The sequence below is a fragment of the Quercus robur genome, chromosome 3 (genome assembly GCF_932294415.1).
Source record: "Quercus robur chromosome 3, dhQueRobu3.1, whole genome shotgun sequence".
In the NCBI taxonomy this organism is placed as follows: domain Eukaryota; kingdom Viridiplantae; phylum Streptophyta; class Magnoliopsida; order Fagales; family Fagaceae; genus Quercus; species Quercus robur.
In genome coordinates this window covers 31,823,106-31,895,194 of record NC_065536.1, presented here as the reverse complement: position 1 = coordinate 31,895,194, position 72,089 = coordinate 31,823,106, and the positions used below count along the sequence as shown (strand labels likewise).

General features: G+C 33.9%; 3 protein-coding genes and 1 long non-coding RNA gene across 4 annotated transcripts; 3 read left to right on the top strand and 1 right to left on the bottom strand.

Moving 5' to 3' along the window:
* Positions 1-3,664: 3,664 nt before the first annotated feature.
* On the bottom strand, positions 3,665-3,919 carry LOC126716385 (polcalcin Bet v 4-like). The gene has a single exon (XM_050417243.1). It carries the CDS (start codon positions 3,917-3,919, stop codon positions 3,665-3,667), a length of 255 nt encoding a protein of 84 aa, XP_050273200.1.
* Positions 3,920-31,351: 27,432 nt separating this feature from the next.
* LOC126717802 (non-functional NADPH-dependent codeinone reductase 2-like) lies at positions 31,352-36,160 on the top strand. Its single transcript, XM_050419706.1, has 4 exons — positions 31,352-31,722; positions 31,919-32,162; positions 32,486-32,665; positions 35,647-36,160. The coding sequence occupies exons 1-4, from the start codon at positions 31,406-31,408 to the stop codon at positions 35,869-35,871; spliced, it is 966 nt and encodes a 321-aa protein (XP_050275663.1). The 5' UTR covers positions 31,352-31,405; the 3' UTR covers positions 35,872-36,160.
* Positions 32,681-34,591, top strand: LOC126717803 (uncharacterized). Its single transcript, XR_007652748.1, has 2 exons — positions 32,681-32,978; positions 33,256-34,591. It is a non-coding gene; the product is annotated as an uncharacterized LOC126717803 (long non-coding RNA).
* Positions 36,161-65,185: 29,025 nt separating the features above from the next.
* LOC126717801 (serine/threonine-protein kinase BRI1-like 2) lies at positions 65,186-69,164 on the top strand. The gene has a single exon (XM_050419705.1). It carries the CDS (start codon positions 65,660-65,662, stop codon positions 69,059-69,061), a length of 3,402 nt encoding a protein of 1,133 aa, XP_050275662.1. The 5' UTR covers positions 65,186-65,659; the 3' UTR covers positions 69,062-69,164.
* The last annotated feature ends 2,925 nt before the right edge of the window (positions 69,165-72,089 follow it).

Sequence of the window (72,089 nt, the reverse complement as noted above, 5' to 3'; positions counted from 1 at the left end):
CCCATGCATATGCATAGATACATTTAAAGATATACAATAATATGCATAATATAATTCCTATATATATAATTTAAATACTATTAATAATCATTTTTATATTTTGTTAACTCTTTAAAAAAATTTGTAAGAATATTATTAGGTATAAAATATAAATTGTCCATGCTTTTTTTTTTTAATTATTGTGAAGCACTTTTATTTTTTACTATTCATTTATTCTAGACTTTTTAGTTTTTGTACTTAATAACTCATTTGGATGAATATTTATAATGTGGTCCCATATTTGATTCTAAAATTAATAAATAAAACTCTTTAAGAATAAATAATTTAGAACACATGACACAAAATTGAAATTCTAATTTGAGTTTCTCTTTACTTCACCTACTATTATTATTATTATTATTATTATTATGGTTGTATTGATGACAATCTTTGTACTTTATTGGTCAATGAAAGTATGTGTCTGAATTTGATTGGAAAACCTATGATACTGCCTTCTTTAGATGCAGCAACTATTTCTTCTATTTTGTCTCTACAAATCATTATAATTTGGATCTTTCATGTACTTTGGGTTGGATCAGAGTTCAAGTGCAATAGCTAAAAGCGTTGTTGTTAAGTGATATTATTTTCTCTACTTTATAAGAAAAACTATGGTTTGAATCCTCCATTCTCATTATGATAAATATTGAATTTTCAAAAAAAAAAAAAATCAACTGCAACATTTATTTTATTAATAACTTAGATATTTACTTTACAATATATATATATATATATTAAAAGCCAATTTATTTGTTTTAAGTTACTTTTTTGTCTCACAGTTTAACAAATAGGCATATAAATTAGATTTGTTTTTTTTTTTAAATCCAATTTATTCACCCAAAACCAATTTTGTTTCACCTCTTAGTAAATAAGCTAGGGATGCCAATTGGACTGTTTTGTACTCTGAAAAAGCACCCAAAAAAAAAAAAAAAATCAATGTACAATTACATCTTCTAGAGTTCTTAGAATTACTTTACCATATAGGTCTTCAAATTTTGTCTACTTATTTTGAAATGAGTGGACTCGATTTTGCCATATTATTAATAATCTAAATAAATATGATCAAAAAAATGAGTCAATGTTTATTTTTTTTAATACGTATATATATGATCTAATTCACTCATTTCAAGATGATGGGATAATATTTTAAGAACATTAACGTAAAGACACATTAAGAACTCTAAAAGACACCTTAATATTTTACATGTTTAACACTGTAAAACGTACCGGAAAAAATGGGTTTAATGGTTTAACTAGTCTTAATACTTGATTGCTTGCCCAACATATTTTCTCATGGCTACACAAGGGTGGGTTTAACATGGCAACTAAAATAATAAAACATCATGTATGAGCGGGTTGGTATCGTCTTATCTCTCTCTCTCTCTCTCTCTGCCATGGAGTGGTGGCATTATTATGTGAAAACCTTACTTCGTAGCCATCAATGGTCATCAAATATTAGACTACATGGTTGATGACTTGATGTGAACCCCCTTTCACCACCGTATAACATCACTGTTGTTCCATGAACCAAAATGATCATAGCAATGGAAGAGTTTCCATTACCATTTCGTCATTGCTACTTATATCCCCCGTAAAGTTTCGATAATTAAGAGTCTCTTCACAATTCTCGTTAGAAGACATTATGCCAGTAACCTTACTCTGATACTAATTGAAGAAAATGTGTATAAACCAGTTGTTTCGCTCGACAATGCTTCCATGTCTTTGTTCGTGATGGTGTTTGATAGTATGGAAATTAGCAAGACACATGAATCCTCCAGAGAGACGTGGATAATATTTTTCTTTTATTTCTCATAATGTTATACCTCATAAATATATTACCCCAATCTATAATCTATATAAAAAATCAAAAGCAGTTAGACTTTGTTGATCTAATAATATTGTAACACATGAGCTTTATAAGTTATAACACATGAGCTTTTAAGGATTCATAAATATACATGTTATTATTTTAATATATATTTTTAATTGAATTTATATTTTATTTAATATTTTAAAACTTTGATATGTTATATTTTCTTTAAATGGTAAAATATAAAAAATATTTTTATATACAGGTATAATCATAATAGCATTTGTATCAATCTATATAAAATAGAAAATGCCTCACAATTTACCCAATCAACCCCAAAAAACCTCAAATGCATATTTTAATAATTTTTTACTTCACACCATGAGGAAGAGAGAGATATATAATTTGAGATAATAATAAAAAAATTGGTAAGGAAATAATATTTTATGTTATATGAAATAGATAATCTAATGTGGATGTTTTGAAAAGTAAGTATGTAAAATAGAAAAAAAATTATAATCTTATACTAAAATAAATAGAAATTTGATAGAACCTAATGCAAATACTCTATATTTCTAATGCTTTAATATATAATTCCACATATAAACACAATTATTATCAAATAGATATATTACACATACAAAACATGAGTACTAGGCTAGTGTCTATTTGAGATTAGAAAAGACGTTCCATGTGATTGATTTCTTGTATAATTGAATCTCATACTAAAATAAATAGAAATTTTATAGAAGTTGATGCGAATGCTCTATATTTCTAATGCTTTAATATATAATTCCATATATAAACACGATTATTATCAAATAGATATTCACATGTACGAAATATGAGTACTAGTCCAGTGTCTATTTGAGATCTATTAAGACGTTCCAAGTGATTGATTTCTTGTATAATTGAATCTTATATTAAAATAAATAGAAATTTTATAGAAGTTTATGCCAATGCTCTATATTTCTAATGCTTTAATATATAATTCCACATATAAACACAATTATTATCAAATAGATATTCACACGTACAAAATATGAGTAGTAGGCCGGTGTCTATTTGAGATCTATTAAGACGTTCCATGTGATTGATTTCTTGTATAATTGAATTTTATACTAAAATAAACAGAAATTTTATAGATGTTGATGCTCTATATTTCTAATGCCCACATATAAACACAATTATTATCAAATAGATATATTCACACGTACAAAACATGAGTACTAGGTCAGTGTCTATTTGAGATTAGAAAAGATGTTTAATGTAATTGATTTATTGAATAATTGAATCTTATACTAAAATAAACAGAAATTTTATAAAAAGTTGATGCAAATGCTCTATATTTCTAATGCTTTAATATATAATTCCATGTATAAACAAATTATATTATCAAATAGATATATTCACATGAACAAAACATAAGTACTAGGCCAGTTTCTATTTGAGATCAAAAATGACATTCCATGCGATTGATTTCTTGAATAATTGAAATTAATTCAAGACACGATACAATTTTTATATTTATAATAAGACAAGCAGACAACAATTCAACCATATGAGAAAAGTCCAGATGCAGTAGCGTGGGGGTAGACCTCACTTACACTACCAAAATACACACACACAAATAAATAAATAAAATGGAAAAGGAGAGGGTATAGAGGCAAAAACAAATGACAATAGTTTTGTATGTCAACTAGAATTTATTGTTGTTTCTAACATACACATTCAACATTTAAATTATTTCCCTCCCAATCATCACATTAAAAAGTAAAGAATAAAAGAAATAATGATTGACAATAACATAGACAGAAATTAAAGTTTCTTAACAACAATCTTCATCAAATCCGGGTTGGCACGCTGGAAATCGAATAGTTCTTCTAATGAAATGAAACCATCGCCATCCAGATCGATCTCAGCCATCCTACACTTTACTTCATCTTGAGAAGAAGAGCCAAGTTCTTTCAGTGCATTTCCCAGCTCTGCCAATGAGATTTTTCCATCGCCATTGGCGTCAAAGCGCTTAAAGATACGTTCACAGTCGGCCTTGTTCTGTGCTTCATCAGCCATCTTGTATTGTTGGTTGTAATGCCACAATATTTTGTTGCGATGGGTTTGTAATTAAATGTGAGACCAAAAGGTTGAGAGATTTTTAAGTGATGAGAAAGTTAAAGTGGTGGGGTTATCCTTCAAAGTCGGTGCTATTGCTGTAGCATCGGATCACTGAAAGGACTCTTTATGAACGGGTCAATGGGGTCAATTAATGAAAGAGTGTAAAATTGAAATAAATATAACAACTATTAACTATCTTGAAATTTTTGAAAACAATGTTCCAATATTAAAATTTTTGTAATAAAATTTCATCTAGCGATAATTACTAAAAACTACATTATCATTTCATTTGTTTCAGTGGGAAACTTAATTTAAGGAAAACATTTTCTATGAAAAAAAAAAAAAAAAAAAAAAAACCATTTACTTGGAAAACGTTTTTTCGTTTTTATGAGTGGAAAATGTTTTCAGTACGTCAAATAATTGACAAATCACTACAAATCAATTACTATAAAATATCTTATTAAAAAAATTACTATAAAATATTTTCTAATTCATTTTTAATGTTACAATCAAATGACATGATATCTTGCCATGCATTGTGGTTAATATGGGTGGACTCTAGCTGGTATAGATGAAAATATTTGTAAGAATTACACTCTTGATATTTTATTTATCGTTTCCCATAAGGTAAAAAAGAAAAAAAAAAATGGTGACTGGTCAAATATTTTGGCATGCTATAACTAATTTAATTTATACTTACACATTTTTCTTCAAAAAAAAAAAAAAAAAAAAATCATACAAATGCATGGCCTAATTTTTGGGGCATACTTATGATCCACTTTGATGCCGGCACAACACAAGGCCTTGCTATTCCCGAGGGTGCGGAAGGTCATGAATAGTGTCAAGGTCAATGTTTGGGAGAATTATTATTTTCTAAAATAAGCTCTTTTCTTTTCTTTTTTTCTTTTTTTTATAAGGAATAAGCTCTTTTCTTTTTTTCATTTTTTCTTGATAAGGAATAAGCTTTTGTCTTTAATGCATCTGAAAGCCTACTTAGAATATAAAACACTTGTAAATGTTTAGACTCTCAAATTCAAATATTCTAAAACAAGCTTATATTCAAATAATGTATGTGTGGAATGATAAATATAAGCTATATCCAAATATGCAAATTATTCTAAGCCATTATTTAATCACAACACAGTAGTAATTCAAAGCAAAGAGTAAGGGATAGAGAGAAGGAAATGCAAGATAATACTGACACGTGTTATCGAAGAGAAAACCAAAGAATTTGGCAAAAAACCTCTCTGCTGCCCTTCAAGCGGTAAAATGATCCACTAGAAAATCAGTTGGGATACATGAATAGTAATAGACCCTCCAAACCTAATCTACCCGATGCACCTAAGCCCTCCAAGCTTCTTGCTCCAACAGGGTTATGCCTAACCTTGACTTCTCTAGCTTATCGGATCTCACAATTAGCCCATTGCATCAACCAAAATGAATTGGTTCTCTCTTGAACTGCTTCCCAAACACTAAGAACCTTCCCACTGCTCTGAATGTGGTGTGGTAAGGATTTGGCTTAAAATCCTCTCATGGGTTAATGGAGAGGGTGAGAGCAGAAGAATTTGGAGAATCAAATGTTTAATATTGTAGATGAATCAATCTTGTTGTTCTCTAGGATTTCTCTCTTAAAATTCTCTCTAGAAGCTGTCCTGACCCTTCAACTTCCTGCATGCTCCACACATGTGACATATTCTGGCGAGTCACCACTCGCGAGTCAGTCACAAGTTGCCTCTTGATGCATACACTTGATCAATTCTTCACATTCTCACACACGCAACCCTTACATTTGCTGAATTACAAGCAAATTTGACACGGAATAAAGCAAACACATAATTGAATAAATTCAACCTTACAATATCTTTTGCTTCTTCTTTTTCTTTTTCTTTTTTCTTTTTTTTTTTTAAATCTAATGAAGGTTTTAGTCTTTTCATAAAAAAGAAAAAAAAAATTGAAATTCTTAAGAATACTTTATTCCATTCTTCATGTACTAAAGTCAATATAGAGACCATTTTCTAAAAAATAGTGGAAAACTCCTCTGGTCAGTTCTAAATTTGTGGCTGATCAATTATGGCTATCAACCGGACTCCGACGACCCTTTTTGCTCTTTTAGGAAGCGAGTGGCTGCTTTTATATACATCATCATAATTAATTTCTCTTATATTAAATGATTAAATTTAATAATTATCATTACTTAATAGTTTAAATTTTAGGAATAATCTGCAATTTCTAGTGGTATTAAATTTAAAAAATTTTAACTTAAATATCTGGAATAATTAGTGTGGGTACACGATTATTTAACGGCCCAAGAATGACGTTGGGCTCGTACATAAAAGATCCCTCACAATATGATTTGTAGAGAGTGGGTTTAAAAGGCTTGCTTTTGATCACGGGGCGATGGTCCGGCCCTGATTTTAGGGGGGCTCCTGTAAAAAAAAAGGGTTTCGGTTTGAACATTCAAGCCCTATAGCGTCATAGCCTGAGGGGTTGGACTCCTCGGACTTAGTCCGAGGAGCATCAAGTTCTTCCCCCCCCCCCCCCCCCCTCTTTCTCTTGGCTTTCGTTCCCTTTTATACTCACATTCCTTCCTCTCTTTAGGGTCCACGTGTAAGCTTTACCTTCGGGGAAGAGGACTTGTCTTATCAGCCCATACCTCCAGTGGTTGGGAGTAGACGTAAAGGTTGAATAGCATGGTCAAGAATAGGGGCCTGTCAGGTACAGAGTTCTCTACCACAGTATTGGCAGTCTTTTCACTTATCCTATCCGTGCATTAAACTCATCCTTGACAATAGGTCTCCCCAGATCAGGCCCTGGGCCTTGATATAGAGTAAGTCTGGGCCATGAATTTTCTGGCCCACAATTAGTAATTCATCGCTTACAATTTCTTATACTGCCGAAGAATACTATATTAATATAAATAAATGAAGGAAAAGCTTATTATAGGTTATATTGGAGTTGTTTGTTACCGTTGTTTAAACATCAGTTTTCAATGTTTAAACAATATTATATGTATTTTTATACACTTTTTCATCTACATGTATTTCCAAAAAATACAAATAATGTTATTAGAAATCTCTTACCAAATGGACTTATGAGAACCAGCCATGTTCAATATCACCATGTGACAGTGACTCCCACACGGTCTCACCCATGACCCAATTACCAGTATGCATATATGGCAGCTTCAGTGTTTAGAGTATTCGCAATGGAAAATTGTATCCTATCCTTTTTTACCATCTCAAAAAGCTACCTTATCAATTATACCATACCATTTTACAACACACCCAACATCTCAATTTTTATTTTACTATTCTACTTATTAAAATAATATATATTACCCACTAAAATAATCCAATATATTTCAATACAACTCTCCCTTTCTCTTCTCCCCTATCTCTCTTCCACTTTATCAATTAAAATATATTATAATTTTTACAATTGTGCTATAGTACAATCCTACATTTAGGATGACACTGTAGCACAATTGCAAAAAAATTTACAATTCTAGCATTTTATAAGTCCGGTTGCCAACACTTTTTTGTGCCTTGGTTGTACTTTTTCCTTACATCTTCCATTTGCAATTGTCAATAAGAATGCTCTTAAAAGAATGAAAGAAATTGGAATAAATAAATAAAATTAGATTATCGAAGCATGTGCAAGCCAATTGCATTTTCACTCACTACAATAAGTCACTGTAAACCGTCCACTTTGAGTCATTACCAGTAGCCCGCTGATTAGGGAGCGTGCTTGAAGTTGGATCAAATAAATAATAATATCTTTCTCAAAATAATAATAATAATAATAATAATAATAATAATATCAAGTGATCAAAAATCCTACCAAATCACCTCTATACATTATTCTCAATAAAGCTTCGTTCTTTAGGGGTGTTTGGTAGAGTAGTTTGAATAATGTTGTTTGTAGTTTTTTGAAAAAGTATGGGTGAACAAGTGTGTAATGTTGTTTAAAAGTTATGACTTGTATAGCCATAGACATCAACTTACATTCATCAATAATTGATCTCAGTAAGAGATACTAGTGGGTTTCCCAACCACACCTTTATATCCTCTAGAGCGCTTGTTGGTTTTGGCTATATTCTTCTAAATAAATTTGCAGAACTAAATGCATAGACATGTATGCACACAAATAGGTGTTGTATATATAGGTATATACAATGATAGGTTATAATAATAATAATATAAGATTGGAGAGTATTTATTTGTAAAATGAATAAAGTGAAAATTCAAGTTTTAGAATTTTCTAAGTGAAATTCAAAATTAGTATGTTCGATCGGTTGAAACTTTTACTTGATCGATCGAAGTGATGAAGAAAATAATCCAGGAGTTTCTGGATGATTCAATCGCGCGCTATTCGATTCATGTTCAATCGATCAAAAAGAGCATTCGATCGATTGAAAAGAACTCTCGATCGATTGAAACTCGTAAAACTGAATTTTCTGCAGAATTTTTTGGTAATTGTTCTGAATATTTAAAAAGGTTTCAAGCCTTGTGAATGATTTTATGAAACATTGTAACTCTCCAATGGTACTTTTTGAGTTTGAAGGGTTATAACCCTATAAGTATAAATAGAGGTTTGTGTTCAAAGAAACACAAGAAATTCTATGAGTATTCTCCAAAATTACTATTGTAGAACCCAATAAACTTGATTGTATCTTGGGGACAAGTTTGTAAAAACTCTTTAGCAACTTGTGTATGAGGACAAATATTGTCTAAGGATAACATTTAATTGTGCCTCCAAGTCAATCACTAATTTCTACTTACTTGATGTGTTCATCTTGTTCATTCATCATTATTTCTTGATTTGGTGAAATCCCTAACAATAGGATGGATACAACCCAAGTTTATAGACTTTGTTTTGTATGATAGTTCGCCTATGGACATTTTAGCAAGGGAGTCAATACCGTACCGGAGACTGTACCGGTTTAGCCAGCGGTACGATATATTTCGGATACCGGTCAATACCGGTGTACCATTTCGGATTTACCGCTATATATATATAGTGTTTAAAGCCCATATATATAAATTCATAGATTAAACTAATTTGTAATCTTAAACCCCACACAAGTCCAAGCCCAAGCCCAAACCTAAGCCCAAGTCTATACATCTATATCTATAAAAAGAATTAAAAATTAAGTTAAATTTAAAATACTAAACTTACCTTTCAGTGCTTTCACACGTGAACTGAGGGCTTAAAAAAAATAGAACAACTGACAATTGATAGGACTTTTGACCGTTTTAAGGGCTAGGAAATAGAGAATAAATTAGGTTAGGAGTTGGCGTAAAAGGGCTGTTTTACGCCAGCCAATCCAGATCCGCCACGTCAGCAAAACAATTTATTTTCAATACACTCAAAACACAAAACTATTACCCAATTAAAACCCATCAACCCCTCTCAAACACAACACAACGACACGTTTAGACTTCAGACTTGGTGCACGGCAAACCCAAATCTCATCTACTCCTCTGCCTCCTCACACCGGAGCTCCACCCCGTCGCAGATGCTGCCGCCCACGTCGTTTTTGGAGTTGGCGAAATCTGTTGGAGCCATCACAAGTGTGGTGTCGCAACTCAAGGTGTGTTTTTTTTATGGTTTGTTATTTCCCCAAATTTTAGATTTAGAAATATTGATGGAGAGATTTAAAGAGTTATGAAAGCAAGCAATTAATTGAGGATGTGACCTTTCCAAAGAAGTTTGTATTTGAGCTTTTATGATCCTCATTTTGTTTTTTTAATTGGTACAAGATATTTGAATCCTCCACATCTAAATTAGAAATACTAATAATTTGCTAGTAGATACAAAACTCTTAGTTGCAATGAATAATTTATTTGGAATTGGTGGAAAATATAGCTAAATAAACAAGTTTTGATTCAACAATATAGACCCTAAAAAATTAGCAATGACAAAAATATAGAATCATGCAAAATGCATTGTCCTAAAAGGTTAATTCATGCCACCTTGAGTAGAACTCGGTGCAAATGGCTCTCTTGGCCGAACAACCTCCCAAGATTAGACTATAGTGATTTCTTTAAGTTGAACGCACACTCAGACAAGAAGAACTAAGAACCTTATTTATTTTGTCTTTTTTTACACCCAAACAAATGTATAAAAATCCGTGGGAGAAGAGAAGAAATAGAGGAGCAAAGAAGCTGTGGAGTGCAGCTGGAAAAGAAAAGATGTTAAGAGGAAAAATAAGGGCTAAAGGGTTTTATAAGCCAAAGGAAAAGAAGGAATAGTGGGCTGGCTCCAACGATTACTGTGCATGCCCAAAAGTTGTAGGGGAAGAGAAGAAATAGAGGAGCAAAGAAGCTGTGCAGTGCGACTGGAAAAGAAAAGATGCTAAGAGAAAAAATAAGGGTAGAAGGATTTTATAAGCCAAAGGAAAAGAAGGAATAGTAGGCTGGCTCCAACGATTACTGTGCATGCCTAAAGGGCAGCACATTAAATGCCCCCAATAGGTTGCTTAGGTATTGCCCAATGAGTTGAACAGAATTGAGTTGGATGAAAAAAGAAAGGGAAAAAAAAAAAGATACAGCCCAAGAGTGATAGAGACAAGCCTAAACCCAACCCAAGCCCAACTCTAACACCTCACCCACAATCTTTCAAGTTACCACTTAAAGTGGATAGTGGCTTATAAATACATAACATGGTTCACTCCTAACCAATGTGGGACACAAAGCACAATGCTAAGTGTTTGAAACACAACTCACTCCAACAATCCCCCACATGTTACAAACACTAAACTAGGAAAGACAAAAAACTCAAGAAAGCATGCATCAATATGGTACCTTAAGGTTTTAACCATACTTAGGATAAATAAGTTGGAACTACTAGACAATGGTAGAGTTAGACTCTTTTAACCAAGCTATTAGATAACCAATACATACTTTCTTTACCAAGATTGTTCCATAATCGGGTTGGCGCCTTATATAGGCCATGTGTCATTGGGTTTCATGAGAGCTCTAGAGACCTACCCAAGTCTTATAGGAAGCAACACAACTTCCATTCCCACATAGGTGGCATCCATCAAGAGTGTGTGCAATACACTCCATCCTAACAGATAGGGACTATGGATCCATTAAGAGCTAAAGCTCAATCTCCAACAATATGCAACTTAGCACTGTCTCACACCATAGGGATAGACTCATCACTAATCTCCTCAATGAGATAGCAGAAAACAAAATAACTGACAGTGCTCATATGGACCACAAATGACCTCTACCCATTTAACCACCTTCGTGGAATCACCTATCATAGAGGTTGCGCATTGGTCATAGTGTCACAATTTGGATATTTGTCCTATCCCTCTCGATGTCTCACTCACCAGCCTTTTTGCTAGTGGCTTGGTCAAAGGATTAGTCAAATTCCTTTCTTACCTCACAAAGTCCAAGAACATTACACCATTATCAATAAGATACCTCACAATATTGTGCCTTAATCGGATATGTCAACTTTTCTCATTATAGATTTTGCTCTTAGCACATGTTATGACAACCTGGCAATCACAATACATGCAAACAGAGGCAATAAAGTTAGGATAAACACTAGGCTTCAAACCCAGCCTTCTCTATGGCCATTAACTCTAATTCCATGGTGGATCTCGCCATGCAAGTTTGCTTGGATGATTTCCAAGAGACAGCCCCTCCAGCTAGTGTGAACGCATATCCACCGGTGGGCTTTACCTCATTTGTATTTGAGATCCAATTAGCATCACAAAATCCTTCTAATATAGCAAGATAACCAAAATATGACAAACCATAATCAAAAGTATCCTTCAAATATCTCAACAATCTAGATATTGCATTTCAATGTACAATACTGGGATTATGAGTATATCTACTCAATCTACCAATAGCATATGCAATATCAAGGCGAGTACAGTTTGTCAAAAATATTAAACTACCAATGATTTGTGCATATTTATCTTGCGAAACACTATCACCACGATTTTTAATCAAGTGCACCTTTGAGTCAAAAGGAGTAGACATAAGTGACATATCAAAGTGTTCAAATGTTTTAAGAATTTTCTCTACATAGTGAGATTGTGATAATGTAATGCAATCATTATCTCTAAGGATCTTAGTGCCCAATATTACATTGCCTCACCCAAATCTTTCATATCAAGGCTAGTTCCAAAAATAGGGACATCATCAATATATAAACATATAATGACACCTTCATTATTAACAAACTTGCTATATATGCATTTATCGGCACCATTGATCACATACCCATGTGTAAGTATAACATTGTCAAATTTTTCATACTATTGTTTAGGTGCTCATTTTAAATCATATAAAGATTTAACCAATTTACAAACTTTATGTTCTTGTCCAAGAACTACATAACTCTCTTGGGCTGCTCCATATAAATTTCTTCTTCTAAATCACCATTTAGAAAAGTAGTTTTAATATTCATTTCATGTACAACAAGTTTGTAAATAGAAGCAATGGCAAATAAAATTCTAATCAATGAAATTCTAGAAACCGAAGAACAGGTATCAAAATAATCCACATTGTATTTTTGCTTATAGCCCTTAGCTACTAAGTGTGCTTTATACTTATCTATTGTACCATTTAGTTTTAATTTCCTTTTAAACACTCATTGCAACTAATAGGTTTAACTTTGGGTGGAAGCTCAACTAATTCCCAAGTATGATTAGACATAATAGATTCTAATTCATTATTAATAGCTTCTAACCAAAAAGGTGCATCTACGAATCTAATTGCATCGTAGTAACTTACAGGTTCATCTTCAACAACATAGGCAAGGAAATTGTTACCAGAATCCTTTTCCTTTCTAGCTCGCTTGCTCCTTATTTCTTGCACATCATCAAAAAAGTCATTAGAAATTTCAATAGAATCATGCAACACCTTTTCCTTATTTTTCAAAGGAAACACATGCTCAAAGATACGATTCTAAGATATCACTTTTGATGACAAGAAATCTATAGCATATACTATTGTAAGCATAACCAATAAACACACAATCACATGTTCTAAAACCAAGCTTTCTCCTTTTAGGCTCAGGTAGCATGACCTTAGCCAAGCACCCCCACACTTTAAGATATTCCAAGTTAGGTTTACATCAATCATTTCCAAAGTTCATAAGGAGTTTTAAGATATTCCAAGTTAGGCTTACGTCAATCATTTCCAAAGTTCCTAAGGAGTTTTACGAGTTTTCTTATGAGGTACCTTATTTTGTATGTGACAAGCCAAAAGAATGGCCTCCCCCCTCATGTTGGAAGATAGCCTGAAACTAATAAGCATAACATTCATCATCTCTTTAAGTGTTCTATTTTTTCTTTCAGCTATCTCATTAGATTCGGGTGAATAAGGTGGTGTTACCTCATGTATTATATCATTTTATTCACAAAATTCATTTAAAGGATTAGATTCATATTCACCACCTCTATCGGTTATAAGTCTTTTAATCCTTTTATTCTTTTGGTTCTCAACTTCACTTTTATATTTTATAAACATTTCCAAAGCTTTATCTTTAGTTCTTAGTAAATAAAGTTTAGTGATTCTAGAGTGGTCATCAACAAAGATCACATAAAATCTTTTACCACCTCTAGTCATGGTGTGTTTTTAATCACCCAAGTCACTATGTACCAATCCAAGAAGCTCAGTTTCTCTTGTTATGAATTTACAAGGTTTCTTGGTGATTTAGTTTCGGCACAAATTTCACACTTGTCCATATTAGCTTCATTTAGTGAATTAATAATTCCACATTCTTTCATTTTCTTTATATATAGGGATGGCAATTTTTGCCCAACCCACGGGTACCCGGCCCAACCCGACCCTAATGGGCCGGGTTTTACCCGATCCGATTAGGAATAGGGTCGGGTATGGGTTTTAAAAAAAAAAAAAACCAAAGCAAGTCAAGGTCGGGTTCGGGTTTTATTAAAAAAATTCGAGACCCGACCCGAAACCCGGCCCGGATAAAAACTTGGTACCCTGAAATTACAAAAAATACCCCCTATATATATACCTATAATCTAACCCTAAATCCCTAATCCCTCATTTCTTCAGTAGCAACTCAACTCACGCCTCCCTCCCTCAGTCCTCACCCTCACTCCGACACTCCCTCTCCCTCAGCTCAATCTCACCTTCAGCCAACTCTCTCACCGCTGGTTCAAATCTAGCCACCGTCCCAAGCTCTGTTAGTGTCACCGGTCCCAAGCTTTCTACTCTCTCAACTCCGTTTCATCCTCGTCGTCACCGATCTCGCACTGTCGCACAGTCCTCTGCCCTTCTCATCTTCCTCGCCCATGGCCACAAGCGTACGGCCTCACTCCACCTCGTTCTCCATTTTTTTTCTTTTTTTTTCTCTTTCTGGGTTTAGTTCGCCTCAATCATGTGAGTTTGTGTTTGTGTTTATGATTTTTAAAAGGGAAAAATAAAAATCATAGATCTGAAATTTGTGTTTGGTTTGTAATTTTGAAAGGGAAAATCATAAATCTGATTAGGCCAAAGAGTATTCCTTTTAAAATGAGTTTAAAACTATATTCTATAAGTTTTATTACTTACTCATCTCCATAATTGATATTTTATGTACTAAAAAGAAAAAAAGGGGTAGAGAAATGGGCAATGGCCATTCAATTCTTTTTTCTTTTCTTTTCTTTTTTTGGTTGGGCCACGATTTGGGCCCAAATCTAGCAGGGCTTAACGGGGCCCGGCGGAGGCGAGTCCGGGCCTCGGGAAAAAACCCAGTTAGTAAACAGGCCGGGTTCGGGCCTCAGGCTAAGACCCGTGGGTCGGGTCCAACTATGGAAAAACCCGGTCCGAACCTGACCTATTGCCATTCCTATTTATATAGCCAAGATTAACATGTCCAAGTCTACCATGCCAAACATCAATGGAATCAACTAAGTAAGCACAAGAAGATGAACTATTTTCATTAATAACTTGATTAACATTCAGTACAAAGAGACCTTCATCATCATAGCCCTTACCAAAAAAGACTTTATTCTTAGTTAAAGTAACTATGCCACCATTAAATAAAACTTTAATACCAGCCTTACAAAGAAAATTACCAAAATGAGATTGTGTCGAAAATGAGGTACATGAAAAAAATTATTGAGTGAAAGAGTTTTACCGAAAGTTAGCTTCAAGAGTACCTTCCCTTTACCACTCACTAACACGGACCTATTGTCCCCAACATAGACATATTCGATGCCTTCCGCCATAGGAGTGTAGGAACAAAACTCTTCTTTGAATGCGCCAATGTTCCTTGTACAAGCCGAATCAACTACCCATCCTTGCCTTACACACCACCACCGCAATTATCTCTTCGATTTGCACCACATTTGCCTTATTTGATGTTAAGCCTTTGTTGTTGTTCTTATTGTTGTTGAAGTTGCCTCTTGCTCTACATGTTGCCGCATAATTACCTACATTGCCACAAATAAAACAATTAGCCTTTTTCTTTTGGATTTGAGGATTTGGGTCATTTTTATTATGAAATTTTCCTTTTCTCTTGAAATCATGTTTCTTATTATGTTGTGGAGGACTAAAGGGTCCTCCCTCTACAACATTAGCGTTGGAAGAAAATTTCTTATGTTTGACATCCTATTTGTTTCTTCAATTTGAATATCCACGATAGTTTGTTGAAGATTCAAATAGGTTCTATGGTGGCTATACCGGGGTTTGTACTCTTTCCAAGAGTCCAGCAACTTAAATGCAAGGCCATGAACCACAAACCTCTTAGGTAAGACATCACCCTTTTTAGCTAGATTGGATACTAATTTTTGAAAATCTTCAATTTGGCTAGAAACACTTTTTTTCCTCAACCATTTGAAAAGACATAAATTTAGCCGTAGCAAACTTTTTAGCACTCTCATCCTCAAACCCATAACGACCAGTAAGTTCATTCTATAAATCTTTAGCACAAGTAAAATGACAATAATTATCAAACAACTTGTTAGATAAACCACACTTAATAGTATGAACACATAATTTAGTTGTTCTTTCCCACTTCACTATTTTTAAGGATCATCTTTGGGTTTAGGATCATAAAGAACCCGATCAATTTTGGTAAATTCCAAGATGGGCAAAACCCTTTCTTTCCAACGTTTAAAATTATTTCCATAAAAAAACCTCAAGCTTTGTAATTTTCAAAATGACCTTAAGAGAATCAACAACTTGTTTCTTCATTTTTAAAACACAAATTTCAACCTTTAAGATTGTTGGAAAATATGGCTAAATAAACAAGTTTTGATTCAACAATATAAACCCTAAAAAATTAGCAATGACGAAGATAAATAGATAGAGTTAGAAAGATCTCACAAACTATAGAATCATGCAAAATGTGTTGTCCTTAAAGGTTAATTCGTGCCACCTCGATGTGAATGACTCTTTTGACCGAACAACCCCCCAAGAATAGACTATAGTGATATCTTCAAGTTGAACGCACACTCAAACAAGAACTAAGAACAACCTTATTTATTTTGCCTTTCCTTACACCCAAATAAGTGTATAAAAATCTATGGGAGAAAAGAAGAAACAGAGGAGCAGAGAAGCTGTGGAGTGCAGGCTGGAAAAGAAAAGATGTTAAGAGGAAAAATGAGGGCTGAAGGGTTTTATAAGCCAAAGGAAAAGAAGGAATAATGAGTTGGCTCCAACAATTATTGTGCATGCCCAACGGGCAGCACATTTAATGCTCCCAACGAGCTGCTTGGGTATTGCCCAATGGGCTAAACAAAATTGGGCTGGATGGGAAAAAAAATGATATAGCCCGAGAATGATAGAGACAAGCCTAAACTCAACCCAAGCCCAACTTTGACACCTAGCCCATAATCTTTCAAGTTACCACTTAAGGTGGATGGTGGCTTATAAACACATAACATGGTTCACTCCTAACCAATATGGAACACAAAGCATAATGCTAAGTGTTTGAAACACAACCCACTCTAATAGGAACTTTTAAGTTTTATATCGAGTGTGGTTTGGTTGCAGTTTTTGCTTAAATGCTTATTTGCCAAAAGCTGGTTAAAGAATATTTGTAGCTTGAAAAAAAAAAAAAGTAAGCCTTCAAAAGAAAAAGCTCATGCCATGCATGCACTAAATGTAATAGTTTTGCTTCCACACTTTCCTAATGGAATTTTTCCTAAATAATGAGATTTTTAAAATTTTATTATCTATACTAGATTTTTTATTTAAAATTTGAAAAAAAAGATATGTAACAAATTTTTATACTGATTTCAAATTAAAATACAACCTCTACTAAAATTCTTTACAAGTGAACTTGTTTCTCTAACTCTTTTCTTCAAGGAGACACTGATTCGAGCACTACGAGGAGCATGTTTCTTGAATCAAACTCAGGTGGTGACAAAATTTTGAATGAATCTCTAGGCTATAGCAAGGACAGAGCTACTCTTTGACCAAGGGGGGCCATGGCCCCTTGGATTTTTGGGAAAAAGATTTTCTATAGTTATATTAAATTTTCAATTCGCCCCAAAAAAAATTAAACTTGGTCATGATTAGTCTCTTCTTGCTTATTATTAGCTCACTCAGGGCTAGGGACAGAGCTATGTTATGACCAGGGCACAACAACCCATGTATATGTTGTTTGCTCTCTCATATCAGAAGATAAACTCGAGGATGAAGATGAAAGAAAGAAATTTCTCATTGAATGAATTGGAAAAGTACAGCTACTCCTCCCATCCCCACACGTAGGCTACTCCTCTACTCTGCACAAAGGCTACTCCTATGCTTGATGTTTATTCTTTCACTATCTTGATATTCATTGAATCCATTAATAACCACAGTGAAGGAATGTTAGTTGTTTGTAAAATTATCAATGATGTTTATTGTCTTTTTGAGTTATGAAAGTCAGTTAATGATATAAAGAGATTGTAAAGTGGATGGAATTTGTCAAACCAAGTGTCAATAGCAATCAAAAGAAAAAACCAATTGTCAATTGGGCTTTAAAATGCCTAGCTAATGTGGTAAGAGACTATGACAGAACATGGGGCCAAAGAACGTAGTCTTAAAAACATATCCAATCTCAACAATTCAATTTGAATTGTTGACCCAAATAGATGATAAAATATTAAATTGACCGTGTGAGGATGGAACCGTCAAATGTGAGAAAAAGATAACCTGTTATACTAGGTTACCTACTAGTGGGTACCGTACCCCCCTTTTTTTGAGGGGGGTACGGTAGAATTACTCTAACACAAAACTAATAATTAGTGGCGACTTTTTAACCAATAATTAGTGGTGACTTTTAAAATAAAAATAAGCAGAACGAACTCACAATAATCACGTCGCCAAAGACCCTAAACAAGCCTCCTTCTCCCAACGCCAATTTTTTAGGGAGTCCACAGGTTGGAAATGTGTTCAAAAGTATCCTCACTTTGCACAGTTAGCACTATACCCTCTGGCAATCAGCATCTTAAAAGAAAGAGATCTTCAAAATCTCTCACACAATCACGCTCACTCTCCCTCTATTCTCCTGTGGCGCCCTCACTCGGCCCCACTGACAACCATAGATCGGTGACCGTTGAACCCATTTTGTTATCGATTGTCGACAGTCCCTGGCACTCTCTAGGTGTCGTGCTCACCAGTGACTGTAGGTTTTTTTTTTTTTTTTTTTTTATAATTTATTTCATTTTTATTTTATCAACTAGATAAGAAAGAATGAGATTTGGTTTTGAGGTTTGAGATTTGTTGGTTTTAAGTTCTGTTTGTTGGTTACCACGTGTCTCACCTATTTTCTGTACATGTGTTATATATATAATTTTTTTATTTCTCAAAAAAAAAAAAAACACTTATTTGTTTTGACTTGTGATACAATTTATTTATTAAATAGAAGTATTTGTAGGTAAAATGAATACCAAAAAATTGATTGATAATTTGCTATTAGTCATTAAGAATCTCAGATGATGGTCCGTGTCCTCTATGGAGATTTGTAACTAAGTTGGATAATTAAAACCTAAAATAAACATAAACATAAATTATGTCCAAAATATTTTAAATATACCTAAAAATAAATAAATATTAATTAATTAATTGTGGTATCTGTATTGTATTTTTTTTTTTTTTAATGTTGTATTTTTGTATTTGTGTTGGTAACCATACAACTTATTGTGGATAGGGCTTTTAATATAGTTTGCATTTTACTTAGAGCATTCCCAGTACTTAAAACCCCCCAAAATGTAAAATATAGATTTATGTTCTTCAAAAAGTCACAAAAGCACCCCCACATATGTGGTTTTATAATGCGACAATGTTGACAAAATTATGACTTTTAATATAGTTTGCATTTTACTTACTTAGAGCATTCCCAGTACTTAAAAACCCCCAAAATGTAAAATATAGATTTATGCTCTTCAAAAAGTCACAAAATCACCCCCACATATGCGGTTTTATAATGCGACAATGTTGACAAAATTATTAGAGATGTAGCTGCCATGAAGTTTCCAATTTATTCCATAGGTTGAAACTCTCTAAAAACAAAGTTTCCAATTTATTAAAGCTCCACGTAACACATATATCGCTTAGAAATTATTTTTTTATTCCATCTCTATGTCTTTCCTCATATTTAAAAATAGAGAATTTTGTGAGGAAAAAATATTATTTTAATTTATTAAGTTGTGAAATAAAGGATGGGATGTAAGGTATGTTGTTCTAGTGACAATGAGAAATAGATAAAATAATATTTTGAGGAGACAAAATGCATTTTTTTTGCATTTTTAGATGGGAATGCTTTCACACAGCGTTTTATTATTCTTTTATTATTTTTTTATTTTTTGAAAAAGAAGAAGAAGAAAAAATATTTTTAGGTGTTTGATATGACAAGTAAAATTTTTCAAATAAACCACCAAAACCAATAGCTTAGACCCAAGTCACCAAACACCGGACTATCAGCACCAGTTGCCAAAGCAAAGTCTTTGGCCACCAAACCACCTGCATTGGTCACCTAAGCGGTGTCTCCAACCACCATACTTGTGACCTAGCGACCAAATGAGAAAAATGAAGCCACTAAGTATTCTGGAAAATATTTTACTAAATTTTCAAAAATAAAACATTATATAATTTTTTATAAAGGATTTTACAATCAACGGAAGATATTTTACAAATTTGACTATATTTTACATACAAACAAACAAATGCTTAAAAATGAAAAAAAAAAATTTAATTTTTTTTCTTCATAACAAGGAGCTTCAGGGTCTGTTTGGATACAACTTATTTTTGCTAAAACTGAAAACTGAAAACACTGTAGCAAAATAATTTTTAAATGTGTGAATAGTACCGTGGGACCCATTTTTAATTAAAATTTGGGTAAAAAAAGATGTTTTAATTAAAATTTGGGTAAAAAAATATGTTTGTGGGTCCCATGAACAGTACACGGGACCCACAAATAGTGCCATTTCAGATCAATATGTGGCCGTCCAAGTGCTAGTGGGTCCCGTGCACTGTGCACGGGACCCACTGACAGGTTTGTCCCCCACGTGAAACCAACTTCAGGTAAAAAATAAAAAAAATAAGGAGAAAACGTGAAAGAAAAACGCAACGTGAATAAGTTGAATACAAACATACACTCAGTCTTTTGACATTCTTTAATTTTTTTTTTTTAAAAAAACCTTTTTTATTTAAAAAAAAAAAAACTTTTTTTAAGGTACATTCTAGTTAAATATACAATTGCAATATTTTAAATAACAATATTTGCCCTTAGTTTCTTACTTTCTTCTGGTGGTTTAGTAGAGCTTCATTGATTATTTGCTTCAAAATTTAATTTAGTGCTGGCCCTGTACCAGATTTGAAATCTCTTGCAGATATGATGCACTCTTTTTAGTTTTTCAAGGTTCGATCCGATGCTATTGGGTGGCAATACAAACTGTTGAGATTGCACAGGATATCAGTGTTTCGGATTTTGCTTTAGGGTGTCACGACTGACGAGGCTGAACTTCCGAGAATCTTACATAAAGCTGATTCTTGCTCAGGGGTTCACATTCTTTGGTCGCTTATAATAATCTATTTATTGTTATCTGCTGCAATATCACAGAATCACAATTGTGAGTTTATTAGCTAGCGATCGAGGTACTGCAAATAGCTAGGGTGGATGGCGATTCTCTCTTTTTTTTTTTTTTTTTTTTTGAGATACTGTAAAGTTGCACATCATTTGTAAAATATGTTAGCGATAATGGATGGGAAATTATTGGGTAGTTGAAGTCAACTTTAATAGGTGGAGTTTAGTGCACTGAATCCAAACCTTATCCTATTTTAAAAATATTTAATGAATAGTTGAAATTAGGGAAAAAAAATTTAATAATCATTCAATTCTCACTTTTCCTTTTCTTTTTAAGTTCGACTTTTATTAGTTACGCAAGTTAGACGTGAATGCTCTAAAAATAAGGGATCACAACATTGCAAAGTGGTATCACATCACTATGTAAAAATAGGTTAGCCTTTTTGATAATGAATATATAAAATATTTAGAGGAGTGAGTATAAGACATGGTTTTAAAAATAAGATCCGAGGCAAAATCAAATTTGCCTTCGATTCCTGGTTTTTATCGATTTTTGACCAGTTTTACTTCGGTTTTAGGCCTTTTTTGGGATCGGACTGGCCTCCGATTCTCGGTTCAACCAACCGGTCTGGTCCGATTTTTAAAATCATACTATAACATTTCAAGTGATTTTCACAGATGCACTAATCTTGTCAGCTTAGCAATAAAAGAGAATGGGTGATACTGCAAAGTTGCACATCACTCTGTAAAATATGTTAGTGATAATGGATGGGAAATTATTGGGTAATTAAAGTCACCACAATTATTAGTATCATTAACTTTAATGGGTGAGGCTTAGTGCACTGAATCCAAACTTTACCCTATTTTAAAAATATTTTAAGAATAGTGAGACCAGGGAAAAAAAATTTTAGTAATCATTCAATTCTCGCTTTTCCTTTTCTTTTTAAGTTCAACTTTTATTAGTTACGCAAGTTAAACGTGAACGCTCTAAAAATAAGGGATCACAACATTGCAAGTGGTATCACATCACTTTGTAAAATAGGTTAGCCTTTTTGATAATGAATATATAAAATATTTAGAGGAGTGACTATAAGACATGGTTTTAAAAATCAGATCCGAGGCAAAATTGGATTTGCCTCCGATTCCCGATTTTGGACCAATTTTACTTCGGTTTTAGGCCTTTTTGGGGAATGGACTGGCCTCCGATTCCCAATTCAACCAGCCGGTCTGGTTCGGTTTTTTAAATCATGCTATAACATTGCAAGTGATTTTCACAGATGCACTAATCTTGTTAGCTTAGCAATAAAAGAGAAAGTGAAAGTCTATAAACACAACAACAACAACAACATCAACAAAATTATACTTGATCCATGTAGCAAATTATTAGTAGTAGGTAAAAAAATTATATTAGTGATGAGTCCAAATAAAAACCAATAAAAACTTACTAATTTGACTATTGTGAAAAAATGTTGTGAAGTTTTTTGTATTTGGAGCATTATTCAAAGATAAATCTAGGAATCAGTAACTACAAATGACATAAAACCAATACGTTTTTTTCCCCCTCTTATTACAAATATTCACTTAATACTGACCGAGAATATTGACTAAGGGAATTAGTGACTTGAAAAATATAATAAAAAAAATAAAAAAATTGGCACATTTTTAGTTCATTTTGAACTTAGGTAGAATTGAGGAGTTACGTACACGTTACATCGTTGATAAAAATGGATAGTTTCAATTTTCAAACCTAAGCAACTAAAATCAAAATATTTAAAACGTTAAGAAAACTGCCGATTGTACCTCTACATTTAGACTAGCAATATTTTTTTTTTGACCCATGCAAATGCATGAATGCATTTAAAATTAAACACAATTTTTATTATAAAAATATAAATAATTAGTTAAATTATTAATATAAAAAATAGCACGTAACACAGGCATTAATGCATATGTATAGATACATTTAAAATGAAATATAATTTTTATCATAAAAATATAAATAATTAGTCAAATTATTTTTTTTAAGTAAACGTAATTAGTCACATATTAAATTCTTACCTAAATTTAATACTAATTATGGTCTTTTTTTTTCTTTCTAATTTTTAATAAAATAGAAGGTGTGGGGATTTTTATTAAGTATATGTGATTTTTTTTTTTCCAGTTCATTAATATTAGATTTTTAGTATTTTGCATTTATTAACTCACTTGGCACAAAGATTAAAAAATTTAAGTGGACATATGATACAAACTTAAGTAGATAATTATGATGTGGTCCCCACATAAATTTAGACCCATGACGCAAAATTGGATTCTAATTTCAAATTCTAATTGAATTTTTTTTTTTAAGTTTTGCCTATTAATTCAAATATAGATGAAGGTAATCAGAGTTTGAAACCTCATTCTCCACACACAGAATTAGGCAAAATACCATTGAGGTAATAATTGCTTGGCTTCACACCATGGTTCTCAGATTTGGACTAGATTGTATGGTCCGACCGAGTTAACCGTGAACCGTTCATCATTGCTGTTCTTTTAACCCCAAGAACCTCTTTATAAAAGAAAAACACAAAACCGTTCGAACCGTAGTCAGGCCGTACAGTTCTAAAAAACATGACCGGTTTTTGTAGTTCACACAGTTCCCTTTTGTTTCAGCTGTTCCGTTGAAATTTGGCTAATACACCGGTTGGAAGTTAAGAACAGATGTAGAAAACGTGTAAAAAGAAAAATTGAAAGAGCACAATGAAGAACAAGGATTAGAACGTGAGCTAATAATTTTTTGAGATACTTTAGCTTTATTGATTCATGATATTCAAATCTGCTGCAAAGAGAGACAGAGAGTTAAAAAGAACAAAAATGAAAGAAATAGAAATGGTCAAGTGGGGTAGTTGAGATTATTAATGGGGATGCCACGTTTTGCATTCTAGTGGTTAGAGTTTTTCTATTTTGTTTTTTATTTTAAATAAAATCAGCAATTCCTTCCTAGTGTGCCAGTGCCACGTTGTGGCCATGCCATCCAAATACCATCACTTCTTTGTTTAAATTAATGTATTCATAATTTCGTAGGTGCCACATTGTGGCCATGCAACACAAATACTATTTTATATATATTTTTTAATAATTAAATATGAGCAAAAACACAAATAAATCTAATAGGTGATCATATATATTTGAGAATAATAAATTGGACAGTTATTCTTTTATTTGTACTAATATTATATATTTATTTATTTATTAAATATTTATTATATTAATTATGATTTCATCATGGTTCAACTTCAGTTTGGCCTTTGTCTGATTTCAAAAACTTTGAACATCTATTTTTTACTGTTTATTGAACAATTCAAGTCTAAAAATCATGTCTCACACATACAGAATTTGTTTGAATGAATTTCCTTAGATAAAGGTTTAAATATTATTTTGATCCCTAAAATTTGTCAGGAGTTCTTTTTCAAATGTGTAAGAATAGAAAAAGATCTCTTTCTAACGTTTAAGGATAGAAAAATAACGATTTTAATAGTTTCATGATAATATATATATATATATATATATATTATTAAATTTGATTTTTTGTCCCTAAACTTTTTTTAAAATATATATATTGTAGGGACACGATTCTCAAGTGGCCCAACAATGACGTTGGGCTCGCGCGTGAAGGATCCCTCACAATAAAATTTGTAGAGAGTGGGCTTGAAAGGCTAGCGTTTGGTCACAGGGCGTTGGTCCAAACCGGATTTTAAGGAGCTTAGATAAGGAAAGGCTTCAGCCTGGATTTCCAAGCCCCACAACTTTATAACTTGATGGATTGTACTCCTCGGATAAGGTCCGAGGAGCACTTAATGCTTTTCTCCGGTTACCCGGCGATGGGTTTTTCATGGTGGTGTACATATATTATCCGGGCATTCTCCTCCCTGGAGTTTTTCCCAGGAAGTGAGATGGGATCCTCCTCTTCGTTACCTTACGTTTTCTTTTATACTAGCCTACGTTCGTTGTCCTTCGTCCACGTGTAGGGTCGACTTTTCCAGGACAGATATTTGTCCCGTCAGTCTAATCCCGAAATGGTTGGAGATGGTCAATAAAGCCTAAGAATCCGGTTCTGTCAGGTGCAATGTCATATCAATGAAGGGTATTAAGGACTATTTCCCCGAGATATTTTCTGATCTTTTAAGTTTGCTTGTATGCCACTTTCATCAATGAGGCTTTGGGTCTACCGAGGACTAAACTATCCTTGGCTGTATCTTCGGGCCACTCTAGGCTTACTATTTTTGAGCTTGGGCCCTGGCCTCCTTCAGTTTGGGGCCTGTGGACTCCCCATAAGCGAGCGGGCCGAGCCCATAAACTATTGTGCCCCACATTAGCTCCTCAAAACCCTGCTGTCCAACGTCTTGGTTGGAAATGTGGGTTTTGGTAATATCAAACCTTTATTGCGGTTCATTCAATTCAGCCCTTGATCAACGTTGGCGACTCTTCACCTCCCCGAGGAATGCGCCGGTCTACAAGACGTTTCCCTCAATTTGCGCACGTTGCCATTATGCCGTTTGGTTATCTAAATCGTGCCTTTAATATCTTCCCATTTACGAGACCTCCCAGATCTAACGGTTACTGATGGCGTGGGAGAACGAAACGGCGCGTTCTTCTTTATAGATTTCCCTGGGGATCTGAACATGGTATATACCCTTTTCTTCGTTCCCTATATAAAGAGAGAAGACAAAAGGCGATTTTCTCATATCTGAATCCCTCAGGCCCTTCTCAGAGTTCACTTCTCCCATCTGGTTATTCCCTATCCAATAATACATCCACCATAGTAGTCAGCCATGAATAAACCCTTCCTCTCCCAGAAACGCCATGTCCTAACAAAACTTGAGATGGCTCGGTCGGGGCAAGGATGGCGGAGACTCAAGATTTGCCTCCCCATTCTTTTAGCCAAAATCCGAAGCAGGGACTCGTCACATCCCACTTTCGGTGTGACTGAGTCGAAAACCTCCATTATCATCTCCACCCGCTCTCTCATGAGCATACCTAATATGGCTCCAGTGTGCTAAGAGTTAGGATTGAGGCAGGGACTAAATGCCCTTGCTTCTTCCTCTCTTTGTTCACTGGCGCCATCCTTTGATTTCCCTTCTCCCTCTTTTACTCATTTCTTTTTCTTTTCATTTCTTCCCTCTTCTTCTCCTCCTTCCTGCTCATGTCCTCCATCTTCTTTTTCCTTTGCACTCCTCAGCGACAAGAGCTTGCTGAAGTGCTTTCATGTGTTCCAATTCTTCTTCCTTCTCCTTCATCTTTTCTATATAAGGTTCTTCTCCTGATATGAGCAGTACTGAGGCAGAGATTTTAGAGAGACTTTGAAGGCGAGTTTAAAGGACACCTGACTGTTTACTTATCTGTATTACGGATGTTATTACTGTTTCGGCAGTTCATTTTTTGTATAGGCTTGTTTAAGCCCTTCCTTGTACATTGTAATAATTTTTCATATTAATCAAAGTTATTGTTATTCTATTTCGTATGTTATGTTTATATGTTTTAATAAATTTGCAAGCACTGCTCGGTACAATAGTAAAGCATTTGAATCAATGACAACTAAGGCCAAAATACTCGCTAATAAAAAGACGCCACAATAACTTTAACAAAATTATTATTCGACATAACGATCCAACCGGTAAGGAACGAGACTTACCTTAACATTAGCCGAGGTGGGGACTGAGTATTCGATACAGTGTAAGGAATAACCATCCGAGGACATGTCATTCGCAAAACGAACAGTTTCCTTAGGCTATTGAATAGGGGGTCATTTTGCCATCTTAACATACTGGCCTTAACATTTTTCAGTATTTGATCCGAGGACTTTCCCGTCCGAGTATTTGGTTTCCCCATAGGCTCGAGTCCGAGGACCATGCAATGCCTTGGTTCTGTCCAAAACTTTTTTAGAGTACTTGGTTTCCCCATAGGCTTGAGTCCGAGGACCATGCAATGCCTTGGTTCTGTCCAAAACTTTTTTTAGAGTACTTGGTTTCCCCATAAGTTTGGGTCCGAGGACCATGCAATGCCTTGGTTCTGTCCAAAACTTTTTTGAGTTCAATTTCTCCCTTTCTCCAGGTATATCACGAGGCACCGAGCAGAGGTTGCCCTCGGCAGCGGCTATTCCTCGACGTGGGCCATAGTCCCTGGGCCCTTATGCAGAACGGGCCTGGGCCGCGAATTCACTAGGCCCACGAATTAAGAGGTATTTATGCAATCTCTGGCCACGCGGCACTTTCTGATGTCCCAGTGTTCGAGGTGCGCCTTTGCGAGGCTCCTTTAATCTTGTGGTTGCAGTTGACGTTGGAAGTTGGGCCAAAGCCATTTTGTCTGTAGCGTTCCTGGGGACGCTGCGTGAGTTGACTGCCACCACCTTGTCTTTTCAAATAAATATGAGGGAGAAAGAGTTGCTTTATATACACACAGCTCCTTCAGTTTCCTCCCAAATCACAATTCCTACATTCAGTGCTATCCTCTCTTAACATAACATGTTTGAAGCGAAGGTTGGGAAGGAGGAAATCTCTCCGTCACAGAAGCGCCGTGTCCTCATGAGACTCAAAATAGTAAGGTATGGGCACAAGAAGCATAAATTCAGGGGAATACTCCATTTCGACCGAGGGAAAAGGGTGTCTCTCCCTCTTTTAGTCAAAATCCGAAGCAGGTTCTGTTCATGCCAGAATTTTGGTGTGTCAGAAGAAAGATTCTCTGCCATCAGCGCCTTTGCCTTGTGGCAGGCAAATATTTAGAGAAAGCCCCTCAACTTCCAACTCCCTGCACCTTTCCTTCAACGGTGTCAGGCTCAAGTTGGGTCTCTTTTGCTGTTTGAGTTGTGGGCATGTGAAAGCATTGAGGAAGAACAAGATCTTGGAGCTGTAGCCAACCTCTCCTCTGATCTACTTCCTCAGCTTTATTTTATTCTCTTGTATCTTCATTTCTTTTTGGTTATGTAGTGAGTTTTGACACAAACTGATTCCAGCTTCTCATTGTACGCTGTACTATTTCTTTGTTTTAGTAAAAATGGAAATTTCTTTACTTGTTTTGGATATTGTTCCTTTGACAACACTACTTTGTGAATGGGTGTGCCCTATGTGTGTGTTTCTTCAAGAATATTTAGAGCAAAATAGCTTGAAACATAATCTAACTAACTTCAATTTATCAATACTACCAGGCATTATATCGATGATTCATAGTAAATCAAACTTAGGAAACTAACCGGGATAACAGTTGAATATTCTGTGATAAGCGCGTGAATATCGTCCAAGGCTGATAATCTCTAAATAATCCATCCGAGCAATCGACTGGGAAGTAGGGAACTCCGATGGTGCTTTTGTGTACTTGGTTTCCCCATAGGCTTGAGTCTGAGGACTGTACAAGGCCTAGGTTCCGTCCAAAACTTATGGTTTTTTTATTTTGTGTACTTGGTTTCCCCATAGGTTTGGGTCCGAGAACCATGCAAGGCCTTGGTTCTGTCCAAAACTTGTAAGATTTCTTCTTTGTACTTGGTTTCCCCACAGGCTTGGGTCCGAGGACCATGCAAGGCCTGGATTCTGTCCAAAACTTGTAAGATTTCTTTTTTTTGCACTTGGTTTCCCTACAGGCTTGGGTCCGAGGACAATGCAAGGCCTGGGTTCTGTCCAAAACTTGTAAGATTTCTTTTTTGTACTTAGTTTCCCCACAGGCTTGGGTCCGAGGACCATGCAAGGCCTGGGTTCTGTCCAAAACTTGTAAGATTTCTTATTTGTATTTGGTTTCCCCACAGGCTTGGGTTCGAGGACCATGCAAGGCCTGGGTTCTGTCCAAAACTTGTAAGATTTATTTTTTGTACTTGGTTTCCCCACAGGCTTGGGTCCGAGGACCATGCAAGGCTTGGGTTCTGTCCAAAACTTGTAAGATTTCTTTTTTGTACTTGGTTTCCCCATAGGCTTGGGTCCGAGGACCATGCAAGGCCTTGGTTCTGTCCAAAACTTGTAAGATTTCTTTTTTGTACTTGGTTTCCCCACAGGCTTGGGTCCGAGGACCATGCAAGGCCTTGGTTCTGTCCAAAACTTGTAAGATTTCTTTTTTGTACTTGGTTTCCCCACGCTTGGGTCCGAGGACCATGCAAGGCCTTGGTTCTGTCCAAAACTTGTAAGATTTCTTTTTTGTACTTGGTTTCCCCACAGAATTGGGTCCGAGGACCATGCAAGGCCTTGGTTCTGTCCAAAACTTGTAAGATTTCTTTTTTGTACTTGGTTTCCCCACAGGCTTGGGTCCGAGGACCATGCAAGGCCTTGGTTCTGTCCAAAACTTGTAAGATTTCTTTTTTGTACTTGGTTTCCCCACAGGCTTGGGTCCGAGGACCATGCAAGGCCTGGGTTCTGTCCAAAACTTGTAAGATTTCTTTTTTGTACTTGGTTTCCCCACAGGCTTGGGTCCGAGGACCATGCAAGGCCTGGGTTCTGTCCAAAACTTGTAAGATATCTTTTTTGTACTTGGTTTCCCCACAGGCTTGGGTCCGAGGACCATACAAGGCCTTGGTTCTGTCCAAAACTTGTAAGATATCTTTTTTGTACTTGGTTTCCCCATAGGCTTGGGTCCGAGGACCATACAAGGCCTTGGTTCTGTCCAAAACTTGTAAGATTTATTTTTTGTACTTGGTTTCCCCATAGGCTTGGGTCCGAGGACCATACAAGGCCTTGGTTCTGTCCAAAACTTGTAAGATATCTTTTTTGTACTTGGTTTCCCCATAGGCTTGGGTCCGAGGACCATACAAGGTCTTGGTTCTGTCCAAAACTTGTAAGATTTATTTTTTTTACTTGGTTTCCCCATAGGCTTGGGTCCGAGGACCATACAAGGCCTTGGTTTTGTCCAAAACTTGTAAGATTTATTTTTTGTACTTGGTTTCCCCATAGGCTTGGGTCCGAGGACCATACAAGGCCTTGGTTTTGTCCAAAACTTGTAAGATATCTTTTTTTGAGTAGTTCTTTCTCTATACTTATTTATTTTTCGAAGGTTAGCCCCTAGGCCAGGGAGGGGAGAGTTGGCTTGAGGCCAGAAGCCCCTAGAGCTGCCCGCGCCGTTAGCAGTGCAAGGCGTAGCCCCTAGCAGAAGCTTATGGCGGAGCAACAACTGCATGTCGCCGGAGATGGGAAAAACTCGTGAATCTCTGCTTGCTAGAGAGCTGACTCATGCGCCACCCGTGCCAACGCGCAAGCCTTCCCACAGATGGCGCCAATTGTAGGGACACGATTCTCAAGCGGCCCAACAATGACGTTGGGCTCGCGCGTGAAGGATCCCTCACAATAAAATTTGTAGAGAGTGGGCTTGAAAGGCTAGCGTTTGGTCACAGGGCGTTGGTCCAAACCGGATTTTAAGGAGCTTAGATAAGGAAAGGCTTCAGCCTGGATTTCCAAACCCCACAACTTTATAACTTGATGGATTGTACTCCTCGGATAAGGTCCGAGGAGCACTTAATGCTTTTCTCCGGTTACCCGGCGATGGGTTTTTCATGGTGGTGTACATATATTATCCGGGCATTCTCCTCCCTGGAGTTTTTCCCAAGAAGTGAGATGGGATCCTCCTCTTCGTTACCTTACGTTTTCTTTTATACTAGCCTACGTTCGTTGTCCTTCGTCCACGTGTAGGGTCGACTTTTCCAGAACAGATATTTGTCCCGTCAGTCTAATCCCGAAATGGTTGGAGATGGTCAATAAAGCCTAAGAATCCGGTTCTGTCAGGTGCAATGTCATATCAATGAAGGGTATTAAGGACTATTTCCCCGAGATATTTCCTGATCTTTTAAGTTTGCTTGTATGCCACTTTCATCAATGAGGTTTTGGGTCTGCCGAGGACTAAACTGTCCTCGGCTGTATCTTTGGGCCACTCTGGGCTTACTATTTTTGAGCTTAGGCCCTGGCCTCCTTCAGTTTGGGACCTGTGGACTCCCCATAAGCGAGCAGGCCGAGCCCATAAACTATTGTGCCCCACATATATATATATATATATATATATATAATAAAAATCAAATTTTATGTAAACTTTAATACTTTTGTACAAAACCAATATTTAAACCCAGATAAATTCCACGACAATTATTACAAAATAATGTACTATTATGTGTATATTTTTTTAATGCATGATAGAAATTTTATTATAACCTAATCTAAGTGTATATGTGTATGAAACTTATTTCTGGAGACTTGAACCCTGACTCTTTCCTCGCATTACCCATAAAGACACTTGTAAAGTAACCCTCACCAAAAATATGTGGTGGTGCTATTATGTGTATTAGTGTTATCCAAAGGTTCTAACGTGGCCACAAATTGTGTACGCAATTCAATTATTGGATAGGACTATTTCTATTTAGAGGATTTTTATTTTCTAAGCTAAATTCTTCGTCAGTATAAATTTGTCACCATTGGGAGCCAGAACAAGACATAATAGACAAGGCACTACAGAATGGGTAACCATCCAGAAATCCCTGTAGACTCAACTGGAAAGACCATTCCAGTTATAGGCTTTGGCACAGCCGAATATCCTTTCGGAGCCTCCTTTGAGACTCTGAGAGATTCTCTTCTCCATGCAATCAAACTGGGATACCGACACTTTGATTCGGCTGCTCTTTACCAGTCTGAGCAGCCTCTTGGGGAAGCCATAGATGATGCTTTAAACCTTGGCTTAATCAAATCCAGAGACGAGCTGTTTATCACTTCCAAGCTTTGGTGCAGCGATGCTCACCACGATTGTGTCTTGCCTGCAATACAAAAAACACTCAAGTAATATGACCCATATTTTTCATCTATTTTGGTCAATTTTATGTTCTCTTAAAATATAGAGTGAGATCTATATAACTCAGTGATATTGTCTTGCTCTCCTTTACAAGGACAATCAGTATTGGAATACTCGAATTACCGTATATATATACTCTCAGCTGAAAAATATTCTTGTTTTTTGTTCATTTCATTTATACAGGAATCTGAAGTTGGAGTACATGGATCTTTATCTCCTTCACTGGCCAGTAAGTGTGAAGCCAGGGGAATATGAGCTGCCTGTAAAAAAGAAAGACCTGCTTCCTATAGATATCAAGTCTGTATGGGAAGCTATGGAGGAGTGTCAAAAGCTTGGCCTGTCCAAATCAATTGGTGTAAGCAACTTCTCATGCAAAAAGCTTGAAACATTACTGGCCACAGCCAAGATCCCTCCAGCAGTCAATCAAGTGAGTAATTTCTTTTTGGCTAAAATGCAAACTTTTATGTTTCAACAAAATTCATTTCAAACCTCTATTTCTTCCATCAGCTTTTGTTATATGTTCTAGTGAATTTTCTAATTTTTTTTCAAAAATTTTAAATTAAAAAAAATTCAATTAATAATTGAAAAATATTTTCTAGATTTTTCTTTTTCAAAAAATTTTAGCGTTCTGCATTTTAGCATTTTATTAGCGTTTGTTTTTTCTTCGAAAATATTATTCCAATAATTACAAAGTTGTTCTTCATGGATGCGGATTGATTGTAATGTCTATGAGCTGCTTTATTTTGGAAGGTGGAGATGAACCCACTTTGGCAACAGAAGAAGCTGAGAGAGTTTTGTGAAAACAAGGGTATACGTATCACTGCTTATTCACCCTTGGGAGCCAAAGGAACACTGTGGGGAACAAACTGGGTAATGGAATGTGAGGTGCTAAAACAGATTGCTGAGGCAACAGGGAAAACTATTGCACAGGTAATAATATTTGTTTATTCCTTTTTATTTGTAATTGTGCATATAATAACATTTCTTCATGTCTCCTTTTCATTATTTTATTTTTTTAATCTATAAATTGTAATTGGGAAAACCATAGTAATAATAAAAAGATAAATTTAATAAGAATATGATGTAAAAGAAGACTTTTATACTTTCCAAAAATGATGCGACACATTAATTTTTTTTTTAAATAAAAAAGAAATAGTCACAATGATTCACTAAAACACTTACATAAACATAAATAAATAAAATAAAATAAAACCTCAAAAAAAGTTATTCTCCGAACACAAAGGTGCAGTTTGGATAGACCGTCTGTGTTTTCTTTCTGCGTTTCCTTCTTTTTTTTTTTTCTTTTTTTTCTCCCCAGCCGCAACTGTTGACCCGGTCAGTTATAAACAGTGCACTTGTACACTGTTCACGGGTCCTACAAGCTCCACTTTTTATCAACTTTTTTATTAAAAATGGGTCCCATAGCACTATTCACACATTTAAAAATTATTTTGCTACAGTGTTTTCAGTTTCAGTTTTCAGTTTCAGTAAAAATAAGCTCAATCCAAATGGACCCAAAGGGTCTGTTTGGTAGGTAGTAAGTAAGTTCAAACTCACATTTTCATATTTTAAATAACATTACACATATTTTTACATACTTTTTCAAGCCTAAATTAATATTTTTACATTTTAAACAACATTACACATATTTTTACACACTACACATATTTTTACACACTGTTTCATCTATATGTATTTCAAAAAATTACAAACAACATTACTCAAATTAGTCTACCAAACACCCCCAAAGAAGTCGGAAAGTCTATGTTGATGTTATTGGAAATAAATAAATAAATAAATAAAGTTGTCAAAGCAATTGTGTGCATGTTAGAATGTTTGATTAGAGTTGGAAAAATTGGACACAACTCAATAACCCAATGGAAAAAAAAAATACCCAATTGAAATCCAAAATTTTTTACCAGAGTAAAAAATTGTAGACCCGTGAGCCAACCTGCATTTGCTAGGTTGGGTTAGGTCAACCGGATGTACCATCATCTAACGTTTTATAAAAATTCTTTAAAAAAAATAAATAAATAATTTGTTTCCCCTTTTCATTTGCATTTTATATAATAAATTTTAGAAAAAAAAAGTTTATTATTAATAAAAGAATACTATGCCATCTCTTCATTACATAAAGGTCCAAGAGCCAAGGGATTTTTATATTAAAATAAGATCATAATTGTTATTACTAAAGCAACAAACTATCATTTTTTTTTTAATAATTGTTTCTCAAAAAAAATTTATTTTTTATATATAACAAAGTTCAAAGTAAAACTAAACCAAAAAATAAAATAAAATCATAAGAATCGATCGAAACATAGTTCATTCATCTATGTTGCATTCAAAATAATTTCACCTGTTCCAACAACAGTAAAAAAAAAAAAAAAAAAAAAAAAAAAATTAATACTCCTTAAAACAAACCAATCTCACTCAAAATTTTACACAACAATCTTTAAAGCAAAAGGGTGTTAAAAAATATTCCAATACCCCATTTGGGGGGAAAAATTCTAGTACGACAATTTATCTCTCAAGCAGCTTATCACAACTCTCTTATGTAATTTGCTGTGGATGGTAAAAAAAAAAAAAAAAAAAAAAAAAACAAAACAGTAACATATCCATGTGAAAGTGAAAAACAATTATAATATACTAGAAAAGTATCATAATTCTTAAGTATAATTCCTATACAAAAATATGCAATATTTTGCATTATACAATCCTAAAAGCTCTACTGGGATCCAAAATACAAGATTTATTAAGAAACTACATATAAAATAACTCATGATCAAGCCATTGCATCTAATCAAGATATAAGCAATCTTTTCATAAAATTTAAAAAAAAAAAAAGAAAAAGAAAAAGATCTAAGCAATCTTACAAACAGTAAAACTGTACCACTTTTCATGTTTCAAGTTTTTAAAAATATCAACTCAACTATAATTGTATAACTTCATTAATCAGGGTTTTCACCTAAGTTCTTTCATAAAATGCACTTATTCACAATTATCATCATGCCTTACACCCGCTTTTAAAATTATGTTCCCTCAAGCATAAGAATTTATGGCTTATACCCAAACTTTAAATCATTCAATTTACGAATCATAAAACGATTACAATACTTTTTTTTCATCTTATTGATGAGTTAGCACCCGATTACAATACTTTTTTCACACCAAGTAATTTGTTGTAGAATATACCAAATTTCTCATGTGAAAAAAAATACATGTACACGTTTTCAAATCTTTTTTTTTTTTTTTCTATGTAAAAAAATACGGAACAATCTCAACATGACCAAACCTGTAACCCTTGACGCGGCTTGTTTTAACCTGTTAAGATGATCATTTTTACCCGAACCAACTCGTTTGTCATGTCAATGCTCGATGCATGGGAGGACCAAGGGAGTTTAAGGTGGGGTAGGAGGGGAGTTTGGGAAGACCCAAATCTGTGGATTTAGATAAAGAGGATGAGGAAGGTCAGGGTAGAATTGACGATTGAGGCAAAGTACTAAGAAATTTCAAAATACTTTCAAATTTCTAATTCAAACGCAGGTTCATTTTTGATTCAGAAGGTGCCATACATATGAGAAAGCGGGATGAAATTCTCGCAGCTTTCTTGTCGACCCCGCTATCTAGCTTAAAAACGAAAAACAGTTTCACATTTTATTAAATGAACATCATCCAAACTTTAAGAACGAAAATAATATTTCAGCTTACAAAAAAAGCCAAAACTTACCTTCTAGCATGACTAGTTTGATCCAAATCTCAAAGGCAAAAATGCATAGAAATGAATCAATGTTTTTTTAGATTGGGGACTTTTTAAGGATATATAAATTCATTTATGTTATATATATGTATAATGAATAAGTGGATCTAAGTCCTATTATTTTATGCAAGACGGTGATTTTATTGTTGTGTAGATTTGTATAAGATGGGTTTATGAGCAAGGGGTGAGTGTGCTTGTGAAGAGCTTTAACAAGGATAGGATGAAAGAGAACCTTGACATATTCGACTGGAAACTGAGTCCAGAGGACTTAGAGAAGATAAGTCAAATTCCACAGCGTAAAGGATTTCCTGGACTTGAATTCATATCTGAAGAAGGCCCCTACAAGTCTCTTTCGGAGCTTTGGGATGGAGAAATTTAGAATTTTATAAGAATGCATTTACCAGATGTAGCAAATTCACAAGATTGGTTATGGATTTATCATTATGCTCTCTCTCTCATACACATTTCTGCCGTTATTGTTGTTGTTGTTGTTCAATAACTACCTCTGGTTGGAAGGTTTAGTCGAAGGTGCCAACGGCAAAGTTTCCCCCAAAGGCTTGTACTCATTCTGTGTTGGGTTACCAATGAAATTTTTTTCTTTCTTTTTTGAGAAAGACCAATGAGAGTTAAATCTGCCTTTTATATATATAGAAATGGATTTTTCTTCAGTTGGCATACATATGATTTCTTTATTAAAAAAAAAAAAGTCAGTCTGACCTTTTTTTTTTTTTTTTTTTTTTTGAAAGCATCATTTATTTATTTTAATTAGATAGTTTGAGGGATTTGATTCCTTGATGTGTCACTTAAGTTACAAGGTTTTTGACCTAACTTGATATCTAATGTTATGTATGGCCCAAATATCTCACCATTAATTTTTTTTCTTCTTCCTTAAAAAAAAAATTGAAGAACTTAGAACGTCAACTTCTCATTGTTGTATTTCATTTCAAGCAACATACATTTGTGTTTTGAACAGGGACGGAGCTATATTAGGACGTCCCCCCCTCCCCAATTTAAAAAAAAAAAAAAAAAAAAATACTAGTATTTATGTATAACGTAGGACAAAATCTTTAAATAATTTGTTATATTTGGTATTTTTATGTAATTTTAATTATTTTAGGTTTAAGACATTTATTTTCTTATTTTTAGTGTTTTTAATTGTTTTTACGTCAAATTTAGTTTCTGTTATAGTTAGGTATTAATTAGGAGTTATTTTAAAATATATTTTTTGGTCTGTTTTTAACAATTATTCAATTAATAAAATTCAGACTTTTGTCTTTTGGATTTAGCTTACCTCTCCATTACTTTTTTAACTGAAATCTTTTTTTATTTTAATGAGAAACTGTCACATCACTCACTAACTAAATAAAAAGTGAAGATTAAAAACTCACTATCACTTGTCATTATGTATTTAAAACAAAAAAGAGATCACTAGTTAAAAAAGTGCTAGAGGTAAGCCAATCCTTATCTTTCTATTTTTGGGTGGATTCTAGATCTTTTCTCCTTGTAGATTTAAAGACCCTCCTGGATTCAAAGAACTTTCGTAGATTCGAGGTTATTTTTAGAAACAAACGTGTCTTGTTTCTTTTTTTTAGAAGTAGACGTGTTCTGCTTCTTGATGCTTCCGCATTCCATATTAATATATTTATTATTTTTAGCAATTTGTTTCAATAATTTGCACTTTGTCCTCTCAACAATATTATTGATCTTTTTAAAGGCTATAAAAAAAATAATTATTCATCTAAAATCAGAAATAAATTTAACAAGCTCAAAAATATTAGCCCAACAACAAAATTTACCAAATAACAAACTTAAGTCCAAACAATAACCAAAACAAACCCACGTAGGGACACAAAAAAAATCCTAAGCCGATTTTAAACTAGCCTGGGAGAACACCCACACATATTTGAGAACACGCAAGACACCCAAAAAAAAAAAGAAAAAAAAAAGAGAAAGGGTCTAAGCGGCTAAAGAGCCAGACCCTTTAAAAAAAAAAAAAAAAACTAACTGTCTAAGTGAGACCTGGGAGTGGGGAGGGGCTGGGCAGTGGCAGTACAATAAGAATAAGCACAGGCGCAACACAGCAGATGAATAACATAAGCAAAAAACAGATTAGCACCACTCCTCCACCAGTCCACTGCCCCCAAATTTGGTATTATATCTATTCTCTCTTTTCTTTTCTTTTTTTTTTTTTTTTATTATTATGGGAATATGAATATCTTATCTCTCTCTCATATCTAAATCTCTAGTGCAAAAGTTTATCAAAAAAAAAAAAAATCTCTAGTGCAAAAAATTGCTAAACTTTTGTTGGTTGATTAACTTGATTTGATAATCTAAGTTGTGAAGAAAATAGAAGGAGTACTCTCTACACAGACTACACTCTCCGAAAATAGGAGAGAGAGGTAGAGTTCTCTCTTTAATAAAGTTAAAGTAATACTTTTTTTAAATAGTTGTGACTAACACAATAACATATCACCCTGTACTGAACATTGCATTTGACAGTGTTAAATTTTGTTTGTATTGTGCTTGTCTCTTAGTGCTTGCCTGTTTGTGTAATGACTAATGAGTGCTTGTGGGCATAATGTATGTCTGTTGTGTGTAATGAGTGCTTCTTAATGTATTGTAATGTATTAAAAAAAAATTTGTGTATTTTTTTTATTGTTGATGGTTTGTTAATGCAAATGAATGCTTATTTAGAGTATTAAAAAAAAAAAAATTATTTGCTTATACTTTTGTTCTCTAATTTTGAGTCCTGACTCTGTCCCTAGTTTTGACTTATCATGTTTTGAATGTACATTTTTTGTTTCGCTTCTAACAAGTGGAGGGATCTAGTTAAGGGCTGTTCATGCATGGTTACTTGCTTAGGATGGGAAAACCTATTATTATTCTACCTTTTATTTTTTTATTTTTTATGATCACCTATTTTTTATGATCACCTATTATTCTACCTAAACCTAGAGGATAAATACAAAGCATGGGTAAGGGCTTTTTGGACCTAATAAAAATGGGTCCACTCATGGTAATTATTATTTTAATTCATTCTTTAACTCTTCTAACAAATGGAAAAAATTATGTATAAGAAACTGTAATAATAACCTTCAATTACTCATTTCTTTTATATGTTCTCGATTTTTATGTCGGTTTTTTTTTTTTTTTTTTTTTTTTTAGTAATCTATATATATAAACCCCTATTATGTAAATTCACTTTCTATTAAAAAAAAAAATATCAAATTTTATAAAAATTTTATTTAAAAAAAAAAAAATGTAACATGTTTGCGTAGTATCAATTATTTCCTTTGAGATATTATTGTGTTTTTTAAAAACTCTTCTGAAACTTATTTAAATTACTTAGGCTAAACAAAGGTCGTCCCACACAGCCCGTATATAATCCTTCTATGATTATCATACAGGTGTAATACTAATTACTATTTAGTTAACTTTTATTGATGCCCATTTTTGACAAATGGCCCAACAGCAGAAGAAGCCTAATATGGAAAAGATAAGAAAGAAATGAGGGGCAAAATGGTAAAGAAATAAGGAAACAAGCCCAACGGGCTGAAGGCCCATGAAAATAAAAAGAGGTAAAGAAGGAGTAAATGGGTTAAGAAAACCCAAGGTATGAAGTACTAAGCCCATGGGAATGATAAGAGGTAAAGAAGAAATAAATAGGTCGGAGAAGCCCAGGGAATGAATTGATAAACTCAATGGGCTAGCTTAATGGCCAATAAGCCCAAAAGGGTAATAAGAGGTAAAGATGTAGTAAAATGGGCAAGGAAGCCCAAGGAATTTAGCAACAAGTCCATGGGAGTAAAAAGAGATATAGAGGAAGTAAATTGGCCAAGTAAGCCTAAGGAATAAAGTGGTAAAATGGGCTGACATGGCAAGAATGTTGGCCAACAAGCACAAAAGAGATAAAGACATGGGAAATGAACCAAGGAAGCCCTGAGCAAAGGATTGATGAAGAAATGGGTTGATACGGTAGGAACATTAGCCTGCAAACCCATGAGGTAATAAGAAATAAAAAGAAAGACAAAGTTGTAGCAGACACAATGAAGTGATATGGCAGGATTAATGGCCAAAAAGGCCCATGGCCATAAAGAAGAAAGCATGGGCTCAGTAGGAAGATGAAGGCTTTCGCCTGAGTGATACCCAGCCCAAGAAGGGATGAAAAGAAGGAAATATGAGCTCAAATGCCCACATATCCTTCACACCACAAAAGATAAACATCAATTAATACGAGCAGCAAAACGAGACAATGCAAGGACAGCAGAAATGGTGTGAAGGCTAGAAAGAAACAAATTCAGGCAGAGTGGAGCATGCACAAAGGGCCAGGGCACCACCTACTCGTACCCAGCCAATACATGGAAGGTGGGCCACAGGTCAAGGTATTCAGAGGGTATGGTTTGGCGGTGGGGAGAAAAGAAGGTATATTTTGGGGTTCTCACTCAAACTTCTTTGGGAGAAATGCCCTTTTAGGATGGCATTTCACCCAAAAGAAGTAAGTATGGATTAGGACCATTTGATGCATGCCATAGAGGTAGGTGATGAGGTAGCTTAATCCTTCCACATGGGTAAAAAAAGAATAGAGAAAGGTAAGAAACAAGACAAGTAATTTTATCTGGGAATGGAGAGTGTTGTAACCAACACACTCTGAGCAGAGATAATGGCTAAGCAGTCGACAGGCTAGTGGGTAGTCCTTGAGGGGTACCCATAAGGAGCCAAAAACAGTTGAGGGAAAAAAAGGGGTAAATCCCACAATGGTAGATGGTATAAAAAGGGGTAGTCATGAATAGTAAAGAAATGATGGAAGTGGTAGAAAAGAAAGAATAGAAAATAGAGGAATACACAGAAAAATCAGAGAAAAGAAAGAAATATTGGAAAGAAAACTAGGGAAAGAGAAAGTAAACAGTAGGAATAGAGATATGCATCAATAGACTACATTTTCTCTCCCTCTTGACAGACCCACTCTCTAAAGATTGAGAATCAAAACTCAAACCATTTAGGCCGTTTCTCCAAAGTGTGTAACTTCTATGGCAAGAGCCTTTCTTAAGGTTACCCGCGTTGGAGATTGGTTCCCTTCTTGGGTCTGCTTCTGCTGAAAAGTTTAGCCTATCATTTGGCAGACAAGCTTTTCTTTTACTAATCATGTTTATTGGGTGACTTGCCCACTGTTTGGTCAAAAGTTATTAAGTCATTTACTCTTTTCTGCTATAGTGTTATTCCTGCTTGATGTATTATTCTACCGTAACTCTGTTAACTTTTCTTTTGGTGAAGTTTTATTTATACACTTATCATTATAGTTATCCTGTTGTACTGTATTTTTCCTATAATACTTGTAATAGTTATTCCTACTGTGACCACACCATATGTTCAGCCCACAGCACTCATGCCAAGACACGTCTTCATCAAGTTGGCTTGACTTGTACACAAGTTAACCTAAGGCATAGCCCCAGTAAGGCCAGTCCTAACTCTTTTATCTCAGACTAACGGGCTACATTGCAATAGAAGGGATTGAGGCCCAACAGTGCAAAAAAGGCCCCCACAACCTTATTTCATGTTTGATACAAACTCATGGGTAGAACTCACTCTTAAAACCACCTTGCAAGGAGAGGGTGCCCAAGAGTTTATATATACATTGTTAAGCTTACACTTAATCCATGTGGGACACTAGGATCATAACATACCATGACACTCTGCAGCCGACATCCACTACGGCTCACTTTATTGACACTGACCTGATGGTAGCCCTTTCTCTTTTTGCGACTCCACTCATCTATCAATTATTTTAATCTAGGTCGCCCCCTCCGAGATTCGACCACAAAGCGGTAACTCATTTAATCCCATACTTAATGAGCTACATCCAATTACTCATCGTGGTGCTTGGTTTTGATACCAAATGATACAAACCCAAGGGTAAAATGAACCCTTGAAAACCGGCTTGCAGTGGAAGGGTGCCCAAGAATTTATATACACATAGTCAAGTTTACACTTAATCTATGTGAAAAACTAGGATCATGTGGGACACTTAAATCCATGTGGCACACTAGGATCATAACAATGTTTTATATGTTAGAATTATGTGCCCCCAATTTTACAAAATTTTTATGTGATAATAAATTACATTTTCTCGTACATGATTATTGTGGGTGGGTATTTTCATTACTTAAATGTGGCATGTGATATCATATCTGTAGAAAAATCATGATGATGGTTAAGGAACTAAAGGCAAGGAAAAATAATTTTTCATAGACTATTAAATTATTCAAGGTCATGGATATTAATTGAATATTACCACTAGAGTCTACACTCGTTGTGCTACTATATGGTAGGCTGATTTACACCATCATTAAGGTAGTGACCTTAAGCAAGCAAGTGGGTGAAATGTAATAAGTACATACACTAAATTGAATTCGATCAATAACACCTTATGAAGCGATCAATGTCAATAAAAATGTTCTATCACAATTTTTCTTATTGTCTTCAAACATGAGAGGCTTGCTTGTATTTATTTATTATGCTCAAAACTTTGACGATGTTAAACCAATGACGTTCATTTAAATTCTATATACGGACACATTGGGTTATATGTATAACTAGTAGCTAACCCATGTGATGAATGAAATGCATGAAGTTTTATTAGTTAGGCAAAAGAAAGTAAGCAAAAATGCATGAAATTTAAATATATATAAAAATGATATTGATAGAAATAGCACAAAGTTTTATTAGTTAGGCAAAAGAAAGTAAAGTTGGTTTATTTATTTGTTTTTTATGGAAAGGAATAAGAGACAAAATGTTGCGTTTCTAGTTTAGTTTGTGTTGTATATATAGGTATATATAAGATATGTTGTAATATATATATCAAAATATGCTTATTAAAATGTCATAACCCTTCAAATTTGATATACCAAAATGTGTTTATTGAAAGATCATATCCTTCATATTGGATATACTAAAATGTGTCTATTGACCGAAAAAGTGCCTATTGAATGAAAAAGTGCCTATTGATCGAAAGGGTACTTATTGAATGAAAATGTGCCTATTGACTGAAAAGGTGCCCATTAAATGAAAAAGTGCATATTGACCGAAAATGTGCCTATTGCAAAATGAAAAGACATAACTATTAGGTGTTTTCAAATATATACGTGGCATTAATTTATGTAACCATGTGGCGCAATGAGAAGTGGTCAACAAAAAGTCAAACATTTCGCTTTTATCTTAATGTTTGATTACATTTCAAATATAATTATACTTACATAGTATGTTCTAAGCCATAACAAGTAGAGGTGAAGTCTTATTTGTTCCAAGTGATTATTTCTTTAAGCAAAGTAAATATATATAATTTTTTAAAAATTATCTCATACATCACACGGGTTAACGACTAGTTATATATAAATGAGTAAAACATGTAAATGCTCAGTAATGAATCCACCATTCTTTAAAGGAGATAGTATATTTAGTTGATAAAAATATAGGAGTTGGACTCAAGACAAAACTGAGTGGTAACATTTTTCAAAGTGTTTTTCATTCATATATATAATAAAGAGTTTTTCAAAATATTTTTGGAGTCCATTGGAATTATGATATCAAGATTTTTTTTTTTTTTTAATTTTTTTATACAAGATAGATATACTACTCTAGTTTAATCTAAGTGTATAAGTGTGTGAAACTCCTTCTTGGAGACTTGAATCCCGACTCTTGCCCACCACACCCTACAAACACTTATACTTATAGGGTAATAATTGCACTAAGGGTGTGCGGTGGTTATGATATCAAGATATTAAGGGTTAGATAAGATAAGGGCATGAAAGTGATATTAATCTATTCATAGTGGCTTATGGGAAATATAGTGTAGTGAAATGATAAATATATAAATTGAAAGTAAAAAGACCTCATACGTTGCAATTTATTCAAGTCCAAAATGTTTACTTGATATGATTGAGGAAATTAAGGTATAATTTTTTTAAAAGTTTCAAGTTAATTCAATAGCCTTCTAACTTTCTAAGAGCATCTTCAATAGATTAGCTAAATCTATTTTTTGGAGAGCAAACCCAAAAAATCAGCTTCAACAAATTCTCTAAATGCAAAACTTTTCCAAATTTTTTTTGAAGTTGCTACTGTGGTTCAGGTATTGACCGATCCTATCCCATGGCCAAAGATTGAGATTCCTAAATATCGACGTCCAATCTCTCTACAAGGTTTGCTAATGTCTTATAAATAAGACATATCATGTTAATGGTTGGCCATCAGGACTGTTTTGTGGTACTTCAACCGTCCACAAAGCCCTAAAAAAAAAAAAAATAAATAAATAAAACAGAGAAGTGAATACCTTGAGACAACACAGGTCTGTATGACTGTATATTTGTTCTATCCATAATCCATTATTGTATGGTATAATGATCTTTGAGTGAAAATAGAACTTTTTATTTGCTATTACTTCTGCAAACTAACTTCATATACTATTATAAGTTCACTTGAGGTAGATATTTGATCTAGGCAATTCTTTTTTCTTTTTCTTTTTTTATTTTTTCTGTAAAATTATTAGACTAGTAAACCTTGGAGTGTAAACTTAAAAAATTTTATGTATTTATTAAATTTTAATTCCTTATTTACCTATTTGTACAAAAAGGAAGACAAAAATAATATGCTTAACTTTACTGTTATTTAGGCAAAAATGCAATTCACACCCATTAACTTTGCCCACAAAGTATTTTAATTATTTAAGATTGAAGTTGGTAATTTTAGTCCAGTAACTTTACCCTAAAATTATTTTAGTCATTTAAGTTTGAAAATGATCATTTTAGTCCAATAAATTTACCTAAAAATAATTTTAATCCTATAAATTGGTTGTTTTGAGTGATTTTCAGCAAAGTTATTAGACTAAAATGACCAACTTCAAAGGACTAAAATAATTTTTCGACAAAGTTATCCGACTAAAATGACCAAGAAAATAATTTTGAGCAAAGTAAGCTAATGTAAATTATTATTATTTTTATTTATTTATTTTGTATGTGAAAAAAAAATATAGGTCATACCGAATTGAACTAATCCAACAAAAATTGGGTAAAGACCGTACATTTTAACATCCGTCTGGCTCAACCAAGCCCTGAGGGCGTGAGGACATGCCAATCAGGCCTGGCTCAGCTAAGCCCAATAACGGTTCATGAACCTTTGCCCAATGACTCAAAGCTTATTCTCATCGAGCCAATTCTGTAAGGCCAGCTCATCAAGTTCACTACCACTCGAATAGGTGATCTATTTTGCCCCTTTTTCGTTTATTTTAATTCCCTCAACCTTCTAACCTTTTTAAACAATGGTTACTCTTAAATTTACTCTTACCAAATAAGAAATTTAGATATTAATAAAGTTATAATCTAGTGCTATCTCATAGACATATTCATAAATTAATAAAAATAAAATACATAAAAGTAATAACAATTAAGTGAGCTTAATTCAGAACCTTTTATATATATATATATATATATATATATATAGAGAGAGAGAGAGAGAGAGAGAGAGAGAGAGAGAGAGAGAGAGAGAGAGAGAGAGAGAGAGAGAGAGAGAGAGATTAATTTACATCATGATTTTTCATGCTCGAGGGTCTGAGCCCTCTATTATTATTACTAGTGTGTATTCTTGTGCTTATGCACGATTACAATTAAAAATAATCACAATTATATGATTCAAATTATACATTTTTTTAGAAAAGTTTCAAATTATATATGGTATTAGCTTATACTTTTTTTAAAAAAAAAAATTATTCTAAAATATGTAATGGTAATATATATATATATATAAATAATTTAGAATTTAATTAATTTTACACTTTTAGTTTTTGCACCTAATAATTCACATGCCACAAAAATTGAAAATTTAGATGGACACGTGACGGAAAATTGGATTCCAATTGAAATCCAATTTAGAATGTAATTGAATTTGGACTCTTCAATTTTTACACTCAATAATTCACTTGGCACAAAATTAAAAATTAAATGAGAAACGTGGCGTAAAATTGAGAATCCAATTAAAATCTAATTGAATTTTCTCTAAGTTTTGACTATTAATGTATACTAGTATGTAACTCATGCTTACGCATGGGGATGATGAATTATAGTGGTGTTATTGATATTAGATTGGATTATTAAACATCTAAAACATAATTTGACTATTACATTTAGAGGTACTAAAATAGTTTTTCTTGCAATTTTCATAATATTGGTTATGCCAATTTTTTCATTACATTGCTATTACTTATATATTTTGAAAGTCACTATCGGATACTACATATACAATATCAATTCACAATGATTTTCTATAAAATTCTACTAAATATAACACAAAATAAAATAATAAATTGGTCAAATAATATCTTTTAAATTGAATGGGGATAAGTGTATGGGATCATTCAACTCAATTATAGTTTGTTATGTTCAATATCTTTGCATACAAAATATTTGAATAGAAAATGTATAAAAAAATGTGCCCATTGGTTCAAAGAAAAAATAACAGCAAAATTTTAAATAATTTAATTTGTACGGAAAGCTGACAAAAACAAAATCTAATTTTGATTACAATTGAATTTTCTCTAAACTATGGTTTAAAAAAATTATTTATACAAAACCTAGTTAATAATGGACCATACATAATCATGGTATATTACATAAATGACTTATAAATTTGAATTATTTTTAGTTATATGATTAGGTTTTTTATGGTTTATTTATATGACACTCCTTGTTTTTTTCACTAAATTAACTCATTTGACATAAAAATTAAAAAATTTAGATTAGATGGGACACGTGGCGCAAGATTAAACTCTAATTGAAATCAATTTTTTACACTAAATTAAATCACTTGGTACAAAATTTAAAACTTAGAATAGATGAGACACGTGGTATAAAATTAGACTCTAATTGAATTCCAACTTAACTTCCAATTGGATTGCATACATTTGGTGAAACTATTCCACTAGCCTTTTTGTTTTGTCTACAATCTTCTTGTTTATATAATATATAATATTCCACTATCAGTTTCTTTAAGACCTTCTCTCCTTTCCCCGTATGTGTGTGTTAAAATACTTAGTATTCTCAAAAGAAAAAAATAGTGGGTTAATCTCATATTGGAAAATGAGTTTGAGTTAAAGAGATTTAAAGTCTGTGCTATGTATCCAAGAGTTAGACCCTTTTGGATATACACCACTGCCAGTTTCTATAAGACTTTCTCCTCTCTCCCCATGTGTGTGTTAAAATACTTAGTATTCTCAACCAAAAAAAAAAATAAAGAAAAATAAAAATCGTAATGACTATTATAATATTAATAGCAGTAATAATGAATTGCCATTTAATTAATACTAGTTTCAAAAGAAAGAAATATATTGAACAACTTCTTTTGCACCTTTCCTCTTCATTTTCTATAGAGCAACACTAAAATTAGGGCTTCAATGGCCTCGCATGAGACTCTAAAATAGACCAATATGCCACATGACCATCGCACACCTTTAACGCGAAGTCACTCCACAAGTATAAGTATTTGTAAGGTGTGAGGGGTAAGAATCGAGATTCAAGTCTTTAAGAGAGAGTTTCACACACATACACTTAGATTAAAATAGAGTAAAATTTCTATTTTGTATAAAATAAAAAATAAAAAATTGTAGCTCTCTGAAGCTCTTATTTTATTATATTTTTCCCTCATCTTTCTCGTATAAATTGAGATCTCATGCATCAATTGGGAAGAGAGTGAATACTTTCAACATCCATAATTTGTTTTTAAAAAGCACTTTCTGACTTGGGCATCATAGGAGCCTTGGTAGATAGTACCAAAACCAATGTCACTAGCTCCTATAAAGTGATTCATTGCAAACGATTGTCAATAAATCTTACCATGTAATCAACTAAATGATCAAATTCCAAATATTTGAAGTGTCATAGTAATAATTGTTATAAAACAAAAACATTAAAAAAAATATACAACAACGAGAATTGAGATATGCATACGAATTATATTTCATTAATTTTTTAAAAAAAAATGAAGAACCAATTTTTCACAAATTATCATAAAATAAAAATTATTCTAAGAAATTCTTCTACATATAAAAAAATAAAACAATAAAAATAAGTTTTCAAAATTCTTGCATCACAAACACACTAGTTTCCTATGCTGGAGGGTTTTGCAAATATTTTCTCTAATTTGCTAAAATATTTTTTTCATCCTTGAACTTTACACGAAGTTTTTGTCCCCAAATTCTAAAAGTTAGTTTTTCAACATTTTCATCCCTAAACTTTTGCAGCCGTTCCACTTTATATATGTCTTTCCATCCATGTCCATTAGTTTTATCCTACCGTGGCCTAACAAAAAGTTGATATGTTAAATTTTTAGAATTAGCTCATTTAACTTGGACCAACCCATTTAACAAAAATAAATAAATAAAAATCCTGAACATGTGGGGATTATTTTTGTTTTTGCTCAATAATTTAGAAATGTGTGACTGACCATTTGGTGCAAAATGTTCAATTTTTTTTTAATGAATTGGTCCAAGTGAGATCACCTTTTTTTAATGCTAAATAATGGGACCATATCACCTGCAATGTCTTAAGATGCAATCCCTACAATTGGATCTCTTTTAATAGTTGGGGGTATGAAGAATTTGAACTCTGGATGTCTCTATAAAAAATACTGGAAAGTACCAACTAATTGAGCTTAGGGGGTGGCAATTTTTAATTTAACCCATTAATCTGTCCATTACTGATCTAATTTGGATAAGTCTTGATCCAACCCAATTAATCATTTGGGTTAAATACGTAAAGACCCATTTGGATAATATAATTAAGGGATAAAACCCTTTTTCGTCCCTACATTTTCACACGATTCTCACTTTGGTCCCTAACTTTTTTTTTCACCGTCTTTAGTTCCTATCCTGAAAAACGCATTTCGTTTTAATCCCTGACGTTACATCAGAGACGGAAATTGCACAGCTGGCAAACAGAAAAAATTAAAAATATTAAAATAATGCACCCTGTGTCCACGTGGCTTTCCATGTTAGCCTCTAAATTAAAAAAATTAATTTATTAATTTTAACTAAATAAAAAAATAAAAAACAGAAATAAAAACCAAACCCAGCAAGAACAACAAATTTCAAACCCAGCAAATTTAAAAGCCAGCAAGAACAAGATCAACAAAACACAAACCCAGCAAATTTAAAACCCAAAAAATTAAATTTAAACCCATATTCCGAAAATCTGGATTTGATTTTTGTGTTTGATGTTTTGTGTAAATTTTAACTAAATGAAAAAAAAGGAAAAAACTGAAATAAAAATAAAAACCCAGAAAAGTAAGAAAATTTAAAACCCCAAAAAATTCAAAACCCAAAAGGAGAAGGAGAACAAGAACAAACCCAGAAAATTCATACCACTGTCACTACCAAACCTCCATACCCAAACCACTGAGATTCATACCCAAACCCACTATCGAGCCACAAGCAACCACTAAGATCCATACCCTTCAGTTTTTAGAGACCCATGCAAGACCCAAGATCCATATCCTTCAGTTCTACCAAGCCACGAACCCACCAACTAAACCAACTCAACAACCACCGAAGCCAACCCAGCCACCATCGAATCCAACCCAACCAACCCATCAAATCCAACTGACCCACAGCAAGCCAAGACCACCCATGGCGATCCACGACCACCCCACCCACGGCGACCCACGATGAGCCATGACTACCTCACCCACGGCGACCCACGACTACCCATGAGTAGACACCAGACCATGGCGATCTGAATCCCACCTACCCAAAGCCTCCATGTTGATCTGTGCCATGCCGATCTGAGGCCCAAAAGCCAATATTAAAAGAGAGGAGAAGCTTTCAAGGTGAGAGGAAGAGAGGAGAAAGCGTGGGAGAAAGAGAGAAACTCTGAAAGTGAGAGGAAGAGAGAGAGTGTGAGATTAAAAAATAATTTTATGGGTTTGTTCTTGTTCTTGTTCTCCTTCTGGGTTTTGAATTTTTTGGGTTTTTGAATTTTCTTACTTTTCTGGGTTTTTATTTTTATTTCAGTTTGTTCCTTTTTATTTTTTTTCATTTAGTTAAAATTTACAAATTAATTTTTTGTTTTTAAAAAATGACGTGGCATTTGTGGGTATTATTTTAATATTTTAATTTTTTCTGTTTACCAATTGTGCAATTTCTGTCTCTGATGTAACGTTAGGGACTAAAACAAGACGCGTTTTTCAGGATAAGGACTGAAAGCGGTGAAAAAAAAAGTTAGGGACCAAAGTAAGAATCGTGTGAAAATGTAGGAACGAAAAAGGGTTTTATCCTTATAATTAAATGAATCTTAATGGGTAAACCCACTAGTTAACCATTGGACATCCAAAATATATTTTTACTTACTCTAAAATTTAAATGCTTAATAAATTCAAGGAAAAAAAAAAACTAAACTAAACCCTAAGTGCATTAGCATTGAGGAGTGTAAACACCCCTCAGTTGCTATTTTACATCCTTATAAGCCAAAATGATGCTTCATCCGGGTTGGTATTTCTAAAAATTTTGGCAACTATGAACAGTAAGGTTGTAAACATGCAACCTTACTATAGCAAGTTGTTAGATTACAATTTTTTTTTTTCTCTGTTATCTCTCTCTTTCTGTATGTGGCTTTCTTCTCTCCCCTCTCTCACTTTATTTATTGAACTTCCCTCTCTCATCTTCTCACTCTCCATCTCCACCAACACTCACAGTTTGGTGGCGGTAAACGTGGTGGTCGGTGAGTATTTTTCAGACTTCCCCCCCTCTCTCTCTCTCTCTCTCTCTCTCTCTCTCTCTCTCTCTCTCTCTCTCTCTCTCTCTCTATATATATATATATATATATATATATATATATATTTGATCTTGTGGGTATTGCTGTGTTTGTGGGTGTTTGATGGTAGGTATTTGGTGGTGGTGGGTGTTTGATGGTGGGTATTGTTGGTGGTGCTTGTTTGATGGTGGGTATTTGGTATGGGTGTTTGATGGTGAGTATTTGTGGTGGTGGTGTTTGATGGTTGGGGTTTGATGATGGTGGGTGTTTAATGATGGGTATTGATGGCAGTGGGTATTTTGTGTGGGTGTTTGATGGTAGGTATTTGTTGGTGGTGTGTGTTTGATGGTGGGTATTGGTGGTGATGGGTGTTTTATGGTGGATAAATGGTGGTGGGTGTTTGATAATTGGAGTTTGATGGTAGTGGGTGTTCGATGGTGGGTATTTGTTGGTGGTGGGAGTTTGATGGTGGGTATTTGTTGTTGGTGGGGGTAGTGCCATGGTGGCAATGGTTGTGGGTTGTTTTGCTGTGGTGAATCCGTGAATGGGTATGGGTATAAAAAAAAATGGCTATGGTGAAGAGAGACAATGCATAGGAGAGAGAGAATTGAATTTTTTGTATTATTTGTTGGTGTAGTTTATATTATTTTAATAAGTTGTATGTAAAAATAGAAACTAGAATGTTGGGTGAGTTGTAAAATAGGATGGTAAAATAGATAAAGTAGATTTTGAGGGGGTAAAATAGAACTTTTTTTGCATCTCGGATGCTAGTGCTCTAACTCCTTATTCTTAATCAGCCGCCAGACCCATACTATCTCACTTTCCTTCTTCTTGATTTTCATGGGTTTTTCTATTTTTTCCTCTTATTTTCCTAGATACCAAACATATCCAACGTACTCTAATCCATCTCACCCTCTCTCACTCCAAGGCCTCAATGGCCAAAGACTGCCACTACTCACCACCACATTCGTCTTTGGTATCGATGATGGTTTCTTCACCGTAGATGACATAGATGAAGCTTCTAGTTACAAGAAAAGATGAGAGCTTGAGCAACTCTTGCTAGCTTGGCCATGTGACCAAGAAAAGGAAGCTCAACACAGATCGAGCTCACTCACAAAGGAAGATGAGAGGTTCAATTTTGGAGATTTGCAATATGGCTTTTTTATATAATTTGAATTTTAGGTCTATGCGTGTTTTTTGGTTGTTGAGAAAGAATGAAGGAAAAGAGGAGAGATAATTTATTTTTGTGATTTGGTTTTCATATGAGAAAGTTAATATATTTCAATAGTAATTTGAGATTTTAGTTTTTAGTTTGGAGTCTTTTAACTAACAAAATTTGATGATAACAATATGTTTTGTTTGGTTAATGAGAAAAATTGTAGGAAAAGAAAGAAAAAAGAAAGCTAATTTTATTTATTGTTTGTTTAAAATTGTATTATTTGGTATCGTGGGTTGAATGGGTTGGGTTGGGTTGGGGATTAAATGGATTGGGTGGTTAATAGTATTTAATTTATTTTTAAACGGATAATAAATGGATCAATGTGTAAGGATGTATCCAATCCATTTATGACCTAACCCAAAATCGACTTAACCTGCCCAATTGCCACCCCTAGTTACAAGACTTTGTCCCTATAATTTTATCTAGCTTGCCTAATATGGTCCCCTAAATAATATAACACAAACCCTATATATATATATTTATATATATATAACACATCAACTTTTTGCTACATCACATAAGATAAAATTGACGAACATAAACAAAAGGACATAAAATTGAATAGTTGCAAAAGTATAGGAAGAAAAAATGAACATTTTAAAGTTTAAGGATGAAAACCGAAATTTGTGTAAAGTTTAAGTACGAAAATTATATTTTAACCCTTTCTCTTATTATATTATTTTATAGCCCTACTTGTATGGACATTTTTGAATAACAAATCCTAGTCTGATCTTCTTTGTCCGACGTGTCTAGCCTTAGGTTTTTCACACCACACATTAAAAATAAAAGCAAAGACTTTATTTTAATTATTAAGCAAATTAATGATATTAATGATATCTTTTTCTTACTTAGTATTCGTAGTGGGGTAGGGCATGTAGAAAGGCCATCATTCAAGGGGTTCGAAATTCCTTTGCCTATCCACTTTTACAACTGTAGTAAAGGCTTAGTCGCTTAGAAGAGCTTCTACGCTTAGCAATACAGTGTCGTCATTTGAGTAAGTGAGAATTATTATCACTTTCGTTCAGTCAACTCTAGGAAAAAGGATAGCGAAAAAGAGAAATCCTTCATTTAATTTGAATATTTCTATTCCCATCGGCATTGTTTACTGTTTAGGATAGAGCCCCTTGCTTTCCCACTTCTGAGTCAAAAAGAAAACTCTATATAGGTTTAGGGAACATCTTTAACAGCACCTAAATATTTCTTTGACGACAGCAGAGGATTACTAGATAACCAGAAAAATTGGGAGAAAAAAAGAGAAGTTTGATCCCTATTAAGATTCCAAATTGTTTGGCTTAATTAAGATCAAATTTAGTGAGACATTATGCCATGCAAATGCAGAAGGTTGAATAATCTGTTCCTCTTAAGCCTACCCGAATTGCCTGATAAATAAGGTGCATCTAAAAATTGAACCATACACAAAAGCCCTTTTCCTACGTACCCCAACCCCCAAAAACAAAGTAATACACAAACCATATATGTAAATGGAAACAGGAATGTGACAAAGTTACACTTACAATACATACGAATTGAGCCAAAAAGAAAGGCATAAGAGCACCTTAACCCAACAAATAAAGCTTGCACGCCAAGGGAATAATTTTTCATCATTTGATATGACCCATGATGAAAACATTTTTCTCGCAAAGATTCACACAATAGACAATAGTGAGAGATAGAAATTGGGATTGGTCAGAAAAAGAAAGAGTTTTCGGGATCATCACCAATCATTTGGATTCTGCAAAAATAAACATATTAGTGGGAAGTGATATAAAGTCGGTCCCTTGGCGTGCTATGAACGACAATTTGGTCTTGCCCTTCTATTTCTAGCCCTTTGTTTGTATCAAAAGTCGCACTTCATTTTACTTCTTTATACTCACACTCTAAAAGTCATGTTAGAAAATCTTAAAAAGTAAAATGATAAGATCCTAGTCCCTTGAATTATTACAAACTACCGTTAGATCTTGTAGTTTGTTTTGAACCTGACTGGTAGATAAACTTCAAGACTCGTCAAACAAAGTTAAGGTAAACAGATGGCTGAAACTTGAAAGCAGTTAAACCCAATTGGGTTCTCCAAAAGAAATCTTGGTAGGGCCAACTCATAGTCAATATATTGGGACTACATTCATGTGTTCAACTTATATCATTACTGTAATTATGCTGTAATTATTTCTTTTATATATAAATATATATATATATATATATATATATATATATATCTTATATTGGTAAGTAATTTACCTTATTTCTGGTGTTAAGATACTTATCCATTTCTCCTTTAAGAAAAAAGAGAGATATCTTATCCATATATACTAGGTTAAAATGGTGAAATCCTTAATATATATTATTGACTTCATTAATGGTTTGGAGGTTTTCTACTTTGACTGACTTAATTATTTGAGTTTTTATGATATGGTAAAATTTATTCCTTTAAAAAAAATAATGTTAATTTTTATTTCCTTGTCTATTAAGAAAGATATTCTTTTGTATGGAGATGTCTAAAGTTTAAATTTCTCCCTTGAAATTTTGTCCAAAAAAAAAAGAAGAAGACATTCTTCATCCATCAAGAAATAGTATTAAAAACTCATATATAGACAACATTGTAAAAGCACTAGCATTAGAGGATGCAAAAAAGTTCTATTTTACATCCTAAAAATCTACTTTATGATATTCTTTTGTATGGAGATGTCTAAAGTTTAAATTTCCCCCTTGAAATTTTGTCCAAAAAAAGAAGAAGAAGACATTCTTCATCCATCAAGAAATAGTATTAAAAACTCATATATAGACAACATTGTAAAAGAACTAGCATTAAAGAATGCAAAAAAGTTCTATTTTACATCCTAAAAATCTACTTTATCTATTTTACAATCTCATTTTATAACTCACCCAACATCTCAGTTTCTATTTTTACATACAACTTATTAAAATAATATAAACTATACCAACAAATAATATAAACAAATCAATCCTCTCTTCTCTCCCTTCTCTATCTTCCCTCTCTCCCTCTCACCCCATCAAATCCATACAACCACATTCTGGCCTACATAGCCAACATCAAACTCACACAACCACATTCCAACCCACACAGCCACATTCCAACCCACACAGCCAACATCATAGCCAAAACCCACACAGCCACCACCATCGAACCACCACAACCCACAACCAAAATTCCAAACCACGCCAAACCCACACATCCCACAACCCACGCCCACCAAACCCATGCCCATCAAACCCACGCCTACCACGACCAAGCCACCACCCCATAACCCGTAAACCCCAAAAAATTATCTCGAAACCTAGATCCCCACAAAACCCGAAACCCACCACCACCACCACTAAAATTTCCAAGACCGAAACAACAAACCCAAGTTGATTCAAAGAAGCTCTAGCCACTGTACACATCCCAGCATCACCGAAACAACCAACCCACACTGAAACAACATAGCAACACTGAAAACCCACATCGATTCAAAGTCAAACAAGCCCCAACCACTAAAATCAAGCCACACGACATCGCTGTCTACCAGATTCAAACCCACGAAAGTGTGGGTGAGGTGATTTGGGAGAGAAAGAGATAGAGAGAGAGACTAGAGAGACACAAAGGGAAAAGAGAGAGATATGAGTGAATAAAATAATTTATTTTAAGTTTACAACTCATGAACAGTAAGTTGCATATCTAGCAACTTATTGTAGCTGGGTTCTATAATGTTTTAGAAATACAACTCCAAATGTAGCATGTTTTGGCCCATATAGAGTGTAAAATAGAAACCAGGGGGGGGGGGGGGGTTTACACCCTTCAATGCTAATGCTCTTAAGAGTTTGATGTGATAGTTTTGTTGTATGTGAGAGTTAGAAAACAATATTTTTTTACTAGAGAGTTACAGACAAGTTTTGTCTAGTTTGTTAATACAAGGGTATGTTTAAGTGAATTTAGGTTTTGGGTTAATTCTTTTTGTAAGTGTTATTGGAGATATTTAATATTAAAATTTTTTTAATGAATTAATTAAATAATTAGTTGACGAGAAGAGTTGGAAATTTATGTGTTCAATGAGTCTTAAGTAATGAGAAGAGTTGCAATTCAATTATATTTATTCGTATGTTCACCAATAGTGAGTTTTGTAAAATTTTGTTTATGGTTATAGTTCATATTATTAATGGTGGATTTTTAAAGGGGATTAATTAACCATGAAATATAGGCAGTGCCGGCTGAAGCTATAGGCCATTTAGGCCACTGCCTAAGAACCCCAACTTGTAAGAGGCCCCCAATAGTAATAATATATAATATAATATTGCTCTCTCATCTGGAAAAAAAAAAAAAAATATATATATATATATATATATATATATATAATATTGCTTTCTCATCTGAAAAAAAAAAAAAAAGAAAAAAAAAGAAAAAGAAAAAAAAAAAAGCCTGTTTCTCACAAAGCAAAAGGCTGAAGTGACAAGAAGGCTACTCCCATCACCAAATCTTTAGTTTGCAGAAATTGTGCTAGTTTAAAGTATACAGTGATCATATTAAGTAAAGTTGCAATTGTGCTTTTGATAAACCAAATTCTATCGTTTTATACATTAAATTTATATTATTCTAGTTAAATTGTAATTTTTTTTATTATAGATTGTGTTTCATTTATTCATAAATATTTTTAATTACAAATGTCTACTAGAAAATATCCATCTGGATATGAAAAACTAAAAAAAAAAAAAAAAAAAGACAGAGAGAAGAACTAATTGAATTTGCTTATCAAAAAGAACTAATTGAATCTCAAAAAGGAGCTATGGACAAATTTATTACAAGTAAAAAAAAAAAAATCTTGCAGAAAATTTGAGTGAAGGTTTCATAAATGAACAAAAAATTCATCAAAAAGAGTTAGAAGATAATGAAAATATACAACAAAATGATAATAATGAAGGTAGTCATGATAATGTTCAAACATGTAATGTCACCATTCTTGATAATAAAGCTCAAAATAATTTAGAGGAGAGTGAAAATATTAAGAAGTTTACCCATATTAAAATATGGCTAAACTATGTCACAAGAAAGATTAAGTGGATTAGCCATATTATCAATTGAAAATGAAATGTTAGCAGAACTTGAATGCAAAATTTTAATTAGTAATTTTGCCTCTCAAAAAGTAAGAAAAATCAATTTTAGTTGAGAAAAAAAATATGAATTTATAATTAAATATAATAAAAGGCTCCATCTAAAGCTTTCGCTTAGGGCCCCCAAATTCGTTGAGCTCGCCCTAAATATAGGCATATAGTTTATATTACTTCTTGTATTTTTGCTGATCTTTAATTGTACTGATTTGGTGAGGTATGTGCTGCACTGCTGAAGTTTTCTCCTCTAAGCGAGAGCTATCAAGCAAACTGTGAAACGAAAGTTAGATTTGAAAATATGTTACCACAAATAATTTGCCTCTTTCTCGCCCAACAGTTTGGAGGAGTGAACTCTCCAAAACCTTAGAGAATTAAGGCCGGATTTTCCACGATTTTACTCACCTAATTCCCATATGAAGAGTTAGACAGAACCCATAAACCCTAGAGATAAAACCCTCATCAATTTCTCTACCTTCTCTCTCTCACAATTGCCAAATTAAAGAGAGGAGATTAAATCCATCATACACAAACCAACCTTCAGAGTTATTGTATTCATTGGAGCTTGGGAACCACTGGAAAGCCAGAATGATCAAAGAGACTTAGAGATTGCAATTGGAGCTCAGTTGTTGACTCGATGACTAGAGGAGAGAAAAGATTAGAGGGCTCAAGTACGTTATCACTTCATAGCTTAGAGTGACTAGTATTTAAGATGAACTATTTTCTCTACCATATCATTTTGGTGGTGAGACATCACGAAGAGGTTTTTCAACCAAGTACTCAGGTTTTCCTCTTTGTAAACATTTTGGTTGTCAAAAATTGTGGGCTTATAAAAAATGGTATAAACATGCTATTTAAATATTTTGGTTAATATCTGGGCTTATAAAAAATGCGGATATAAACATATTGACAGGTACGGACACATATCATTCCCTTAATTTGCTAAACCAAAATGACTTCTACTATGAATTTAACAAACCCTTGTATTTAATATAATAATAATAATAATAATAATAATAATGGTTTAAAAGTATTTAGGTCACAACCGAAATGCTCTTACCAATAGCGACAATGTAGATTAGCATGAGGAAAAAATTAGATATGTGGTGAGATTTCGAAGAACTTTGTAGTGAACATCACCATTAATATAATATACACCATAGTTTTGCCTCTAGGTCCCAGAACTGTTTATTAAAAGCAACTAACAAGGGCCAACTTATTGTGAACATTAAATAAATTTTTAATAAAAAGATTTTAAAGTTTTAAACACCTTTTTAAACGGTCAAAATGTAATCCACCAATATCATAACAATATGACCCTCCTCCATGGTCTGCAGCTACTTTGGAGTGAAATGGATTCCATCGTTATATATAGTGCTCTCTTTAATTAAGTCTTACTTAAAAAAGGAGAGTCGGTGAGCCTTTCATTCCCCTATCACACCGACCTACTCGTTTTAAATTAATCAACATAACTGCACTTACGTAATGAATTATATATATATATATATATATGTATATTTACAATTGTTTAATTGAGAAGCTAGGATTAATGTGTAATGAATGAAAATAATTTCAATCATAATAAACATATAATAAAAGTAGTATTGTATAAATAAATTATAGTAATTTATCATGTCAAAAAATTGATCTTATTTTTATTTTTTTATTACTATCGTTGTTCTTTGAGTCTTTGAGCAAATGCTTTTCATAGACTTTGGTTGCCACTTGCCACCTCGGCTGGCACCAATGCCCAAAAATTAAGATAGCATAATTGTCCTCATGATTGATTGATGTGAACCCAATGTAGATTTCCACCAATACTGTTAATTAAGCTCGAGAAACAAGTAACCGTGTCATTTTGTCAAAGCAACGTGTGCAAGGGAAAAGTTACCACATTTTATTTTTTGGTTGAATAAAAATACAACATTTTTTTGTGATAGCTCAAACTAAAGTTTTTATTTTTTATTTTTACCTTTTAAAAGTTCATTTGTGACTAATCTTTTCATGATAAATATTTTCTTGTATTAAATTGTTTGTTATTATCCTTTAAATTATATTAATTACAATTAGTATTCTTTAAACATTTTAGATTGTGATTTACTGTTAAATAAATAAAAGATTACATATTAGAGTATAATAATAGTTATAGAATTATAAAATGCATAAAAATAAATAAATTTCATATATATACACCAAATAATAAATATGACTTTTATATACATTAACATATACAATGTATTACAAGGAAAATATAATAAAAAAAATACTAAATAAAAATTATTTTGTTTACGGATGATAAAGTAGAATATTTCCAAACATTAGCCATAAAAATCATAGCTCTTTTCTTCTAACGGAAATACATTCTTGTATCCATAACTCTCTTAAAAAATAAATAAATAAAAGAGTTTACTTAGGAAAACTAAAGAGATTTCATTAAAGTGGTTTATTTATGTATTTTTAGATACGTATGCTTAAAATAATTTTAAAGTTAATGAGTTAATCATGGTTAAAAAATTAATATCAAAATATATTAAAATAAGAGCAAGACTTAGGTACAGTATTTAGGTGTTGTTCCTTAGGTTTTCCTTTTAAAATTTTGTCATGTAGATTTTTTTTCATAGGAAGGAAGTGTATTTTTTAATTAAGTAACCACATAACTGAATCTTAAGAAAAAAAATCTAAAAAATAGTACCTAAAGTGTTGTACATAAAATTTTTCCTTAAAATAAATACAAGAAAATAGTATTAGTACCTTAAATTAGTGTTTGTACAAAATTTTTAAACTATAAAGGGAAAATTTATGCCTACTTTAATATTTTTAAAGTCAGGGGAGGTTCCCTCAGCCACTAAGTATAATATAGTTTCACATTTAGACTTTAAAAAATTATTAAACATTTCTAAATTATGCCAATAACCGGTAAGGAGCTTCTCACCATATTTATAGTGTTGTTGTACTATAACTTACTCTTTAGTTTCATTGCAACTATGGAATGAATTTTTTCTATCATGAATGTTATCAAAACTACGTTTTTTGAAATATAAAAATACGTCCAGTGTCATTTTGATATATCATAAATATTGAATTGAAATGTATTAAAAAATAGTTATTTATGTCTTTTATTTTTCTTTTTATATATTTTGTTAATATTGAATATGCTAAAATGCAAATTACACCTTTTAAATTCAATTAAAATACAGTTCAAACCTTTAACTTTAGTTTCATTCTTCTAAATTTCACTTGAGTTATTTAAATTTCAAATTTATTTAATTCAAACTTTCTATTCGTTAAAAAATTGTCATTAAATATGCAATTAACTAATGAAAACAAATCACACATAAAAAATATATAAAAATATATATTTTATTAATTTTATAGATTCTTTTTATGTGACAAATATTTTTTTTAATGGCAATTTTTTTAACGAAATTGGATGGAAGACTTGAATAGAATAAGCTTGAAATTTAAAAGACTCAGCCAAGCGAAAGTAAAGTTAAAGGATTAAAATGAATTTTAATCAAACTTAGAGAGGATGCAATTTTCATTTTAACCTACTAAATATATGTTAACTTAATTTTAAATTTTGGCACACATTTTTTAAATAAGTTTTTTTTTTTGGGTAAATGATTTTTTTTTTCTATTTAAAGAGGGAGAGCTTCAAGTTCATGTTTATTATTTTGAGTTATCAGCATTTTTTTTTATAAGAATTATCAACATTTTTTAATTCATGGTTTGGTTTCCAAATATAAAACCTTGTTTTCATCCTTGAGCACGTGATTATTTTACTGTATTTACTATTTCAGCTAACTTTTACTTTTATCTATAATATTTTCAATAAAAAGCTTCCAGTTTCAACAAAATAAGCGAATCCCAAACGGATCCTAAATATATTTTATGCGAACGCGCAAATTAATATATATCCTTCAACTGTCTTTTTAGGTTTTTTCCACGCCTACAACCTCAAAGGCGTACGAATAAATTGAAAGGACTTGCAATTATTCTATATAATTTAGACCCACGAGCTATCTGATTCCACCAAGATTTTCCACCCAAAGCTTTGACATAAAAGGCCATTTTACTTCATTTACACGACTAAATACTCTACTCGTTCACACTTCTGGTTACATAGTCTTTTTTGTTTGGCTGAATAATACTCTGATTAGAAGGAAAAAGAAATAAAGAAGTTACATAGAAAAGGACATAAATGAGATGCCGATCTTTCCCTTAAAATTACACAAAATATCCTACACAAAATATCTCTGGTCCTCCTAACCAACAAAACACCATCATTCATGCAAATGTGACTCACTTAATGAATTTTTTTATTTCTTTTTATTTCTTATATTGATTAGGAAGATAATTCACACATTTGTATAGGTGACTTTATTTTTTTGTTTAAAAGGGACCACTTTAGCAGTCCTCCCGATAAACTTAATAATTTCTTCTATTCCACAATATTTGAATATTATGGGCAACAAAAATTACTTCCTTATTCTGAGAATAATAATAATAATTTCCTTATAAGTATGATTAACAATCCCGTCAACAAAGAAGTTCAAAATAAAATAGTGGAAAATAATATTAATTTCTTATGGGAGTTTTAGCTTTTCTGTTGCTTGTATTGCAAATCTTACCTAGTCAGTTCTGGAAAATTTATGAATATGTGTTAAGGTTTTCTTCCTCAACTCACATAATATGCATCCATTTTCACAATTACCGGTCTAGCTAAAATTATTTGGCAACCTAACTTCAACAATAATGGCTTAAGTCTTTCTTGAATTTTCAGTTTGCAGTGTTTTTGTTTTGTTTTGTTTTTTTTTTTTTTTCCACTCCGAGCTATCTAGTGGGTTGTTCTCTAGTCCTCCAAAGTTTCCAAGATAAAACTCCATTTTATCATAAGCTTTCTCCACGTGAATCTTTCATATGTCATAAACCCTTTCTTAACTCTCATTTCCCTCATCACATGCGTAATCTCTTGAGCAATTATGGTGTTGTCCTAGATTACCCGTCCTAGGACAAAAGCTCTTTGTCATAGGGATGTTAGCTTTGGGCGTAATTGCTTCAATTTGTTCGCCATAATTTTAGACGTACTTATTGGTCTCAAGAGTTACACTTTAGACCCATATTTTACTATTGATCATGTCAATTTTAAGCTAACTATCAAATTAAGCCCAACTATTAATGTCATTAGCCAATCAACATATTGCATGGATACATAATCAAAACAAAGAATTCCGAACAATCAATAACACCCACGAGAACACTGAAAGTGGTCATGGGAGATAAACCCAACAATTGGGCAAAAAACTCTCCGAGGCCTATAGCACCAAACAATCTACTAAATAAGAGTAGTTGCGATACAAATCACTTACAAGACCCTCCAAGCTAAGTAATGACCAAGTGATTGAGCCTCCAGTTCTATCTAGCATCTAGTTTCTCGAATATTCTTTTCTTCTTGATAGTCATCAGATCTGTGAATTGAGCTGTCAATCACAAGATCAAGTCTCCTTGGCCACTCCAAGGCCTCTTGAAGATTTTGTGATTTCTCTGACAACTCCCTAACACCAAACGACACCAAGAACTTTGAATATATATTTTTCCTTCTTTCTGTTTATCGATTTTAATCTCCTCTCATAGAAATTGATAATTGGAAAGGGAGGAGGTAGAGTAAGGAAACAATAGTCGCCCCAAAGTTTTGTAAATATAAGTAACAGTCCACCCCTAACATTTGTGATAAGTGTAATAGATTCAATGAAATCTTTAGTTTGGTCTTCGAGTTATCCAAATAAACATTCTTAATTTTTTATGAATTTGGTAGATTGGATAACTCAATGGCAAGATAGATTTTTCATTTCGAAGCCAAGGACAAGTCAAGAATACTATCGCTCAACCAATGAAAGGCTAGTCCACATAAATAGGGTGGTTAAATGGCAAAATAGGAATTACATTAATTGTTTCTAATTTTCTATCATGTTTATCACAAAACTCAGGGAAAGGATTGTCATTTTCTACAAACACTTGAGAGGTTATTGTTATTACCTCAGAGCATAATTACCTTATAAACTTACTTTATCATCATTCATATTATAATATCTAAAACAAAACAAAACAAGCCAATGAAAATATATTTTCCTTTCACAAAAAAGAAAAGAAAATATATTTGTATTATCCATAATTCAGTAAAATAAAATAATCATAACATTTTCACGTAGGAAAAAAAAATCCAAGTAACAAAATGTAGATAATTCACTTCACACCCAAAAGTGATAACACAACACATTATATATCATGCAAATAATCTTATTTGTAATCATCGTCGTCATCTTGTAGAAATAGATTTGTCTATCTAAGGGCAACTATACACAAAATAAATTATTTATTTAAATAGACTTTGGCAATCCCAATCTAAAGAGAAATTATCCAATCAAAAGTCTCTACAAAAATCCAAATAAAGAACAAAAAAATAAGTATAGTAATAATAACTACAAGAGAAAAAGAGAAGAAACCTTACTTCCTCTCAATTATATAATAGAACCAAAAATATAATGGGAAAAAAAATTGGAGAGAGAGAGAGAGAGAGAGACTTTGATAACTTCAGTGAACATTGGACAAACCATAAAAGATATTTAGGAAAAATTATATATTTGAGTAAAACAAAAAAGAAACAAAAAAGAAAAATATTTCTAAGATTAAATTTAAAGTATGAAATGAATCAATTTCAAAAAGAGATAATTCTTTTTCCAATATGTTGGTAAGTGAAAAGTCAAATTTTACATAGGTCATGTTAACGGGTGCCTTTAGTGAGAAATTATACAATATTTCGGTGGATCACATCACTTGTCCATAATTTCATTAAAAAACTCCCATTTGTTTAAAATTGCTAAGTCAGTAATCAGTTTCTGTTTAAAAAAAATTTCTAACTCAACAATTTTAAATAGGTGTGAGTCTTTTAGTAGAATGGTAGACCACGTCACTTATCCACCATGTAGATCTTCTAATTTCTTGCCTTTAGGACACTTATTAATAAACCATTTTAAGAAAATTTTGAAGCCACTTTCATGGGAAATATAAAAAGCCGTTAAAAAAATTAATTGTTTTATCATTTCTCCATAAAATGTTTTTAGAAATATTTTTTTAACCAATGTCTTTATAGCTTCCGTTAATTTTTCCCATTTTACATAATAGACAACTATTCATAGATTCGAAACTATTAGTTCAATACACGCTAATAAAATCATACAACCCACGAATCTTTTCGATACACTCAAATAATTCAAAACCTTTTACAAACAATTCAATACTTAAAAGATACATGATACAGTTCATCCAATTCTATCAATTAGGAGATTGTACATTAACAATCAATGAACACGCAACTAGTCTTTGTTTTGTGTATGGAGAGTATGATAAAAATTTCATAAAGCAAAGGGTGGTCCCAAAACCAGCAATAAAGTAGAACTTTAACGTTAAAGATAAAGATGGTTTGAACCATGTCAGGGGTTGTAGAGGGTGAAAATTGAATAGGAGGGGCTCAACCCAGCTTGGTAGCCAAGAAAAGCAGCAAAGGGGCCAATTGGGGGAATCATAACCTCCCATGCCATTAACACAGAGCTCATTGATTTGGTTCCTATGTGGGCCTCTATTTGTTTACTTAACAACAAGTATTTTATTTTTTAGTGAAGCAACAATTGCACACCAATTGATCTGTATAATGATTCCACTTCAAATTCAGCACATGGGTCCCACAGTACATTATCTTTTTCTTTGTTAAATTCCCCTACAACATGGAATTCATTCTGCCTGGTGTGATTATGAGATGGGATTGGAATTTTGGATAGGGTTGTGATTTATTTCATCCTGTCATGAACAAGAATTATTATGCTCATTCCATGAATTTGTTAACATGGATCTAGATATTAGTGCACGGTTGATGTGTTCTAAGGTTGTGCGTGTGGCTATAATAAAGCATCAATCCATTTTATCCTAATTTGAAATAATGTCAAATACATAATTTGTAAGATTTAATATATTTTTAGAGTTATGGGTGTAATATGAATTATAGGAAAAACACATTGGTTGTGGATTCAAATCAAGTGCCCAATTGACAAGGGACAGTTGGGGATAGCAGGTCAAAATGTGAAATTGACAAATTACCAAATGTATTATGATCCAAGCACTGTTGATCGAATGGGATGAAATGAAATCCGAAGGAAACTGCAATGTCAAGGTTTTAATTCTTATTCTGCATATGAAAAAACCATCAAAATGAACATAAATATAATTGAATAAAGAGAAGTGGATTCTGCAGCCAAAACCAAGTAGTTGAGAGTTGAGACCCGAAGATTTGACTCTACATGGACCATCTCAAATGGAAGAACCAGAATCAAAAACAACTTTCCATTTTAATGCAAAAGAAACTATAAATCAATGAATTGACATGAACCACTGGTCACACCAGGGTGCACAAAATGCATGAACAAACTCTGAAATGAGAGACAATATAAAAAGGTGCAGATTGGTATCTGAGTTCTTTAACATAAAAGCCCCTATTGCTCATAATATCATCACAATATCTAGTAGGGAAACATTCTCACGCTTACTATCAGACAGTGGCCCTTGGATCAAGCACAGTCCAAATTTTTAGCTCTAAAGCACCGATCTGAGAAATAGACCTTGTCTGTGGGGGCCAACCCTTTTGACTAAAAGTCAAATCAATCCTCTCATGAAATTCTCTCTCCCCCTACAAATTCTAGTACTCAAGAACCGTATAAGTACATACCCACCACCAACTTCAATCCAATTCCCTTCTTTTCTTATTCATTCCCACGTTCCCTCCTTTTCCATTTTATAAAACATACACACACACAAAAAAAAATAATAATAATAAAGCAGCTTCTTTTCCTAAAGTTTTTTTTTCCTCTGCTTTCCACAGCAATTTCTCATCATATCCACCACTCTCTCTCTCTACACACTACACATAACACACTCAAACAGCCCCTCTCTACTCTATACACACTGTCTCATTTCTCTCTCTCTCTCTCTCTATTGTGTTCCTGCAAATTGTGTCTTCAATGGAGGGCAACCCAGTTCAGCTTTTCTATCATCTTGCTCTGCCACTTCTCTTCATGCTGTTTGTTTTAGTTCCTGGGACAAAACAAGACGGGGATTCAATGATCAAGACTGATGTACAAGCTCTTATTATGTTCAAGAAGATGATACAGAAGGACCCAAATGGAGCTTTATCAGATTGGCAGCTCGACAGGAATCCATGCAGCTGGCATGGAATTTCATGCTCTTTAGGACGAGTGACTCAACTCGATCTTACAGGGTCTTATCTTGTTGGGACTATGTTCTTTGATCCTTTGTCTTCCCTTGAAATGTTATCTGCCCTAAAGCTGTCTACCAATTCGTTTTACATAAATGCAACTACTTTGCTTCACCTCCCACCTGGTTTGAAACAGCTTGATCTATCTTTTAATATTCTTGTTGGTTCTGTCCCTGAAAATTTGTTCCTCAGGTGTCCTGATCTTGAAGATGTGAATCTTTCTTTTAGCAATATGACGGGTTCTTTACCCGAAACTCTCTTATTGAATTCAGATAAACTGCAGGTCCTTGACCTCTCTTATAACAATCTAACAGGCTCAATTTCTGAATTGAAAATTGATAACTCTTGCAGTTCCTTGCTGCGGCTTGATCTCTCTGGAAATCGTATATCGGGGTCCCTTCCAAACTCCTTTTCAAACTGCACGAGTCTCCAAACTTTGAATTTAGCTTACAATTGGCTCTCTGGGGAAATCCCAAGATCATTTGGGCAGCTCAACAGTTTACAGAGATTGGATCTCTCTCGAAATTATCTCACTGGCTGGATCCCTCCTGAATTGGGAGATGCATGTGGCTCACTTTCAGAACTTGTGCTTTCTAATAATAACCTTTCAGGCTCAATTCCTGCCTCTTTATCCTCTTGTTCTTGGTTGCAGTTTCTTGACCTGTCTAATAATAATATATCGGGTCCCTTACCCGATTCCTTTTTTAAGAAACTTGTCGCACTAGAGAATTTGTTGTTGAGTAATAACATAATCTCTGGATCATTTCCTGCTTCTATATCATCTTGCAAGAGCTTAAAGATTATAGATTTTAGCTCTAACAGGATTTCAGGTATCATCCCACCAGATATATGTCCAGGAGCTGCCATGCTTGAGGAGTTGAAAATGCCGGATAATCTCATCACGGGAGGAATCCCTGCTGAGTTATCACAATGTTCACAGCTGAAGAAAATTGATTTTAGCCTAAACTATCTCAATGGCTCAATTCCAGCAGAGCTTGGGAAGCTTGAGAATCTTGAGCAGCTAATAGCATGGTTCAATGGATTGGAAGGTAGAATCCCACCAGAGTTGGGAAAATGCAAGAATCTCAAGAATCTTATCCTCAACAACAATCATCTGAAAGGTGAAATTCCAGTTGAATTGTTCAATTGCAGGAATCTTGAATGGATATCGCTCACAAGCAATGGACTCACCGGTGAGATCCCAAAGGAATTTGGTCTATTGACAAGACTGGCTGTTTTGCAACTAGGGAATAACAGCTTCAGTGGGCAGATACCAAGAGAGCTAGCAAAGTGCAGCAGTTTGGTTTGGCTGGACTTGAACAGCAACAAGCTTAATGGGGAGATTCCACCTCAACTTGGCCGACAGCTAGGGGCAAAAGCATTTTCCGGATATCTTTCTGACAACACCTTGGTGTTTGTACGTAATGTGGGAAATTCATGTAAAGGAGTTGGAGGTTTGTTGGAATTTTCAGGAATTCGACCTGAAAGACTACAGCAGATCCCTACACTGAAGACTTGTGATTTCACAAGATTTTATTCTGGTCCAGTCCTAAGCCGTTTTACAAAGTACCAGACGCTGGAGTATTTGGATCTTTCTTACAATGAGCTTCGTGGTAAAATCCCCGACGAACTTGGGAACATGGTGGCCTTACAAGTTCTTGTGTTAGCCCACAACCAGTTATCTGGTGAGATTCCGTCATCACTTGGCCAGCTCAAAGATTTAGGTGTATTTGATGCATCACATAACAGATTGCAGGGCCATATTCCAGACTCCTTCTCAAACCTATCATTTTTAGTGCAAATTGATCTATCCAACAACGAATTAACTGGAGAAATTCCATCAAGAGGACAACTCACTACACTTCCTGCAAGCCAGTATGCGAACAACCCAGGACTCTGTGGGGTTCCATTACCTGAATGCACAATTAGCAATGAAGCACCAACAATTCCAAGTGGCGATGGTAACAGAGGAAGTCGGAAGACAACAGCTGCATCTTGGGCAAATAGCATTGTCCTAGGGATTCTCATCTCAATTGCTTCTGTCTGCATACTGATTGTGTGGGCAATCGCAATGCGTGCAAGGCGGAAGGAGGCAGAGGAAGTCAAGATGCTTAATACCTTGCAAGCATCCCATGCAGCCACCACATGGAAAATTGACAAAGAAAAAGAGCCATTGAGCATAAATGTAGCAACTTTTCAGAGGCAGCTGAGGAAGCTAAAGTTCTCCCAACTCATTGAGGCTACCAACGGCTTCTCAGCAGAAAGTCTTATTGGGTGTGGAGGGTTTGGAGAAGTGTTCAAGGCGACATTGAAAGATGGGTCAAGTGTTGCAATCAAGAAGCTCATACGACTGAGCTGCCAGGGGGACCGAGAATTCATGGCTGAGATGGAAACTTTAGGGAAGATCAAGCATAAGAATCTTGTGCCTCTATTGGGTTATTGCAAAGTCGGCGAGGAGAGACTCCTTGTGTATGAATTTATGGAATATGGAAGCCTAGAAGAAATGCTCCATGGGAGGACAAAGACACGAGATAGGCGAATTCTGACATGGGAGGAAAGAAAAAAGATTGCAAGAGGTGCAGCTAAAGGACTCTGTTTCCTACATCACAATTGCATCCCACACATTATACACAGGGACATGAAGTCAAGCAATGTACTACTTGACCATGAAATGGAAGCCAGGGTCTCTGATTTTGGAATGGCAAGGCTTATTAGTGCACTTGACACACACCTAAGTGTAAGCACACTGGCAGGCACACCTGGATATGTCCCACCTGAGTATTACCAAAGCTTCCGCTGCACTGCAAAAGGCGATGTCTATTCTTTTGGTGTTGTCCTCTTGGAACTCTTGGCAGGGAAACGTCCAACAGACAAGGAGGACTTTGGAGATACCAACTTGGTGGGGTGGGTGAAAATAAAGGTAAGAGAAGGTAAACAAATGGAAGTAATAGACCCAGAGTTGCTCTTAGTGACAAAAGGAACTGATGAAGCAGAAGCTGTAGAAGTAAAAGAGATGATAAGGTATTTGGAAATAGCATTGCAATGTGTGGACGATTTCCCTTCCAAAAGGCCTAACATGTTGCAGGTTGTGGCTAATCTGAGAGAGCTGATGCCTGGATCAGCCAATGGAAGCAGCAACAGTGGTTGAACTATGACTTCTTTTTTTTTCATTGATTATGATTAGTGTATGAAGATAAGGTTGTAAGATTTCTTGTTCAGATGTTGAAGATTTTGCTGTACCTATTTTACTAGTCTTTATCTTCTTTTGCTTTGTTGATCAACAATCACTGCCCATCAGTTAGAGAGCATTTATTGTGGCTTAAACTAATGCAAATGCTTAGATTCATAGATGCAAACACTGGGGTGAGGACATTGATAACAAAGACCAAAAGCCATTAAACCCCAAAGGATTGGTCTAGTGGTTTTAAATACCTCATAAAATCCATGAGGTCTTGAGTTCAAAACTCATTGCCTGCACTTGAGATCACTATTCCTCCTGTATTTACCTGATGTGTGTAGGACAGGAGATTAAACGCACCACCAGGGGAATAATCAGGTGCTCAAAGAGCTCTATAAAAGAGAGAAATTAAAAGCCATATGAAAACTCAACTGGGTGAAACTCTTGCTAGACATTTTATCAAAAACATAACGTGTAAATCAACGAAGTGAGTTTATGCCAATAAGCAATGCAGCCCAGAAATTCAGCTCGATTGTAATATCTATTTTCAGACTAAAGAAGAATAGTAATTACAACCATCTTTAACAGCTATATACGTTCTGAAATACCATGGAACAGAATGCAGAGAAAACAAAAAGTTCCTTACTTATTACAGAAGTTCTAAAAACCGGTAACCTCAGTCCTCAGCTATTTGAAGAGTAGGTTTCCTTCCATTTTAGCTTCAATCTGTCTATAACAATTATTCCTCTATTTTATTTTAAACATGTACATGTTATGCTAGTAATGCTAGAGATACATAATTTTTTGTAACTTTTTTACAAAAAATTTTACAAGTAGTTATTGGTAAATGAAAAATGATATTAATGGAAGGCCTAAATGAAAACTAATGAAAAGTTGACCACATCAATAATTTATAAAAATGTTATAAAATAGTTTGTACCTATAAATTACAAATAGTTGGTCTAATTTCAAATAACCTATAACTTTTGAAACAGATGCTTCTTAACCCCAAAAAAAAATTACAAAATAAAAAAAAATAATTGCATAAATTTATACAATTGTGTTTTTGCACATTCTGATCTGAGACAAAAGTTCAACGTTTTTAAGGCACCTAGGTGTTAATAATCACACAAATTAAAATTAACCCAGCAAATTAATATGATATGCCACGGATATAACATAAACCAAATCAACAAAAGCAACAAAGCGTATGACAAGGTACGAAGTTGAAAATCAAATAAGAACTTCTCCAATGGAAAAACCTCTACAAGCTAAATCAAGAACAATTACAAATAGTCAACTACTTACAAAACCTTTGTAACATAAACTCTCTATGTAAACTCAATAAACTTTTCGCTTGCCTTCCTAAAACAATAGTAGTGATTTCGTCCACGAACTCCTCGCTCCCATAAACCAGAACTTTTGGCAAGGACCCTTCATGAAGATTTGACTGCAGTGAACCTCACTGGATATAAGCTATATGGTTTCAAACAGCCAAAAAAAAAAAAAAAAAAAGTTTTCTGAGCTAAATCTAAAACAGAGTTTTTGGGACCAAGAATACTTGTCCTGGCTAGGATGTTTTTCATGATATCTGTGCAATCCAAGGCCAACAACCAAGAAGAAGTATGGCTCGGCTTGGACCACTCCCATCTGTTCTATTCGTTTTGTTTGATAAGAAAAGCGCTTGGGCCTCGTTAGTATTTCGCTTCTCTCTCCAATAAAGGTTTTTTTTTTTTTTTTTTTTTTTAAAAAAAGGGGTGAATATTTTTTGACTTCTAAAAAAGGGGTGTATTATTTAAATATATACGAGTTTATACATCAACGGGCATTAAAACTTTCAAAGGACACATTCTACTAATGCTGAGGTTTTTCATATCTCAAATAAAAGGTGCATATACAAAAGATGATCAGGTATCATAGACTTCCAAAATGCACTGTTATTGATGTCTCCTTTTTGTTAGAGCGTCCGCACAACCATTAGTGTGGGGCCAGAGAATTTGTGACCCTGACCCACTTTACATTAGGGCCCAAGGCCCGAGTCGAGGAGGGATATAGTCGAGAACATACAATGAAAGTCTAAATAGCCTTAAGATATAGCCGAGGATAATTTTGTCCTCGGCATCCCTAAGGCACTCCTAAAAGAAAGGGCAAGAATAGTATAGGAACAGTTTTGGGAAAAACCGAACACATCCACGTTGATGGAGAAAAGACCCCTGGATAATATGGCGACAAAGGACAAAAGAAAGACTGTCATTACTGCAATTAAATACTCTGCGCCAGACAGAGCAATGCTTTCAGCTTTTACAACCACCCCCAATCACTTTGAGTATGGGCTGATGAGACAAGTATCAGCCCTGGAAAGCTGAACCTACACGTGGACGTTGGAGGAAGAGTAAGGGCTAATATAAAAAGAGAAGTAAGCAATCCAAAAAGGAGGCTAGGAAAAAAGGCCAAGAACCAGAGCCTCCTAGGCCGTGCCAAGGAGAAAGATTTCTTGAGCAAACATGGGTCATTTCTGTATGAGCACCATGACTAACCACCGTCTGGTGACCAAGGCCTAGCCTTTCAAGCCTACGCTCTACAAATTATATTGTTTGGGCCCTTAACGTGTGAACCCAACATCATTTTGGAGTCCTTGCAAATTGAGTTCTTACAATTGGCGCCGTCTGTGGGAAAGGCTTGTGCGCTGGTAAAGGCGGTGGATCGAGAAAGTCCCTCCATCACTTCCAGCAGCCCGTTATTAGGGGCTACGCTTCGAAGCGTCAGTAACGTGGACGGTTCTAGGGGCTTCCAACATCAAATCAACGTCCCACACCTTGGCCGAGGGGCTAATCCCCCCGAACTTAAAGAAATATCTAAGTTTTGGACAGAACCAAGGTATTGTATGATCCTCGGACTCAAACCTATGGGGAAACCAACTACTTAAAGAAATATCTAAGTTTTGGACAGAACCAAGGTATTGTATGGTCCTCGGACTCAAACCTATGGGGAAACCAAC

Coding starts and splice junctions, on each gene's coding strand:
- LOC126716385 (XM_050417243.1), bottom strand. CDS start 3,919: ATGGCTGATGAAGCACAGAACAAGGCCGACTGTGAACGTATCTTTAAG.
- LOC126717802 (XM_050419706.1), top strand. CDS start 31,406: ATGGGTAACCATCCAGAAATCCCTGTAGACTCAACTGGAAAGACCATT. Junction 31,723..31,918: donor GCAATACAAAAAACACTCAA/GTAATATGACCC, acceptor TCATTTATACAG/GAATCTGAAGTTGGAGTACA. Junction 32,163..32,485: donor TCCCTCCAGCAGTCAATCAA/GTGAGTAATTTC, acceptor TTATTTTGGAAG/GTGGAGATGAACCCACTTTG.
- LOC126717801 (XM_050419705.1), top strand. CDS start 65,660: ATGGAGGGCAACCCAGTTCAGCTTTTCTATCATCTTGCTCTGCCACTT.